Source organism: Gossypium hirsutum, chromosome D08 (genome assembly GCF_007990345.1).
Source record: "Gossypium hirsutum isolate 1008001.06 chromosome D08, Gossypium_hirsutum_v2.1, whole genome shotgun sequence".
In the NCBI taxonomy this organism is placed as follows: domain Eukaryota; kingdom Viridiplantae; phylum Streptophyta; class Magnoliopsida; order Malvales; family Malvaceae; genus Gossypium; species Gossypium hirsutum.
In genome coordinates, this window is record NC_053444.1 from 59,572,061 (window position 1) to 59,633,039 (window position 60,979).

The 60,979-nt window shown below is 31.6% G+C and overlaps 3 protein-coding genes and 2 long non-coding RNA genes across 6 annotated transcripts; 2 read left to right on the top strand and 3 right to left on the bottom strand.

Moving 5' to 3' along the window:
* The first annotated feature begins 23,285 nt into the window (after positions 1-23,285).
* LOC107931265 (LRR receptor-like serine/threonine-protein kinase RGI5) lies at positions 23,286-26,080 on the top strand. Its single transcript, XM_016863110.2, has 3 exons — positions 23,286-24,108; positions 24,188-24,448; positions 24,541-26,080. The coding sequence occupies exons 1-3, from the start codon at positions 23,679-23,681 to the stop codon at positions 25,890-25,892; spliced, it is 2,043 nt and encodes a 680-aa protein (XP_016718599.1). The 5' UTR covers positions 23,286-23,678; the 3' UTR covers positions 25,893-26,080.
* Positions 26,081-28,646: 2,566 nt separating this feature from the next.
* LOC107931284 (uncharacterized) lies at positions 28,647-29,452 on the bottom strand. Its single transcript, XR_001693193.2, has 2 exons — positions 29,163-29,452; positions 28,647-28,884 (listed from the first exon to the last, which is right to left on the bottom strand). It is a non-coding gene; the product is annotated as an uncharacterized lncRNA (long non-coding RNA).
* A 3,778-nt stretch (positions 29,453-33,230) lies between these two features.
* Positions 33,231-34,220, top strand: LOC107931274 (uncharacterized). The gene is made up of 2 exons (XM_016863120.2): positions 33,231-33,385; positions 33,527-34,220. The coding sequence occupies exons 1-2, from the start codon at positions 33,377-33,379 to the stop codon at positions 34,109-34,111; spliced, it is 594 nt and encodes a 197-aa protein (XP_016718609.1). The 5' UTR covers positions 33,231-33,376; the 3' UTR covers positions 34,112-34,220.
* A 141-nt stretch (positions 34,221-34,361) lies between these two features.
* Positions 34,362-37,943, bottom strand: LOC107931273 (probable protein S-acyltransferase 14). 2 transcript variants are annotated; one of them, XM_016863118.2, is made up of 7 exons: positions 37,592-37,943; positions 36,946-37,192; positions 36,770-36,861; positions 35,486-35,609; positions 35,321-35,385; positions 35,165-35,236; positions 34,362-35,046 (listed from the first exon to the last, which is right to left on the bottom strand). In XM_016863118.2, exons 1-7 carry the CDS (start codon positions 37,778-37,780, stop codon positions 34,924-34,926), a joined length of 912 nt encoding a protein of 303 aa, XP_016718607.1. In that variant the 5' UTR covers positions 37,781-37,943; the 3' UTR covers positions 34,362-34,923. The 2 variants fall into 2 exon arrangements, with proteins under 2 accessions (XP_016718607.1, XP_016718606.1); XM_016863117.2 differs by having other exon boundaries at positions 35,321-35,406; positions 37,592-37,942.
* A 20,771-nt stretch (positions 37,944-58,714) lies between these two features.
* LOC107931268 (uncharacterized) lies at positions 58,715-60,607 on the bottom strand. Its single transcript, XR_005916935.1, has 2 exons — positions 59,300-60,607; positions 58,715-59,217 (listed from the first exon to the last, which is right to left on the bottom strand). It is a non-coding gene; the product is annotated as an uncharacterized lncRNA (long non-coding RNA).
* Between the last annotated feature and the right edge of the window lie 372 nt (positions 60,608-60,979).

The window sequence follows — 60,979 nt, forward strand, 5'->3', positions numbered from 1 at the left end:
GAATAAGTTTTAAATTTGATAATTCTTCTCACATTAAGGTTTAGACTATGCAATTGTTTCCTGCTTCTATTTTTTTTCTAAATTACTCCCTAAATTTGACAATTATTACAACATTAGAGCATGAATTTGGTAATTATTTCTACATTAAGACTTGAACTTTAGAATTTTCAAGGGTCAAATTAGACAAAAAAAAATTTAAGTTTTAATGTGTGAATAATTATCAAATTAAAGGCTCAAGTTGAAAAAATAATTGAGACATAAAAAAATTATCAAATTTAAACCAAAAAAGATTTAACTTTTAATTTAAGATTCTGTTTAACATATTTCTAATCCCAAAAAGGTTCAAGAAATAAAAAGAAGTCTTTTAGCAGTAACTACATAAGGTGAAGGTATCTTTATTTTGAGTGGGAAAATAATGTGTAAGGAAAGGACAGAGATTGTGTGTAGGAATGAAAATGAAGTTTGCAGGGCAAAAGTGTAGATACCATGAGTTTTGATTATTCGCTACTTCAGACATCTTTGTTGTTTTACTCTCTGGCTTTGAGCCTGCTGCGACTTTGGGTACATCTCAATTGGGGTGGGCCTCTGCCATCTTGGTTACACCTTATTTCTATAAATAAATAAAAAAAATAGCAATAGCAAAGGATTAATGTTGAAAAATTCTTAGAATCGATTCTTACGGTTAGAATTTTAGTTTCGTAATTTACACAGTTTTTAGCGATTTTTTTTGTTTTAAATTTATTTAAGTTAATTTAAGTCTCGAAAAGTAAAAATCCTCCCAAAAGTAACTTAAAAGTGAAGAAGTAACAAAAATGCTTGGAAAGCTAAAAGAAAGTAACGTACACCACGTGTTTGAGTAAATATTCTTAAATATATTTTTTAACTCAAGAATAAAATACACTAGATGATCATAAATGAGGGAAGACTTCTATTTATAGTTGGGTTCTCTCAGATCTAATGACACATTGAATTACATAAACGGTTGAGATTAGTGCCTATTTACAATATGAGAGTCCTAAGGTTTTAAACTCTATAAATCTTTATCCCATTGACATTAATTATCCTGTCAAGTTTAGTTTTATTAGAGTGTTTTACTAGGCAACTAAGGTTTCAAGAAGATGCGCTTCTCCATGTGTTTCACGAATCAAGCTAGTTCAAATAGGTCAAATGAGCTCTATATAATCAGTTAACCTCTATAGGACATTCTGTGTGCATCCGTCACATACTTTGATCCACAACTTGTGACACTAGACCCCTCCTAGTCTTACCCCTTTTGACCCTAAAAGAATACAATAGGGTTTTTTATACATTCATCATATTTGTTTTATGGCCCATGTTTAAGGTTCGTTGTTGCACTTTTCAACAACATGTAAACATTAAGAGATAACTGTGTTCAATTTTTTAGAATTAAGACCAAATTAACAAAACGTGTAAGATGTTAAGGGCTAAGTTTATTATTATATTAATTAAAAAAAGACCTAGTTAGAATTTCGGTTGATAATAAATTAACAAAAAGAAAAACATAAAACTTAAATGAATAGTTTACTCAAAATAATTTTACTTAGATGGAAAGTAATATCTAATTAAAATCTAATCGCAATTTCTTGCAACTACCTATTAATATATTTCAAAATTTTAATTGATGAAGAAAAAAGAATAGTTATGGGTCCGTGACTTGGCATGAAGCGCGATAGGTGATGATAATGAAGATTATGGAAGGATGCATTGACAATATATATATATATATATATAGTAGTTATTTTTAAAAAAAAATTTAATTGATAACTAAATTTAAAAATGGTAAAGTTAAATTGATACTTTTTACTAGTACTTAATTAGCACCAATAATAAAAAAAAATTAAGAAAAAAAAGTGTAAGGATTTATGTTGCAATTTTCTTCTCCATTAATACGTTTTCTTCTTTTGCCACAAGTATTTTTTAGTGTGAATACATTAGGAATTTAAAAACCTTGTCTAGTATAATAATTATATGGTAGACACCCAATTTCCCTGACTTAATCCAATTTTAATTCTCAATTGTGAATTTTAAAATTCCATAAAATCACTGGGTTGTGGACGTAACATTTGGAAGAATATATTTGAAAATTTGCCGATGGATAACTCTTTAAATTTGAATTAATTTTGGTTTGATTAGATTTGCTTTATAATATAATTTTGAGTCTATTTGAATCATTTTACAATTTGATTTCAACCTAAACTAAGTTTGGGCCTTTTATAATAATTTTCTTTCTTTGGCCCACTAGTGTTTAATTTTTATAAATTTAAATATATAATTAATATTTTATTAAATTACAAAAAGCCAAAAAAATGTAAAATTAAAAAAAATACAAAATACAACAAAAAAAGGATTATAATACAAAAGGCCTCTTAACTTTTAAAATATTAAATTTGTGCCCCCAACTTTTTCAAACTTTCCAATCTAGTCCTTACAACCTTGCCATTACTGTCACCTACCATCACTGTCAACCATACCCATACATTGCCACAATACCATCCCATCGGCCACGTGTTACCCTATCACCAGCCACCCCACTATGCTCACATCACCCCCACTTTTAACCCCATTTAATTGTCTTCAAAAGGATCTCTCCTTAATCTCTCACACGCTCGAACACCCCCTTCACTGACTCTCTCTTAGCTCCACTCACCCTTACCATTGTCATGTTCATTCTCCATGAAACCTATTAAGAGAAATGGGAGAAAATGATTTGAATCATTCATCTATTGGTTGATATATCTTTTGCTGCTACAATATTCTTATTTTTATACTAGATAGGTAGTAACTAACTAGTATTCTTAATAAAAAGATTAATACTGATTACCAATAACTAATCCTTATGTACTAGGAGTTTTGGTAACAACTTAATTTAACAACTTCTACACTCCTTTTCAAGTTGGAGGGTGATATATATATCTATCACTCATAACTTGGATACTAAGTGTTGATGTTGTTATGCTCCAATTCTTTTGGTGAGGATTTCTGCAAGTTGCTCCTTTTTTGGAATGTGTTTAGTTTGCACTAAACCTTTCTAAATGTTTTCTCACGAAGTGGCAGTCAATTTCAATGTGATTGGTTCTTTCATGGTAAACAGGATTTGCTGTAATTTGGATTGTAGCTTGACTGTCATAGTAAAGCACAACTGGCTTGTCATTTTTAATCTCTGATTCAATAAGCAAGCCTTGTAGCCATTTTAACTCTGCAATAGTAGATGCCATGATTTTATATTCGGTTTCTATCGAAGATCTTGAGATAGTGCTTTGTCTCTTTGATTTCCAAGAAATTAAGAAGCTTCCAAGTTTGATACAAAAGCCTACTACTAATTTTCTAGACATAAGGCAAGATGCTCAATCAGAATCCCAATATGTAACAAAGACTAGAACTCCATTTGAAACAAAAAGAATTCTTTGTCTTGGATTCTTTTTAATGTATTTTACTATCCTCAATGCAACTTCATAATGATACTGCTTAGGCTTATGCATGAATTGACTCAAATGTTGTACACCATAAGCAATGTCTGGCCTAGTATTTGTCAAGTATAATAATCTGCCAATTAATCTTTTGATAGGTTCCTACATCTGTTAGAACTTCATCATCATTTTTTGTCTGCAGTGTTTCATCAAATTCTACAGTTGTAAGTTTTTTATTCTATTCTGATGGAGTGACTACAGGTCTTGTTTTTTCTAAGCCAATATCTTCAATTAATTTAAGGGCATGCTTCCTTTGATTTAACATAATGCCTACATTTGATCTTGACACTTCAATCCTAAGAAAATACTTTAAATTTCCAAGATCCTTCATCTTGAAATTATTATGCAATATGCCTTTTAATTATTAACTAGCTTATTGTCGTTGCTAGTTATCAGTAGATCATCAACATATATTAACATAGAATAGTCATATTTACTTTGTATATAACTATGCAAAACCAGAGTTTCAGTCAACTTTAATTTTATTGTCTTGAAGCTTGTTTCATTCCATATAGAGATTTAAGCAACCTACAAACCCCATGTTCCCCCTAGTTACTAAATCCTTTTAGAAAGATCATGAACACTTTTTCTTTCAAGTCACCTTGTAAAAAGACATTAAAGATATCTTGTTGATAAAGAGGCCAATTGAAAAGAGCAGCAAGAGCAATGGCAGTGCGAACAGTGACCTATTTTGCTACAAGAGAAAATGTGTCCTGAAAGTCAATGCCTTCTTTTTTATTATATCTATTGGTTGTTGGATCTGGTGCCTTAAATGTAGTATTTTCGTCTATGTACACTTGTAATTTTTTTAGTCTTTATATAATAGTCATCATATGGTTTTTGCACACAAAGAAAAATAGAAGCAAATGTTGTTCACTGGTTGTCTAATGTTTAAACTAATACTAAGTGGTATTACGTGGTTAGGTTGTAATACAAAAAGATAACTTATATTAGTAAATGAATCTAAACATGTACTTAGTATAATTGGAATGAGCAAACCGATTGAAAGACTAATATGTCGTCTATCAAGTCCAATTGGGGAGATGCTTTGTCTTGGGCATCAGAGCGGATGACTCCTAGAATATAGAGACATAGATGTGACTAAGTGGACTGACAGTACATCGAATGGGACCCAAGAGGAATAGATCTTGAATCTTTTTATGGATTTATTCAGTTGTGATGTTCATAGTGTGACATACATAAATCTTGAGTGGATGATGGACTATGTATACATGACTTTTATACTTTAATGTAAGTAAAAGCCTAAGTTCAAATAAATAAGAAACCAAAAGCTGGTGCGTTAGGTATACGACTTCTACGGTATGTAGCATCATTCACATTAATGGAATTCATAGCCCAAGACATGGGTAAATGATATCCTCTCATTGGCATTAAATGGTTGATGAAAAGTAAATGTGCCCATGGGTCGTTCGTCTTTGTGATGAATGACACTATTACTATTTAATAGTAATTGACTTTTCATGAAGGAATATGTAATGGTTACCATGAAATCAAATAGGATCATATCAGGAGAACGAATATTACCACAAAGAAATTAAGGATATCCTATGAAGGTAACACACTTATGACAAGGTCATTGGACGAGCACTAATTGAGTTACTTTTGTAATAGTATTCCATTGGGGAGAACTCAATCATGATACTATAGTGGAATGATTTCATAACTAAATGATTTTATAATTAATAGGCGAAAATCTTAAAATTAATTATAAATCATTTAAGCCTCAATTGCATATGTCCAATCGGTCTCTCCGCTAACTCATTGAAACCAGAAATAAATTTCAAATTGAATTAAATGAATAGAAATGGTAAAAATGGAGAAATGAGAAATATTTGGAAATGGTTATGGTTTTCTCCAAAATGAAAATGAAAATAGAGAAATGGAATCATTTGGAAATGAATGTGGTTTTCTCCAAAATGAAAATGAAAATGACCTGAAAATGAATTTATGTTTTTCGAATTAAATGAAGTTCAAAAATAGAAATAAATCATTTGGTCATAGTGAACCGTTGAATGTGAAAATATTAAATATGATTTCTTATGGATTCTTTTACGATAAAGTCGTAATGATACGGAATTAAAATTGGGTTGAGAAGATTATTTAATTAAAAATATATTGATATGTTTATTTTGAGAAATAAAAAAACAAATATTGGGTTGGATCAAATTATAAAGTATTGAGTTAAAAGCCCAAGAATTACTTGTAATTAAACCAAATATGGGAGAGGCCCAAAAGCTTCTCTTGTTAATGAGGTGGACGACAAACCCTAGTATTATTAATTAGGGTTGTTGCCCCTATACTTCTAGATAGACTAGGAGTTCATTTTTCTAGTTGAAATAAACTTTTACAATTTAATAAAGGTTTTATCTCTTTTCCCTATAAATAGATGTTATCGGTAGAGCTATTTACACAACTTTAACATATTGTTATTTTGCTCGAAAATAGATAGAATTTATTCTTAACTATTAAATCTATTTTCCAGAATAACAATTTCTGTCGATTTCTATTTGAAAAGAGATTTTTTGTTTTCATACTTAAACAAAGGTCATATGATTGCCAAAACACAATTTCTATGTCAAGGATTGCCAAAACACAATTTCTGTCGATTTCTATTAAGGTTCATATGATTGCTAAAGGTCCATCAATCATACTTAAACAAAGAGGTTATATGATTGCCAAAACACAATTTCTGTCGATTTTTATTAAGGTTCATAATAGGTATACCAGGTCATATGAGTAAAACCATCCACTATAGTGAGAAAAAAATGATGGCCACTATGATTAGAAATATGATAAGGGCCCTATAAGTCAATATGAACTAAAGAAAAGACACTAAGTTTAAGTGTGACTGTGAGGAAAATGTAACTTAGTTTGTTTAGCCAATGGACAAATAGAACAAAAAGATAAATCATAAAGATCATGTAAACCAAATTTTAATTGAGCTATTTTTTCATTGTGGATATAGAAGTGCGGCCAAGTTTAACATGCCATACATGAGGATCATTATGTAAAGTTAGAAAGGAAGGAACAATAGACAATTGAACAATGACGGATGCGACAGAAAGTGAAATGGTACTTGTAGGTATGTTGGGAGGTTGAAAGAAGTATAGGCCACCATGTTCTTTACCAATTTCCATAATCCTTCCATTGCAAAGGTCTTGCAAAAGGCAAAACAAGGGATAAAAGGAGACAAAATAGTTGAGATCTTTTGTGAGTTAAGAAATGAAAATCAAATTAAAATTAAAATTCGGTATATATAAAACATTAATTAACGTATGATGGGAGGAAAGGATATGAGTGCCAATATGAGTGACAGGAGTTGATTTTCCATTAGGCAACTCAACACAAGAATTGCTAGAAGTAAAAACAACAGAAGAATGCAAGTATTGAAAATCAGAGGTCATATGATTGATGAACCTTTGTGTCAAGGATCCAGCCAAATGAAGTTGATGCAGAGGAGGAGGGCATACCTGTAATGTGGGTAGTAGCAGTAACACAAGAGTCCTTCTGTAAAAGAGTAAGAAGTTGTTGATATTGCTCCAAGGTCAAAGTAGGGGTAAATGAGCCTTGACAGAATAAGCAATGTCAAATTCAAGTGGATCTTCTAAGGAGATAACGTGACTAGCAACAAGTTTCTTCCTAATAAACTTAAAATTAAAGAGAAACTTGCGCCTGGAAGGGCCAGTAGGAGTAGCCAAGGAATAAAGAGTAGTAGGTGCAGAGGCAAAAGGTAGGGTGGAAGAGAGCTTATGTTGAGATTCTTCCTGTACAAGCATGGAGTAAACTTGATTGATCGAAGGTAGAGGTTGCATAAGCGAAAATTGACCACGCACAACATAATAAGAGTTATTGAGACCCATTAAAAATTGAAATAAGTAGGGTTGAGGAAGGTGCCCAGAAGTACGTCAAACATTATCACAGTCACATGGTGTGGAGGGGACTGAAACATCATATTCATCTTAAAGATGTCGGAGCTGTGTGAAATAAGTGAAGATGGAAGAGATACCTCGAGTGTGAGAAGTAATGGTTCGATGTAGATTCAAAAATTCTACAACCATCAATCTTGTTATACCATTCTTGAAAATCTTGCCAAACAAGGGAAGCACTTGAAGCAAAAACAACACTAGTAAAAAGTTCTTTGCAGACAGTGTTTAAGATCCAAGAGAGGACAATCGCATTGCAACGTTCCCATTATGGGTGAGGAGCTGTTGGAAGATCAACTTTCAAGCAAGTTACATCAACAAAGACAAGTTTATTTTTGGCGAGGAGAGCAATGCGCGTAGATCGATTTCAAATATTATAGTTTTCGAAGCCAAAAAGTTGATGAGAGACAATTAAAGCTTTAGGGTATTGGAAATAGTGAGGATGATGAAAATCAATGACAAGGGATGGTTGAGGGATTGCCATTGAAGAAAATCAAAAAGAAGAAATAAGGGGAAACAAAAGATGAAAAGTAGAGGTAAGGCCCCAAATCATGGCAACTGATACCATGTTAAGAAGGCAACTGATACCATGTTAGGAGAAGGGAGGAAAATTCTTTGAATCATACATTTATTGATTGATATATTTTTAGAAACCTAGTCATCTACGTTTTAGATTTCAAAATTTAAGTCCAACTATTAACATTGTTAAATTTGTTAGTGTGACATTTTGAAATAAAAATAAATTCACTTGGGAACCATGTGACTAAAAAATGATGTAATGAACTTGAATTTAATGACACAAATTTAACATTATTAATAGTTGGACCTGAATTTTGAAATGTAAAAAGTAAAAGGAATAAATTTCTAGAAATAAAAGGACATGGACTAAATTTCAAATTTGTGAAGAGTACAAAGACTTATAGCATATATTAACCTTCGTGTAACTTAGCCATTGATACTTGCATTGTTTAATTCAAGTGAAAATATATAGCAAGTACATTTATTATAAGAACCAGATTAAATTAGTCCCTTTATTATTAAACGAATCAATTTAATCTTTGTACTATTAAAAAGAATCAAATAAGGTTAAATGAACAGGGTTAACATTTATTGTTTAAAAAAATTTCATTTATTGTTTAACATAGCTTATATTTAAAATTTTTTATAGTTTTACATGTGAAATCTTTTATTTGAAATTGAACGACAAATAAATAATAATAATATTTTTTCTCATTTTTGAAAACAATAAATGTTAAATTTGTTATAGTTTCATCGTAGTTACGTCTTCTTAATAGTATAGGAATAAAATTGGTATGGATTAATTTGATCTAATCCGTATAATAAAGGGGCTTAACAAATACATTTACCGCTTAATTCATTATGTAGATTGGGTTGATTTTATAAGTTAGCTCAACACTAATTTTATTGTGAAAGTTTAATTTAAAAGGTCATTAATATTGTTATAAGGTATTTTTGTTTTTTAATATTTTTATATATTTCAAATAAAACACAATATTAATAAATTAAAATAGAATTATCTTCCCACTCCATCAATAATAATTATTTTCCTTCAAATAATGTATAATAAGCTTAGCGCATCAAACATTAAAAAAAGAGTAAAGAATCTGGAATGTATTTTAGAAATCTTAATTAATTTAGTAGAGAGAAATATGATTAAAGATAAATTTGAATTTCGCATGAATTCAACTTTAGAGCTTTTCAATCTTTTTCCCCCAAAAGGAAAATCTTGAACTCTTCCAGAAGTATACCCGTAATTGGGGGAGATGTTCATGGAAATTATTATATAGCCTATACTTTTCAAAGATGTACTCACCAACTTAATGGATGATTATTTTTGAAATTGGATTCAATTGTTCCCATGGAATGTGCTCAAGTTTAGAAAAAGTATTAGGACAAAGTTAACCTTATTTTATATTGGTTTAGGCCAGGGTATTATTCTGTTAATAAAGATAAAAAAGAAAGAAAGAAAGAAACTATTGCCTTCTTCGTTTGTCTTACTATTTGATTTTGTCTATTATTTCAACGGATTCTTCACAAATATTATATATACATTTTTTAATTTTTTTTCAAAACAGGTTTTACATATACATAATTTTATATGTGCATTATTATATTTACATAATATAAGTAGGACAAATTTGAGACAATTTTACTTTCAATTAACATTATAAATTAAAAAAATTCTAAAAATATCAATTAAAATTTATTATTAAATATTTAATCCAAATATTTGTTAATAATAAAGTTTATTATAAAAATTAAATATATGAATATTATTTTTTATTTAATAAGGGTAAATTCATAAATTATCATTACATTCCTAGGAAAGTACTTAGTGAACCAAAATGATAATACAATTTTCCTAGGATTTTAATCAATACCTTGTAATGTATACCAAACGTTGTAAAGTAATTTCCTCGATAATCACATTTCAAACAACCACATTTCATTAAAATTATAATATGAAATGCTACCTTATAATTATGGTCTCAAACAATTAAAACTTATAGAAAAAAGAAAGAAATATACACATCTATTTAAAATCAATGTTGGCATATTTCAATAATGTTTTCTATTATGTACGCATTTAAGTACTATCAAACTATATAAGAAAGCTACCATTAAATAAAATTTTATTTATTTATCCTTTTGATTTTCAACTTATTTTCAACAATTTTCTCTAAGAATATTCTTGATTGAGTTGGAAAAAAAATCAATAAAAATTTACGTGGTCTTCGTATGTTAAGTTTAGAAATATTTTAATTATTTTAAAAATAAATAGAATAATTTAATTATTATATTATTTAAAAGTGAATAAATAAACACGATTAATTACAAATTTAAATATTTATATTAATAAATTATAGGATGTGAAGCAATTTAATCACTCTCAAAATAAATGAGATAATTTAATCCTTACTCAACATGTGAATATATAGTAAAAAAAATACAATTAAGGACAACATCAACATGAGCAAATTCACAATTGGTTGAATTTTAAACATTTTAAAAATTAAAATATAGAAAAATAATAATATTAAAAATATAAGACATTAAAAAATAGAAAAAATATAATATTTCTAAAAATAAAAAAAATCACTAAAATAAAAAAAATCATAATATGCAAAGAATATTATAAATGTTAAATGCTAAAAGAATTATAAACTTATTTTTCCAAAATTTTGAAAAAAAAATTACAAAAGATTCTGTAATAATTTATTTTTAAAAATATTTTAAATAAAACCCATATCAAATTTGAATTTTAATAATTCAATTAACAATCAAAAACTGTTATTTTAGAAACAATATTTTAAACCAAGTATCAAATGAAAATTGTCTCAGACTAATTTTAAAAAAAATTAAAATTTTGTTTGAAAAATAATTATTTTTGAAGGATTTAATTTTATATTTATTTAATTATTAAAAATTATTTTAAATTTTAAATATTAATTTTTAAAACTCATTCTTATGATAAGACTTTAAGAATGTGAATAGTTAATATCGTATTCAATTGTCTTTAGTTATTCATTTTTGAATAGTGCAATGATTAAATTGGTGTTAAATATAAAATTGATATTCAAATTTATTCACTTTTTCTAGGTTGGTACTTACTTTTTTTTGTTACAAATTGATACTCAAACTTTTTTCCCGTCCATTATATTAATACCTAACCCTAATGTAGTTACTTTTTTGCTAACGTGGTAACACTGGTCATTCGTGCGCCATCACGTTTCATCCTCTTTGACTGCAAACTGCACCCGCTTTAATTATTTTCCCTTTCATTTTCCTTTAAAATTTATTCCTTTAAACTTTTTTTTTCCTTTCATTTTCTTTTCACCATCGCCTTTTACCTCACTTTTATCTCTTTCATTTTTTCCTTTCACCACCTGTTTCATTTTTTACCTGAGCTCTTCGTTTTCTATCTCTTTCGTTTTATCTATTCATAACACAACTTTTGAAGGAAGAAAACAAGCGAAAATGTCTTCTTCAACAAACATAAAATCAAGTGCTCAAAAAATGTTTTGTACCTAGAATCTTCAAAACAAAGAACCCAACAACTTAAAAAAAACCAAAGAATCCGACACATTCAAAGAACAAATAATAAAGAGCCCAAAACATTCAAAGAGCAAATAACAAACAAAAAACCCAGAATCTTAAAAAACAAACAAAAAAAAAGAACCCAATATATTCTCAAATTCAATCTCAGTAACGAACAAAGAACCTAATATTTTCAACCCAAAATCATTTCAACTAGAACAAAATTAACAATCCAAAATAAGAGCAAGAACCTAAAAAATTACAATAATTTAAAATTAGTTGAAAATAAGAAATTTACAACCCAAAAAGAGAGCAAGAACTCAAAAAAAAAAATACAAGAATTTAGAAAATCTTAAAAATAATATGGATCGAATGAACAATATGGGCAATTCCTCCCTTGAATTTGTTGACCCTTAACTCCATGACTTGAAGAACTTCTACTAGGCTCCAAGAAAATTAATTCTCTATTGTTGCCTTGGCAGCGACGTTGCTATTGCTTCCTTTGGCTCCTCAACTCGCTCTTAGCCTCACCGGAAGCTTTATTAACCTTTCATCAGCAAGCGGAGAGTATAATTTCAAAAGCTCAAGGATCAAGCTTTGATTTTTTTTCAACTTTAAAGAGATTTTCTGGAAATACAAGACAAGATTTGAGAAGACGAGGAAAAGATAAGTGTTTTGATGGTCGGATTAGCCGAAAAAGGCCATGGATGACGGCGACTCATGGCGACAGCGATTAGGGTTATAAGAAGTGGAATAGGGCGCAAAAGAAGAGAAGATAGAAAGGAGAAGAAACAAAATAAAAAAAAATGAAAAGAGGAATGGAATTGTGATAAAGAAAAGAGGAATGAGAGATGAAGAAGACAATATGGCAGCCGTGGTAGGAAAAAGAAAAAGAAAAAGAAGAAAATAAGGGAAGAAAATAAGGGAAAATGAAAAAGAAAATTACGTACAAATAGGACAATACGTGACACCGTTTGAGTGATCAACGCTACCACATCAACAAAAAAAATAACGACGTTAGGCTCAGGTACCAATATAGTTGACAAAAAAAAGTTCGAGTATCAATCTGTGACAAAAAAAACTATAAATACCAATATGGGAGAAGTGGACAAATTCGGGTACTAATTTTATATTTAACCCAATAAATTACTATTATTTATTTTGAAATGAATTAAATTGATCTTTAACTCTATAGTTTATTAACTAAAATAGTTAACATAAATTTCAATTATCTTTATTTGCTTATTTTGAGGATTAAATTGACCACTTATTTTGAGGGACTAAATTGCTTAGTACAAAAACTTCCTAGTTATTTATTCCAAAAATTGAAATATTAAGATCGGGATAGTAAAAAATGTCAAATTAAACCATCCCAAATGGTAGGAGGAAAGAATTATAAAAATAAGTGCAACGCCTCATACCCGACCCAATCGCCGAACTCGAGTATCAAGATGCCACATCAACCACTGCAACTTACACATACACACATAACATTCAAACAAGGTCAACTTTTAATAACTTAATCAGTTATAGAGGTGTTTATGGCCTAACAATCATTAATCGACATTAGAAACAATATAAAAACATGCTTAGGGACCATTTAGCAATTTCTAAAGAAAATAATGTAGGTATCGATACACAACAGAAGGTATTGATATTCAGAAAAATTGGTATCGATACTAATAAGAAAATTGATACTATTCCAACATTATGTTTTTCCAACTCAATTTTGAACCAAAAACGTTTTATCGATACATAAACAAAGGTATCGGTATTTTTACCCTGAGTATCGGTACTCGTGAAAGTGTGTCTATACCAAATTAAGCTACTATTTTCTTGCTCATACATTTTAACATCGAAGTATCGATATTTAAGCTCGAATATCTATACCTCTGTACAAATCAATAAGAACACAACAAAATAGAGGACACACTCATACTCAACAAATATTCCTTTCAACATGCATCATTAGACACATGACCAATCATCAAACATTCCTAAATATAGTTCCAAACAATACCAAAAGTCCAAAGTTCAAAATCCTAAAAAATAAATGATGATAATAATTATCAAACAAATTTCTAAACCCACATTGCCTTTACTCAAAGAGTTCAAAAATAATTTTAAACCACCTACTCAAAAAGTTAGTCTTTTTAGGACCACTTCCTTGGCCACACCGCTCACACCGAAAATACTACTTATCTGCAAAGATTTAGTGAGGAGTGTGTGAGCTTAAACAAGCTCACTGAATGTCAGAATAATCACAAAGCATACACAATATCAAAGGTTAAGCAAGAGCATACTACAACACATTCACAATAATATTTTAATCGAGTTAAAATTACGTGTTCATACTTCATTAATTCATAAAACTAGCATATACTCTCTTATACAATTACACTCAACTCATATATATATATTTCATTTTATGATAATTCCTCAAGACAAAACAACGTATTTATGCTTTAATAGCTTACAAGTCTAGCTTATATATTCACATGCATTTACACACAACACTTTCATATATTAATCACTTTATGATAATTTGGCAACTTGGAAACATGAAACATAAAAGTGGACTCTATCACCACACATTAGATACACGGATCTCCATCACACCAATAACTCAAAGAGTCTAGCATATCCCATAAGTGTAGCATAAAACTAAACACTCTCCAACAAACCAACATATCCCGATGAATGAAGCTTGGCTCGACATTCCCTTATCCCTCCAACTTGTCCCGAGGCCTCAATATGCAAATCACAAAACACAAGGGTGAGAACTCATTATGCCAACTATATCCAACAGTTTCACAAGATTACATGGCCAAAGTATCCCCAAATATGTATATTTAATTAATGTTCTTATGCACTTAATCTCTATCATAAATATCAGTTCACATCACAATTTGTACACAAAGTACACTTATTGAATTCATTTAATTGCACTTTAAATGCCACAACTATGCTCATTGAGCCATCACATATCTGTTCACATACGAATGCATTAAAAATCAGTTTATCACATACCACATACCAATAATCACCTACTTTACGTGTCACATTAGCATCACATTCCACAATTCGACATACATTATGCATATTTCATAACAAGACAAAGTATCAGAAAGACTTACACTCAGAACTTAAGATAGGGGTTTAGATTATTCCTAAGATCTCAATTAACGCTATGAATCATGCCTACAAGCAGCAATTCTAAAACACTCACCATTCATGCTTATGCCTAATTGTCGAAAGCTTAAATTAACTTTTCTTTGCCTTTTGCCTTACTCGAAAAAGGTCCTAACGATTCTAAAGCTTCACCAAAGTAAATCACATAGTAAAAACAATTAATTAGCAGTCATAACACACCTTAAACAAATAAAAATGCGGGTCTAAGGTTAGTTCCTCTTGGAACTGAAATTTTTTACTAGCATAGCCGAAACTCAAATATCTTACTCTCTACTCACTCTCATATCTTAAAATCAATTCCTATCATCTAATTACCCATCTAAGAACAATTCTAAACCTTTAAATCACACAAAACTGCTCAGATTTATGGTTTCAAAAATTCGACATACATGACCCTTTTTAACGAAAACTCATCAAAACCTTCGAATTCTTTAACGAAACTTTAAAGAGAGTTTAAAAACCTTCTAATCACATCAAAATGAGTTGAAAAAGAGTTAAAAAACACTTTGAAACATTAATTTCATTCAAAGTCCCAAATTTTACCATTAACGCCCCAAATTTCATCATTTACACCAAACCTTTGATTCAATTGATTAAAACTTAATTTAGATTACTAGACCACATCAAAAATTGTTAAAAAATACAAAAACTTACCCCGATTGAAGAAAACGACGAGCGGTTGATTGAATTCCAAGAAAACCCACAATATGAATAACAATGGCTTTAATGGTGTTCTTGATGTTCCTCTTGGACTTAAGAAAAGATTTGGTGTTTGGAAGATGGTAAAAATCAAAAGGATTAGATTTTTGAGAACCAAAATCGGTGAATGGGGTTTTGGGGATTCAATTGACTGCAACAAGGGGAAGGGAATGTTTCTACTCTCTCTCTTTTTTCAATCAATATTAGGGTGAAAGGGGGAAAGATGAGCTGATTTTTAACACTTGGTATAATTGCTTTAAAGCTACTCTTAAATTAAACCCTTTTACAAAACAATCCTCTTTTAAAAATTGAAAGTCTTTTTCACACTATTTCATAATTTGGTTTAATTTTCAAAAATCCATAAACAAAGATATTTTCGGGTTACCACATTTTGAATTTCCAAACTCAATTTTAAGCCAAAATTCTAAAACTACCCTAAAAACTTCTAGACCCAGTTTTGGAGTGTGACAATAAGAATAGGCATGCGTTAGAAGAAAAACATTTTTTTTCTCCCTTCAATCCATTATCTTTACAATTTTCATATTTCCAAAATAAACTTAAAAGAGATCAAATTTGAAATAGTTGGATGCATGATGTCCACGAAATCAACTAAAAATTTGTCTAAGGTAAGTGCACCTATGAATTAATAGTATAGCTACGGTGAGCAAAAATATCATTCCCATGAACACTAAAAGTACAAGTAATTATTGTCTTTCTATTATTTAACCGATAAAATTGAGTGATGCATTAAAACTAAAATTAACTAAATTAATTAATTACGAACATGATAAAGAACAATTCAGGAAAATAAACGATTAACAACTAAGAAGCGAAACAATACCCATGAAAGAATTCACCTAGACTTCATCTGTCACTATCAATCTAAGTTACGTAATTTATTCACTTAGTATCTTGATCCGTAAAAATCCCTAAATTATGCTAATATCTTGAATATCTCTTTCAAGAGTAAGAACAACTTATTGTAGGTTGATTAACTGAAATTTCTTTCTAATTAAAACCATCATTATCACATTAACTCAATTTATGGAATCCCCTATTAGGTTTGACTCTAATTCAGTAGATTTATGTCACCCTATTTCTAGGATTGCATGCAACTACACTCAATTACGCAAGATCTACTCTTAAACAGGGTCTATTCCTTCTCTGATTTAAGCACATCAAACATGGATCAATAATATAGAAATATCAAACCAAGTATTAAGCACACATAATTGAGAACAAGATCTAAGTATTTATTGTGTAAAACAAAAATCAAACGACAGAATCCATCACAAGGTTCATCTTCCTAGGTATTTAGAAAATTAGTTCATGCTTGCAAATAAAAACATCCTAAAGACAATATAACCGAAAGAAATAAAGAAACTAATGATAATCTCCAAATAAATCAATTGGGAGTCTTCAATCTTGATGGAAATCTTCTTCAAAATCGGCTTTAATGGTATTTCTTGAGTTATTTTCTTGAATATTCTATGACGACTTTCTCCTATCTTCTTATTTTTGTCATATCTAGGTCTCAAAATACCTGAAAGACCTAAAAATTGCATTTTTCCATAGGTTTAGAGTTCAAATAATGAAATCAACATGGCCTGCCACATGATCGTGTGGCAGCCCGTGTGGCTCACATGGTCATGTGGCTAGGCCATGTGGAAGGGGTCAGCCCGAGTGGATCCTATAACTTGTTCCAATTTTCTTTTTTTTGCTCGTTTTTCACTCCTTTTGCTCATAAATGCCCTCCTAAGTATAAAACATGAATTTAAAGGATTAGGAGCATAAAATTCACCATTAGCATCAAATAATCTCCCAAAAACGCATTAAGAATAAGACTAAAACATGTTACTTTTAGCACTTTTCAATGCATTTGAAAACATACACCCAAATATTTCAACAAAATGACATGATTTTAATTTTTTGTAAAAATATTTTATTTATTTAAGGGCAAATTACCAAAATTGTAATAGCCCATTTTCAATGGTGTCAGAAAAATAGCAGTTTTGGGACCACAATTTCGATAAGTGTGTTATTATTTTAGTGTTTATTTAATGTCACGGGATTATATTAAGGTCATATTAAATTTTTGTTAAGAAAATTTGACGTTTAAATGGTTAATTAGGTAAAAATGACTAAATCATAAAAAAATGTACGAGCTGAGTTCTATTAGTTAAAGGGGTCCAATGGCTATGAAATCTTAAACTAAAGGACTTGAATGGTAAATATACCATTTAAACTGTTAGTGGATGTGCACAGATAAGGTTTTATTGAAATTTTGATAGTTTTTAAAGGTTAAAATAATAATAGAATAAATTAAACCTAAACTAAATAAAACAAATTGGTTTCATCTTCTCTAATCTCCTTCACTATAGAAAATTGAAGAAACAAATAGCCATTTTAGGGTTTGAAGATTGAGCTAGTATAAGTACTTGCATGGTAAGTGATTTTGGTCCCGTTTTTAATTATTTTTATGTTTTTGAGTTTGTTTTAGCTTAATCTAGTTATCTCAGGGGTTAAGTTGCAAAATTGTTAAAGGTTGAGGTAATTTCCATGGATTTTTTGAATGTCTTTTGATGTTAGTTGATGGATTATTTATCTTTGTTGTAAAATAAACATGTTTTGTTAAGTGATTTTTATTGAATTTTAGAAATAGGGATTAAATTGTTAAAAGTATAAATCCATGGATTAAATTGAATTCTAGAATTACTTAATTGAATGAAATTATTTATCTAGATCAAGATAAACCACAATCGGACTTAAATCGAGGAAAAACTAAAGCTTCATATTAGTGTTTGATTCTACCTTCACTCCTAGTTATCGAAGTAAGTTCGTATGAACTATGATCATTTTAATGTTAGCTAAATTGATTATTTGTTATGTTGTTTTAATATAAATGAAACTATATATAAATGTATCCATGCTATGATGAATTGACGGATAACGAGTCCTAGTTGAACCTTAAGAATTATTAGGATAAAAATGACATGTCATTAGGGATTTCATGTTTCGGGTCTGGTCTTGAATGTCTTATCGATGGCTGAGGTCATGCATTTGTTACGGATTTTCCATAGCTTGTGTGAGCATTGATGTAAATGAAATGTTACGGTTATATAGAAAGGAAATGTAAGTATTCCCGAGTATCTAATGTAATTCTAGATGATTCAACGGGTAAGAAAAGGAATGGAATGGTAAGTAAGTTAATGGAAATGTTCATGATTTTATGAAAAGGTTGATGAAAATATAATGTATCTTATGAAATCTACTTATGATATAAATGAACTTATATGTGATGTTGATGAACCTACTAACTTGTGAGCTTGATGGTGCTTGAATAGGCTTATACTAAGCTTATGACATTGGTAATGGTTTATGCTTAATCTATGAATTGTGTTAATGAAATAGTAAGTTATGTTTAAATTTATACGAGCTTAATAAGCCCTCGTTGCTTATGTAGTTATTTTTTTATTTTATAGATTATCGGAAGCTTGATCGATTGGAAGCTCGTCGGAGACCTATCACACCATCCAGCAATCATTTCAGTGGATTTTGTGTATTTTGGCCAAGGTTAATGATGGTATGTATAGGATCTTTGTAATGTATGTTTTGGTATGGTTAAGCTTTTGAGATTATATTAGTTTGGTTCACTTTAATGCCTTACCAAGTTATGTCATTTTGGTCACTTTTAAGTGTTTGTAAATAAGGTCTTTTGGTATGTTTTGGTGGCTTGAAAATGGTCTATTGTGGTAGAATGTAATGGTTAAGTGAATTGGGTTGTGTGTTTGAGATATGGTCAAATTGATTTGGTTTGATTCATAATATTTGATACAATTGTGGTGCCTTTGAATGGCATATTGGTTAGGTGATTTAGGACGTTTGAAATGACATGTTTATGTGTGTTTGAATGATGTTTGAATCCCTTGAATGTGTGCCCAAATGGTTTGAACGGTTAGGTATGAATTGGTTTTGAAATGGCTTAATTTTAGGTAAATTTTGGGTTCACACGACCTGAGACACGAGCTGTCACACGACTATGTGACACACGCGGCTTGGCAACACGACTGTGTGTCATTTGAAACTTCTTAGTGTTTCAAGTCAATGAGTTACATGGCCTAACACATGGCTTGGCACACGGACGTATGTGGTAACTCAGAGAGTTACACGGCCTAGCACACAGCTTAGCACACGGGTGCGTGTGGTAACTCAGTGAGTTACACAGGTGTGTGTGGCAACTCAGTGAGTTACACTTGTGAGGACACAGACTAGGACATGACCATGTGTCCCTTTGTTCGAATGTTATACGGCCTGGGCTATGTCACACGGCCATATGACCCCTGTTTTCTAATTTTTCCAACTTTTTCTTGAAACTTCTGTTTTGTTTCAAATTAGTCCCGAATCACTTCTAAGCTATTTTTAGGGTCTCTAATGCTCAATTTAGGGACAACATGCATATAATTGAATGGTTTATAATATGATTAATTTATTTAAATGTTATGATGTTAAATGTTTTCCAATTGAACAATAATGCTCTGTAACCCTAATCTGGCGACGGAGACAGGTTAAGGGTGTTACAAAAATAGTCACTTTTGTTTGCCTCAAATTATATTTTAGTCACTTATGTTTGAAATGTTACGTTTTAATCACTTACGTAATCGTTTTGTTATGAAATGGCCACTGAGTTGTTAACGGCTGTTACTGGTGTAATGGAAATCTAAGTTGGCCCATTATTTCATCATATCAGACTAAAATTTGAGATCAAATTACACAACTAGTCCCTGTAATTTTATTTTTTTGAACAATTTTATTTATTATTTTTTTCTTTATTTTCCTTCTCTTCTTCTTCCTTTTATTTTTCTCCCTTATCATATTTTTCACTGCAGAAACATAATATTGTGTCTAAAGGTTAAAGGTTAAAATTAAAATTTTAACAATATCATTCTCTCCATCTTTAGATAATTTTTCAATTTTAGGGGTGCTGAGATATATACCCATATTTTTTCTGCAGTTGAATAAATCATGTTAAAATTTAACATCTTTTAAATTCAATTGGCGTATTAGATCCCCATGTTTTGTAGCTAAAGAAAATTTAGAGGGAAATTAATAACAACACACAACAGAAATTCTTAAGCTAAATCAAAACTTAATATTGAATAGTAATAAAAAAAATTGAAAGTTGAAAGAAGAGAAATAAGTAAACAGGTAAGAACATGAACCTAGATTGAATGCTAAGACTACAAAAACCATAAAATCTTCACTGGGAAAGCTAGGCAACAAACTAAAAAGTCACTAACTTTGCTAAGATCAAATTAAGGTATTACATAACAGAATATGAGAAACCCAGATTTTAATTCGATGCATAAAGATGAAATAACACAAGATTCAAAGAGAAAAAAGAATGAAAATTTACAAACAAAAAATAAAATGATATGCTTTGTTAAAGACTTGTAAGTAATATCCTTACATGCCCAACTAAGGCAAGCCCTACAGAAATTTCTAGGAAACTGAAAGGAAAAACGAGGGATTATGAGATGAGACAAAACATTAAAAGAAAAATGACAAAGAAATAAAGAAGGAAGAGGAAGAGGAAGAGGTAGAAAAAAGAAAAAGAAAAAGAAAAAGAAAATCAAAGAGCTTTATCAAATTTTCTTATTTTGAATTGAATAAAAATGATGAATTGACATTTGATTAAAATTTTAATTTTAACCTTTAGTCACAATATTCTGCAGTGAAGGATATGAAAAATGAAAAATAAATGGAAAGTAGAAGATAAGAAAAATAAAGAAATAAAAAAAAATTTAATTGTTCAAAAAAATAAAAGTAAAGGGATTAGTTGTGTGATTTAACTAAAAAATTTAGTTTGATACGATGAAATAACGGGCCACATCAAAATGCCATTACACCATTAAGAGTTGTTAGCAATTCAGTGACCATTTCGTAATAAAACGATAACTTAAATGACTAAAACGTAATATTTTAAATATAAATAACTAAAATATAACACAAAATAAATAAAAGTGACTATTTTAATAATTTATCCTTTATCTAAATTTACGAAGAAAAGGTTAAAACTTTATGAATAACTCAAAATTAAAATTTGAATATTCTAACAACAAACGACAAAAACTATTTACGAGTTATCATCATCAACATGCCATTATTTTTCATCACTACCTAAGTTGTTTCACTTTCTAGTTTAAATTATAGCATGTGAGACAGTATGAGGTCAGATATGATATTAAAGGGTTGATCCAATCTTTTTAGAACATTGAAAAAGATGGCTTCCTTTATTCCTACTGTAAAGTTGGCAGCCTACTACTTTTTCTTCCTTGTGGACCGTTAATCATCTAATCCCAACCATTTCCATTTCTTTAATTGCATTTCAACTTTGTTTTTATTTGAGAGCGCCTTATCACTTTAACTTTAGTCTTTGAAATTGCTAGGAATTTTTGCCTCTTTCGCCTTTATTTCTTTCACTTTTTCCTACCAATTATTTATATTTTCCTACTTACACACTAGATTATCATGGAGACCATTATATTTGAAATCAGATTACATTTTATCTTTCTACTAAAAAAACAAATACATTAATCTTTACATACTACATCTAAGAGTAAATTGATCCTTTTGTTAAATTTTTATTCATTATTGTTGTTAAAAATTGATCCATGTATACGTTAGCATTAGGTATGCATGACACATTGTGTGTCACTACTCGTTATTTCATCAACCATACTGATTTTTAAAAATATAAATTGATGAAATTTTTAAGTGAAAGGACCAATGTATAAGGATTAATTTACTATTTTTTAAGTTTAAGAAGTAAAATACAATTTGATTCTTAATACAAATACTTACATGATACTTTTACCGCCTATACACATATAAATATGATAATTGCAGTAAAATACAAAGGATACCATTAACTTAGAAACAACACGAATCTTGTTTTTAAAAGGATTGTTGGGTTGCATCCTCAATAATGTGCATCTGATGAAGGAAAAACGATTTTTGTTATATTCAATACTCAGTCAATATTATTGAACAACTCAGTGTCGGCATTGCAGCACAAGATAAGAACAAACTTATAATTGAGATAATTCAGAATCCTTGAAATGGACCCCTTTTCCCTTTCCTTCTTCGGAAGCAAACATCAGTAGCAATAAGTGAGGAACATGTCTTAAAACTATTGACATGATGCAAGGTCAAGGAATAGTTGTATATTTTGGTTAAATATAATGCTTTTGTCCCTTGAAGCAAAGCTAAAGGACCATTCGGCTTATTTCAAGATTGGAACTATGACATCAAACATGCAGATATTGTTGGGTCAACCATTGTCTACTCTTTCCTCGGAGAAAGGGAAAAACAAATCCCTCATAAAGGAATAATCCACCACGAAAAACAAATAAGGTAGTAGTGATCTCCAGTTCTCCATCCACTTTCTAGACTGCTGTTTTTATTTTACAAATTACTTGTTAAATGGACTGTCAGTTAATTGTACCGTAAGGCATGAGTATATGGTCCAAACTTCCATGTGGTTAGGTTTCCTTACCCGATTTCCATTGACTTCCATTAACAGTACTTTCTCAATTTAAGGAGAATATCTTATATATACCATGATGGCCAGACCTAGATGGCTAGCAACTGCAAATTACAATAATATAAAGTATGGCACAATTAGAATTTGGTAATCTAAATGAATATTTTGTCCAATAAAGAGATCTCTAACTTTGGAAATTCAGAATTGTTCTCAATTAGATAAGCTTTATATGCATTGGATTCCCCGAAATTTACTAATAATTTCTTCTAAGGTTGAAAGAAAATTTGACCTTTTAATCGTTTTTTGAAGTCAAACAATTTGAAATATAGTTTCATCACTGATTTAGAAATGTTATATGCATGGCATGATAATGTATTTTTTAATATCCTTCCCATGGTTGAAATTTCATTACATCCCATTTCTTGAAAATCAAACCCAATAAAACCGAAACAGATGGCTAGCTGTCTTCATCATAACACCTCCCATATTTCTTTATCAACCCGGGTATTTAAATTTTGAACGGAAACATGTAGAAAAATCACTATTAATGGTGCTTTATCTGTTCCATCTTTGACATACATTGAAGCTCTACACTTCTCTTCCCTTTTGTCTCTTTCTTGCCTCTCTGTTCTCACTGTCTTCTTCTTCTTCTTCTTCACTTCACAGGGACTTGATTTGTAATGGGCTGTTGTCTTTGAGCTTACTTTTGTTATTAATCGAAGAAACACTGTAAGATTTCAGCCTAGGGAAAAGATGGGTATCTTTCAGTTTCTGTTCTTTTTCTTTCTTTTGTTCACACTCTACACTCCAATGTCGGTTCATGCGAACACAGAGCTTAGATCTCTAATGGAACTGAAGGCTTCTTTAGACCCAACAAACAAGGTCCTCGAGTCATGGAAAAGCGATGGTGACCCTTGCAGCGGTTCCTTTGTCGGTGTGGCTTGTAATGAGCACCGTAAGGTGGCTAACATTTCGTTACAGGGAAAGGGTCTTTCTGGTCAAGTCTCGCCTGCTATTGCGGGGCTCAAATGTCTCTCTGGTTTGTACTTGCATTACAATTCTCTGTCTGGGGAGATACCTAAAGAACTCTCCGATCTTCAAGAGTTAACTGATCTTTATCTTAATGATAATAATCTGTCCGGCACCATTCCTCCACATATTGGTAACATGGCTGCTTTACAAGGTTAGTTCATCATTTGGCTTCTGAATTTTCGTTTATTTTTAGTTTTCAAAGTAGTAACAGTAAATCTTTTGCCTTGTAGTTGTGGATTTATGTTGCAATCAGTTGACAGGGAATATACCTACAGAGATAGGGGATTTGAAGGGATTAAGTGTTCTTTCTTTGCAACGAAATAGACTAGATGGTAAAATTCCAGCTAGCTTAGGGAACTTGGTAATGTTAAGAAGACTTGATTTGAGCTACAATCGTCTCTTTGGTGAAATTCCTACAACATTAGCTAATATTCTACAATTGGAAACTCTAGATGTTCGAAACAATACGCTATACGGAAAAGTCCCTTCAGGTAACATTGATTAAATATTGTTCATATATAATGATTCATGTTCTTCATGTCAACTTATACTGATTTGTAATCTGTAATGAATGAAAACCAAGGTCTTAAGAGATTAAATGGAGGGTTCCTTGGTGACAACAATAGAGGTCTATGTGGAACAGGCTTTCCAACATTGAGAGTCTGTTCACGTTTTGACAATATGAACATCAACCAGCTTGAACCTTTCCAATCTGATCTGAATGACACGGTTCCAAGGGTTAACTCGCATATAGTACATAACCAAGGACATTGCAACCACACTCATTGCTCGAATCCGCTGAGATTCCCGAAATTACCTATTATTACAGGGATTATTACAGTCGGTTTCGTTTTTATGTTTTCTGTATTTCTTGCAATTTTCCACTACCGTAGGAAGAAACAAAAGATTGGAAACACATGTGAATCTTCTGATGGGCGCCTTAGCACTGACCACCAAGCAAAGGAACTTCAAAGGAATGGAAGTGTTTCTCCGCTTGTAACACTCGAATATTCATATGGATGGGATCCATTAGGTGATGGATGGGACAACATTGGATTTTCCAAGGAACATTTAGATAAGTTCAGATTCAATCTAGAAGAAGTCGAGTCAGCAACTCGGTGCTTTTCCGAGTTAAACTTACTAGGAAAGACCAATTTCTCATCAGTCTACAAAGGTGTACTAAGAGACGGTTCTGTTGTAGCCATTAGGAGCATAAACGTAACCAGCTGCAAATCAGAAGAAGCAGAGTTTGTTAAAGGCTTGTACTTATTAACCTCCTTGAGACATGAAAACCTCGTTAGGCTTCGAGGGTTTTGTTGTTCAAAGGGCAGAGGCGAATGTTTTCTCATTTATGACTTTGCTTCTAAGGGAAACCTGTCTAAGTATCTCGATGTTGAAGATGGAGGTGAACCGGTTCTTGACTGGCCAACAAGGATTTCCATCATCAATGGTATAGCAACAGGTATCGGATATTTGCATAAAAGTGAAGTAAGCAAGCCACCCATAGTCCACCGCAACATATCTGTAGAGAAAGTACTGATTGGCCACCAATTCAGCCCATTGATCGCAGACTCTGGTCTTCATAAGATTCTTGCTGATGACATTGTGTACTCAGCTCTTAAAGTAAGTGCAGCCATGGGTTACCTAGCACCAGAATATGTTACCACAGGCAGATTTACAGAAAAGACTGACATATTTGCATTTGGAGTGATTATTCTCCAAATCCTGTCTGGTAAACTTCAACTCACAAGCTCAATGCGATTGGGAGCGGAATGTAGCAGGTTTGAAGATTTTGTTGACGCAAATCTAAAAGGAGAATTTTTGGAACCGATGGCTGCTAAGCTGGGGGAAATTGCACTTCGTTGCACCAATCAACACCCTAACGAAAGACCATGCATGGAGACAATAATCAAAGAGCTAAATGACATTTCATGATTTCTTGATGTACATTCTTTTCTTTTTTTTTACCCACAAAGCGATGATATGATAGGATCAAAGAGGTTTATTACTGCTTTTGGTTGGTTGTTTATGGTATCATTTCGACATAAACTAGAACTATCAGTTACCTACGCAAATCGTTAAAATTTTTAACGGTATCATAATATACTATTAATTTGTTACTACTTTTTTTAGCATATTAATATATTACTACTTAAATTATTAAGTAAATAATTTTCTTAAATTAATAAAAAATTTATTATTTAATCAAATAAATTTCCGAAAAAAAAGTTAAATCCCTATGTAAGCGGTAGGGTTGAGCAAAAAAAATAAAAAAAATCAATTCGAACTAATGCATTGAGATAAAATGAGTACCTTATTTGTTTTCAAGTTAATGTTATCATCCAAACCTTACAATTCATTTCAAGTTTGGTTTTTCCACAAGTAGCTCATTTTATCCAAATAAGACTGAATGAAAAAAAAATATGTAAAAGAATAGTCCTAATAGAAAAATGGATGGACCCTTTCGATATCTTTATGTACTAATTTATGTAACCCAAATATTATGTTATGTAAAAATATTAAATATCATCATACTAAAAGTTATTTAATTCACTTTATAAATGTATTATGATCATTATGAAAAAAAAGTTAAAAATTATAACATTAGATTCTTTTTTAAACTTAAAATTTTCAAACACCTTCAAATCAAATCAAACCAAGCCGAACCATAATTATTGATTTCAAATATTTAGACTTTTACCATTCAATTTTAAAAATTAGAAAACAAATAATACAATTCGATTTAAATTTTATCCGAAACCCAAATTAAACCGAACCCAACACACAACAACAACTTAACACTAGTATGGCATTAAAAACTTTATAATATTTCTATTATTTTAAAAGTGATGACATTAGAAATGGACACGTAAGTAGCAGTAAAAATAATAATTTATCCAAAAACAAAATTTGTATTAGACTTTTCTCGGTTAATTTAGCAAAAAAATGTCGGGTTTTTTTTTAAAAAAAAAATACGTCAATTTTTTGGAAAATTAAGGAAATAGACTGATTTTAGAGAGAGTGTGTGAAAATACGTCTAGCTGGACCTGTTTTCTACATAGTTGGCAGGAAAGCACGCCCAGCTGAACGCGTTTTCCTCTTAGTTGCAGGAAAGTATATTGAGTTGGGCACTTTCCTCCAACAGTAAATTCCCAACGGTCAAATTTCAAATCCGACCAACAGTAAAATTATAAATAACCCAATGGTAACTCTTTTTCCTATATAAACCCAGGCCATTTTCCATTCTTTTCATTCAAATCCAATTCTCTCAAGATTAATTCCAAATTTTCCAAAAATTTCTATAAAAATATTCTAGTTTTACTTTATTGTTTTGTAAATTATTCATTTTAATTAATTTTTCACGAATGACAAATTTTCTTATTTGTTTGGACAACAAGCACATTTGCGCCGCACAATTCGCAATGGTAAGGAAAAATTTATATTTTTATTAATTTTAATTAATTTAATTTTAAATTTTATAATTTATTTTGTTGACGAATGATCGGGTTTTGGAGAGGTTCATACACAATTTATCAAAGAGCACACCCAATGCAATTCATCATCATTTGCATGATGCGAGGTTCTTACATGTGTCTCGTATGCTCGACAGCTATAAATTGTATTCCACACTTATCAACGCATTGGTGGAAAGATAGAGACTCGAGACACACGATTCCATCTTCCATGCGGTGAGTGTACGATCACACTGGAGGACATGGCTTTATAATTGGGCTTACCAGTAGATGGAGGAGTTGTTATGAGGCTAGTGATCGTTCTCGGTAGGGAGGACCTTTGCGACGCACTATTAGGGAAGGTGCCAAACAAGTTTCAAGGTGGTTGGATAAAGATGAAATGGTTGGAAGATAATTTCGGTGAACTTGATGAGCACACGACTGCCCTCAAAAAAGAACAATATGCTCAAGCATTCATCTTGAGGTTAATCGGGGACCTTCTAATGCCCGATAAATCTCAAAATTTGGTACACATAAGGTGGCTACTACATCTGGTCGACTTTAAAGAATGTGATCAACTCAGTTGGGGATCAGCCGTGCTAGCCACGTTGTACCGAGAGTTGTGCTGGACAACTAAATCGGATAAGATGTCAATCGATAGTTGGCTGCTCCTATTGCAATCATAGACGTAGTGGCGGCACCATTTTTACGTCCTCGAGTCGATGCCCCTTATACATTCTCACTGGTGACAAGGTAAATTTTATTTGATAATAATATAGTTATCATAGTAAATGTTATTTTTTTATATGTTTGAATTAACATATTGTTTGAGTAGGTGGAACTTTAGGCTGAGTTATGTGGGACTACCGAAGCAGCTTAAAGATATCCAACTACTATTAGATCAACGTCCGAAAGCCAAGGTTAGTTATTAAAATTTTCAAACATATAATAATTACATAATGATTTGGAATTTAATATTTTGTAGATAAAAAAATCTATAATTGTGTATTACAGTTTGAATGGATGTCATATATCGATCCGACAATCGTAAAATGCATCCTGCCTAAAAATTTGGCCAATCAAAGTATGTGGGACACGAGGGTACCATTGGTAGTTTACGCGATAGTGGAGATACGCAAATCAAATTGAGTATGTGACAGTTTGAATGGAGGCAAAATATTTCGCCGCCACTGTAAGATATTGAAGCACTGCACAAGCTTGATTTGCGAGAGAAAACTGACGAAAATTGGCGGGAATTCCATAAGGAATATATCGATGTAATACACAATTTTTGGCCCGGGCCCAAAACCATAAATGAAGCCCATTACAAACCCTAACCCACTAGCCCAAAACACCAAAAAACAAATAGCAGAAACCCTAGGCGGTTGGCAACAAACTAGCGCCGCAGCAGCCCCGCACGTTGCAGCAACATCGCCCACGTTCAGCAGTTTCCTCGCACACCACTCACATTCCACCTGCAACAAAACCACAGACAACGACAAATAATAAGGGAAAGAGGCTAGAATAGCGAGAGGGGGGGGATTTCTGTACTAAAAAAAAGGAAATAAATCTTGTATTGAAAAACATTATTGAAAACAAAAAACAAAAAGAAAAGAATCAAAAAACAAAAAACAATTTTGAAGGTAATTATTTGGTTCTGTTTTTCTTTTCCTTTTACTGTTTTCTTCTTTTTATTTTCTTTCTTGTTTTAAAATGAATAAACGAAGCAAAGAAGAAGGAGAAAGGCTCTTACCGGTGGTAGTGCGCCGTCGAGGTGCCGTCGTCGTTGTGGCCGATTGGAAATGGATTTGGAATGGCAGAGAAAGGGAGGCTGCGGCGCAAACACAAAAATGGCACAGGAGGGGAATGATTTTAGGGTTTTAAAATGGAATTTTATAGGGTTCAAAATGGGTCATTTGCGTGATTGGTCCTCTTCTTTTTTGGGGTGTTTAAATCAATTTTTTATTTTTAAAAATTGGGCCGCATATTTTAATACTGATTTAATTCAATCCATGTTGCTGCGCAATGCTTGGGCGATTTGGATAATTTACTCTTTTGATCCTCCTCTTGTTGGGTGCATTTTTAATTTGGTCTTCTTTTTGTATTTTCTATTTTTGAATTTGGCTTTAAAATTTCATTTGTTTTCAATTTGGTCATTCATCTGTTGTTGTTTTTTTTTATATTATTAATTTTATTATATTAATTATTATTGTTATTATTATTATTTCAATAAATATATATACGCACATATGTATCTTATTATATATATATGTATATATTTTAAATGGTTTTAAATACATATACATATCTTATATATTTTATTATTATTTTATTCTTCTTAGTTTTATATACATATATATACGTACCTATATTTAGATTTTATAATATTTATATAGTTTTTCATATTTTATAATCCAAATACATATATACATTTTTTCTTATATATACATGTATATACATATTTTCATAATTTATTAGTATATTTTACTTATATTTTTATTTATTTATTTATTTTTAGATACCTATACATATTTTATTTTCATAACTTTTATATACATGTTCTAATATATGCATACACATGTTTTTAAAATTTACTTATATATCATATCTTATTTTGTAAATACATATACATATATAATTTAAATTAAAGTAATGGTTTCATGTTATGCCTTAACATTTTTTAAAAAAGAAAACGTCTTGATTTCGACAAAGTACCAAAATCATCATATTTTATAAATTTAAAATATTTGGTATTCATGATTCTCGAGAAGGATCGTGTCCTAACTTACTGGATTGCAATTACTTTTCGATAAATTTAGAAAACCAAGTATTTATTTTGCAATAAATTCACACAAATTTCAAATAAAAGCTTATTCTCGGGAATCCAAAAATGTCGGGTCCTAACTTACTGGTCATGACATTTTATTATCTCGGAATAAGAATTTTTAAAACAAAAGGTCATATTCGGTATTTGGAATTTTGAGAAATTGTGCCCTAACTTACTGGGTTTCGATTTTCTTCATTTGACCTAAATAATCAAATATTCTTAGATTTAACTGTGTGAGTTTTAAAATCAAAATACAAACTTAATTTTGAAGATTTAAAAATATTGTGCCCTAACTCACTGGGTGTGATGTTTTATTTATTTGAAATAGGAATATTTCATTATTTTAATTCATTCACGAGTTAAACATTTTCTTTTAAAATTTTTTCAAATTTTCGACATCAAGACATAAAACAATCAATTCGGTACCGATTTTGGGTGTTACGAGGGTGCTAACCCTTCCTCGTGCGTAACTGACTCCCGAACCTGTTTTCTCAAATTTCGCAGACCAAAATCGTTTTTAAGGTGAGCTGATCACACCTCAATCAAAGATCGGTGGCGACTCCAATTTTTGTTTTTAAAGTCGACAACTAATTTTTGTTTTTCAAAAATGGTTTCGACAATCGACATTTTAGATCATAGGAATGATTTCATACTCATGCGCGAACCTTTTTTCATACCGAAAATGGCAACCTCTGCGAAGTACATGCCATGGTTTAGACACCATGGGAAATCATATCTACTGTCAGTGGAGGCGAGTAGTAGGCAAATTCGTCCAAGAGGCCACGATGACCGCCCTGAAATCCTAGGTCTGGACCACATGGCGCGATAGGTTCGTCATCAACTCCAACCCAACAAGGGGCATCGATCTCTGCACCACATCCTGGTCAGTTTCCTCCATATTTTCCTATTTCTTTCACTAACCTCATGTATTTTACAAAAGCACCACACTATGCACCACCTTAGCACCATTCATCTATACCTTCTCTAGGTGTGTTTTTTGTGGTACCTCTGTTCCTAACATATTACGCCCCGATGATGACATCGATGCTAACACAAATGCCGACATATCCACCAACAACAATGATTCTGGGATATTATTTGCATCAGCTTATGTGACACCATACACTTATCTGTCGGTAGTGTCGCAAACACCCTCGCGTCATTATTTTATCCAACCCGTGATCGTATAACGACCGTCGACTGGGACCTTTACATACACTTCAACCTGTGACCGTATAAAGCACCATCACCCTGGGACCTGACTTCTATAGGATGAGTATCTAAGGTAATGGTCTCATTCCGACATGACATATGAAATGTGTGTGTTTTCGAGTGTTATCACATCCTCGACAACTCAAATCTACCTTTAAGCTTTCACAATGTCTATCTCAAATCCCAAAACAATAAAAAATCCTAACTCGTAAAAATCTTTAAACCCCAAACTTTAAAATTAACCAAATCCTAAAAACCCTAAATTTCAAAAACCTTAAAACCCTAAAAAATGACTAAGGAGAGAGAAAGGAAGCTGGACGTATTTTCCTGCCAACTAAGAGGAAAACAAGTCCAGCTGGGCGCGCTTTCCTACCAATTGTGCAGAAAATGCATTCAGCTGGACACATTTTCACCATCTTTCTCCAAAATCAACTTATTTCCCTAATTTTCCAAAAAAAAAACCAATGTATTTTTAAAAATATTTTTTTTGACATATTTAACTAATTTAATCACCTTTCTCACTCCATATGAGAAGAAGAAATGTGTGCAAATATACATTGAATCGTTAAAAAAGGAAAAAGAAAAGGTTAAACAATAGGGTTGACCGAGAATAAAAGCGAAACCCCTATATTAATCACATGAATAAGGTAGTGGCATTGAAATGGGAGCTCTTTCATCCACTTCATGCCACCCAACCAATTAAAGGTAAAAAGTAAATATAAAAATAGTCTATACATATATAATGGCCCATATTCATCTTCCTTTGATAAAAGAGTCTATGATCATTGAACCATCCAAACTTTTCTACAAGTTTTTATCTTTTTCATTATTATCTCCCAATTAAGATTATATATACTCTTTAAATCAAAATTTACACTTTTACTATTATGATATTATTGGTTTATATGAATAATTGAGGTAAAAAGTTAGTGGATTGAACCATTATAATTCAAGTTCTTTTAATAATTTTATTTCTACCCATCAATCCCACTCCCTTTCAACACTGACTAAACATAGATAAATTGCAGTATTAATTTATCAGCCTCATGTTTCGATAATACACACTTTTTCTATGCCATTTGTATAAATATTAGACATGTTAGAATTTTACACACAAACAATGTGTGCCAAATAGTAAATTTATAATTACAACTTTTGTGTTCGATACATCGCATCTATATTCTGCTTGATATTGCTTCTAAAACAAGCAAGGTATTTTATTTATGGAATTTTAATTTCATTTGGTAATTATCTTAATTCTTAACTATTATCAAGTTACCAAAATGGCAAAAAATCGTCTACTCTGATCCCTCTTATCCATTCTAATTTACGGTGGAGCACCTAGGAATTTGCAAAGAATTTACTATTTAAACTGACATTTTAATGATTCTGAAAAGGTAAAATATGGCTATAGTCCCTGTAATTTTTTAAAATTAGGAATTTTGTCTTCTTACTTGTATTTTTAAGAATTTAGCCTCTCTACTTCTTAGATTTCAAAATTCAAGTCTAACTATTAATTTTGTTAAATTCAGGTTAATTATATGGGTACTAAGTTAGTAGCCTCTTTTTTTAATTTCCAAACATCACAACAACAAATTTCTTTTAAAAAATAGTGTTAACAATTAAACCTAAATTTTAAAATCTGAAAAATAAAAAGATTAAGTTCTAATTTTGAAAAAGTACAAGGACTATAAGCACATTTTAACCTTCTGAAAAAACCCCAACTTGTCCTGGAAATATCAGATTACTAGTTTAATACTAAATTGAAGGTAATCCTAATCCGACACACGTCGGATTCCTGTGGATACATTGTCAACGGTCCAACACAAATCAGTTTCCACTTTCCACCATATCTTTGTCTCGCATATAAATTAAACACAACTGCTCGTTTCGATTTGTCATTTGGCATTGGGTGATTGAAGGAAGAAATGAAGCAGGTTTGGTCTCCGGGGACAGCCTCCAAGGCTTATATTGAGCATAGAGGGGAAACAAACCTTATGAATTATGCTGCATGGTTTATTGTTTTCATTTTGGGTGTTTTTTGATCTGTTTTTTCTCTTGTTTTGTTTGCACTGCAGTGTGAACTTCATAATGAATCTGGTGTAGCAGAGCTTGTTTCAGCTATGGCTGCCGGTTGGAACGCCAGATTCATTGTGGAAACATGGTCAAAAGGCGGAGCTATGGCAACAAGCATCGGGTTGGCAGTTGCTAGCAGTCATACAAATGGAAGACATATATGTATAGTCCCTGATGAAAGATCGAGATTAGAATACGCTGAGGCCCTGGAAGAGGCTGGTATGTCTGCAGAAGCCATTGTTGGAGAACCTGAAGAGGTAATGAAAGGGTTAAATGGCATAGATTTCATGGTGGTGGATAGCCAACGAAATGACTTTTCAAAGATATTAAAGCTGGCAAAACTGAGTGACAGAGGGGCTGTTCTGGCCTGCAAGAATGCTCATCCCAAAACTGCTTCAACTTTCAGATGGAAAAGTGTCGTTGATGAGAGATCGTACAGGGTAGTTCGTTGTGTGTTCCTTCCGGTAGGGAAAGGGTTGGATATTGCGCATGTGGCAAGCAGTGGAGGGAATTCAGGTGAAGCTGAAAGGCGATGGATCAAACATGTTGATCCACAATCTGGGGAAGAACATGTCATACGAAGGTAGAATTAAGATTCTTCTCCACAAACGGAGATTATTTATTTGTATGTTAATCTCCTTTCAACCTTGTACATAAATTTTGAACCTCAATTATTTACAACAACATTTATATTTACCTAATTCAATCAACTACTAAATGTTTCAAGGAGGATAAAAATAACATATGGGGATCTCTGTACAAGAAGTTAAATTGTATTTTGCCTCCTTTACTTAAAAATAGACAAATTAATCTTTATACATTATATTCAAGAGAAAATTGATCATTTCTGTTAAAAATTTTATCCTTCTATGGTTAAAAATTGGCGTAGTTGACGAATTAACTAGACAATTCCACATGACATGATATGTATATCTCAAGTACACACTGATGTACAGATATCGATTTTTTAACCATTGAAATGGACAAAATTTTTAACAAAAAGGGATCAATTTTACTTTTTCATCTAATGTATGAGGACCAATTTGCTCATTTTATGAATAAAGAGAGCAAAATACAATCTAACTCCTTATACAGGCCTATTTTACACCATATAAATCATATAACAAAAGCAGTACAAAGAGTTGTTCGGGATATCTAACGCCTACTAAATAACCAAAATGTTTTTGTATGATTTTTATACATTTACATTTATACAATGAAATGAATTTATACATATGCGATACCTCTTGGTGTTAACTTTACTCATATTACCACCAAAATTCAATAAAAAAATAAATAAATACAAATGAAAACTTAAGGACAAATAATCAATTTTTGGTTCAATGATGAACATAATTTATGGCAGACTTGAAAGCTTGTTTTGTAAAACTCTTATAAGCTAATGCTGAGGATCCCAGTTGGGTCTTGTTGGAAATTCGAAACCCTGTAGGGCTGGCATCCTCCTTATATCGTCCTTTGAATACACTGGGATTAACCACAGCTTCTTCTCTGTACCAAACACCTGAATTTAAAATAGGCATGAGCTGAACATGACACCAAGACATTGATTAAACATGTACACGCTGGAAAAGTATCAAAGCCGTAAGCGAGGAGTTTGGGAACAAAGAAAGAAGAGGTACCTGTTCATAATTTTTCTTCCAACCAAGGTCATAGCGCCATGTAAGACCGGTTTTCTTATCTTTTGCTTGAAACTAAAATTGATCAAAGCAAAAACTGCGACCTTAACTAGTTATGTAGGCAAACAAGAGGAAACATGATTATTCAAAGATGGTTACCTCAATAGTGGTCCGGTTAGCTCCGACCAATGTTATGTGCATAATCAGAAAGCCCAGCACACTTACTGCAAATGCCAAATTTAAGACTGAAAAACTTGGGTGAGAATTATCTAAAATAATGACAAGCGATGAGATGGAAGAAACTTCAAACCCTTGGAAACTTACCAAATGCGATGAAAGTAGCTGCAAGTTTTCCTGGTGTTAAATCTACCTCATCATCATTAAAAATTTCCATAAATACCCGCAATAAGGCTAAACAGACGAGTATTTCCGCAAGAAATGTGTAAAACTGCATCAAGTTTAAGCAAAACAAAATTACAAGTCATGTTTCTTTTTTTCCCCTTTTGGTAGATGCCGGTTAGTCAAATGCCTAACAGCGGTATCTACTTGGCATAAGAATGTACTTAATAGGATAATCACCAACAAAGCCAAAAGAAAATGGGCTGTACCAGGAAAAGTGGTGTCTGAAACTGTAAAATACTAAAAGCTAGAAAGGGACCGTACCAATCACTATGAATCTGTGATGAATGGTCAAGTAAATTCTGTAATACAAGCTCAAGTGCACATATTTTCCCAGAAAAAATATACAAAGCCCTGAATCTTTAGGATTTTACAAAGATTACTAACATATGCCACTCTTTCTCATTAAACTCTCACATTGTACCATGGTACAAGAGAGGGATGACATGATATTCAATGGTCAACCATCATAATGAAACATGTAAATTGATGAACCATGGACATTGCCAGCACACAACAGTGAGAAATGAACATTCATTCTGGTTGAAAATTTCCTACTCTGGCATGGTAAAACTGACAACCTAATATAATACTATTATCTTCTTTTAAAAACAAAAATATTAATTTTTGAGCAACAAAAGAGGGGCTTAAAATGCTTAAAGCTTCAATCGTTGGGACATAACATGAACCTTTAGCGTTTCAAAATCTATATAACATAAATTATTAACGTATCAATATTTATATAACACTTTAAACATAACATGACACTAAAAGAATAAAACAAACATGACATGAACAGATGAATTGCCAAGTCTAGGCAAATTTAGACCTGATCATGAGCTGGGATATTGGCGTGTTGTGCCAAGACTTGGTCAAGAGTTTTAGAGCCTGGCACAGAACATAGTATTAATAAATAAATTTTTTATTTACTTTTAATTATAAAACATATCTTAAAAATTCAGTTTGAAAGCCACTTCATTCATTCTCTTTTCAACCCTTCTATCTTATGTTGTGCCTTGTTCAAAATGCATATTGACTGCCACCATACTTTCCTAGACTACGGTGTATAATACTAACGTAGGAAATTCTAGGCATTAGAAATTAACAATAACCACATAGATTGACTTCCATGACCAGCCTAATTAAGTGCCAAACAAATGGTATCATGAGGCTATAAGACTTGCAGAAGATTCATTGAAGTTAACATACCAAGAAAAGAAGGAAAGACTTGTAGTTCAACGCCCCGACACAGTTAGCGACCCAACCACAGTGATGATCCATTTTCAATATACATCTATTACCTGCAATTAAGTTACAAACGAGGGTCCTTTCATTATTGTTTATCAACAAAGTTACCGGCAAAAGGATATATCTAGGTTACTCACAAATAGAGCAATGATGGGCGCGAGGTGGTTTCAATCGGTTGCACTTCAAGCAGAAACCTATGTCTAGGTTTTTGAAATCACCCGGCACAGCTGACTGATTTGTGCCAATTTTTGCAATTCCATAACCTAAACCTACCAAAGGATCAGCATCACCTTTCTCTTCCTCCCTAAGAGGCCTCCAATTTAGTGGAACACCCCCAGGATCCGTTAGAACAACAGTAGCGTAAGTCCATAGTACCATTACAAGCTGAAAAAACCATGAACACTAAATAAAAATGCAGCAATCGCCAATTAATAAAACCAATTATGGATGCAGTTGATCCTTTTGTTTCCCTCCAAGTTCAGCAGAACCCCACTAAGCTGAAGCTCATAAAATCCCTAAAATTCAATGTGTCATCTTTATTGCAAACAAAAGCGACAAAACAATTAAGTTCTCATACCTTAGTTATCACAAATAACCTGCATTTTGATCACCAATGAAAACTAAAATCTTTTTCCTTCACGTACAACAAAACCAATTAATTGAACCTCCTAAAATCACTCAAATTCACTCTCTTTTATCATAAAATATCCTACATTAAATGACCATTGTTCCCCATAGGGCTAACACTTAAACAAATCATAAAACAGAAAAAAGGGTTCTTACCAGAAGATGAAACAAGAAGAGAAATGCAACAGCAATAAGCGTATCAAAGCCTCCACGAAAGAGATGTGGACCATAATAAGCAACGACCACAGCGTAATAAGTGACCCCAACAAGCCCAAGAAAGAAAACAATCATAATCGAACCAAAGGCACGTAACGCGGTACAGAATTTGAACACGTTCCATGCCATAATGATTTTTACTGTAAAATCAAATAAGAAAATTTGAGGTAAAATTTTAAATAAAAATACGAAGAGGAAATACGGAATTCCGTTGACAAAAGGAACTCCGTTCCCTGAGTTCGGATAAAAAATGAAATACGACGAAGTTGGTATTATTTCTGATCGACTTGTCTTAGAAACTTAGAAATTTACCCTTTAGTTTTACCCGGCAACGAAATCAAAATACGTGTACAACTATATGAATTATCCGGGTGGATAGTCCCTATACTTTTAGATTTCTGCTGATATAGTCCTTCCACTTTTATTTGTTTCAAATTTGGCCCTCCACCTTTTGAATCTCGTGTCTTTGGGTGAGAAATTTCATTTGTATCAAGTTTGTCAATATTCTAAAAATTTTCCATAAATATATTAGAGAATTTCAAAAGAAAATATTGAAAGAAATTTTCAGTAGTTCAATTTTTTTTTCAAATTTCACTTAAAAGAAGTGATTTTTCAAATCTCTCAAATTTTTATTTGATTTAATACACATGTTCTTATTATAAGATAAAAAAACTTAAACTTCAAAAATTATTTTTATTTAATTCTAATATATATTTTTAAACTTTATTTTATTAAAAGTTTTTATAATTTTTTACAATATAATGATATCTATATTCAATATTTTTATATTATTCATTTTTAATATATCTATTCTTCTTTTATAATTATTTTTAATTTGTAAAATTTCAATAACCTAATTTTTTTAAAAATTATTTAACCAAATCAATTAAAATTACTAGGAATTTGAATTGATGAATTCTAAAATGTTGGCATTTATAATTACTTTGTTTGGATAAATAATTGATCTAGGAAAAATTAGGTTATTGAAATTTTACAAATTAAAAATAATATTTATATTAAAAATGAATAATATAAAAATATTGAATATAGATATCATTATATTGTAAATATTTATAAATAGTTTTGATAAAATAAAGTTTAAAAAGATATATTAAAATTAAATAAAAAAGATTTTTGAATTTTAAGTTTTTTTTTATCTTACAGTGGAATCATATGTATTAAATGAAATAAAATTATGAGAAAATTTGAAAAACCGCCACTTTAGGTGGAATTTAAAAAAAAGTTAATCACAAAATTTAAAATTCTCCAATATATTCATCCAAACAAGTAAATTCATTTTCAGAATTTTGGAAACCTTGATACAAATTAAATCTTTTCTAAAAATTCCCTATCGAAATACACCCTACGTTTGATTTGCTAAATCTCAGATTACATTCCTAATAAAATTACGAGAATGTATGATTTCAAGTGGAATGTGAGATTACCTTGGTTCATTTGACTTGAATGTAAGACTCAGGTGTTTGACTGACGGAATGTAAAATTACCTAAAATCAAACTTTACTATAATGTCTCTGTTATAAAATATGGATCTATTAACCAAATAATTAAATCAACTACTAAGAGAATGATAAAGAGCAAGTTAATCCACCAAATTGCCAATCATTCTATAATCCCAATAGCTGGAAAAAAAACCCTAAAATATCATAAAGGAAAAAAAACTTGATTGAAAGTTATGACCTCAGTGAAATTTTCTATCGAAAATCACAAACATGTAACGACTCGAAAGTCAGTGGTGTCAAAAAAAATAATTTTGAAACTCCATTTTCGTAAACCGAGTGTGTAAATATTAATATTTAATTTTTATGAGACCAGTTTAAAAACATATTAAAGTTTCGTCCAATAATTTTGTCGAATTGATAGCTAATTACGGTACAATGATTAAATTGTAAAAGTTTATCACTATAGATTTTCAATTGGTAAAAGGATTAAGGATTGAAATTACTATTAACCCAAGGTCTAAAATGGAAAATAAACATGTATAGTGCACGGTGGTGAAATGTGTAAGTTTTATTATTATTAAATTTTATAACTAAAATTTTATAATGTATAAACTAAACAAATAAAGGCTGAAAGAAAGAGAATTTATCTTCATCTTCTTTTCTAACCACCGAAAACACCATACCCAAAGAAATCAAGAATCGGCCATAAGGGTTTCAAGTTTCAACAATAATTTGGTTAGTGAAATTAAGTCTTTTTTTTTGTAATTTTATGTTTTTGAGGTTATAGGAACTTGATTTAGCAAGCTCATATACCAATTTGTAAAAATATTAAAGTTTTTGAAAGCTTTTGAAAGTTTTCATTGTTGATTTCTTGAAGAAATTTGTGTTAAATTGATAGATTTTAAGCTTAGATGTGAAAAAGAACTAGATCGTACAGTTTAATTATTAGTCTTATTCATAAGAGCCAAATTGAATAAAGTGTAAAATTGATAGTAGAAATAAGAAATAGGAGGTCCCTAATGAGTAATTGTGAAATCAAATTTTAATCCGAGGGTCTAAATAAAAAATTATGTTTGTCCTGAGTTTAAGAATTAAATTGAATAAATTGTAAAATATGTATGACTTTTATAATTGAATGTGATTTTGATGGAATTTGATATAATATTATTTCTAAATTATTATTTGTAGTTAAAAACTAGACAAGATTGTCAAAAAGGAAAGAAAAGACGAGAGTGGACAACGAGTAACACAAGCTTTCGGTTTGTATCTCCATGACCCGAGGCTAATCTAATTATTGCATATTAGTGACATTTTGCATTATATAATATTGAGGTGAGTTATTAATGGTTATTGAGTTGAAATGTTACAGTTGAAATTGAATATCGAGACAATGACTAAATTGAATAGAATACAAAGTTTAATGACTTAACTAATATAGAAAATTGGTATGAAATTGAACTAAATTATGTTATATGATGAATTTATATTGAATTGAGAATGATGAGATGTGAATTAAACTATATTATGAAATTGGATATTGGCTATTCTATTAACTGTACATATCTATACTTCAATTTATCCGATGATGCATTTATGTGCCAGTATAACTACTTTGGTATATCCAATGATACACTTATATGTCAGTATATTTGCTTCGGTATATTCAATGATACACTTACGTGCTAGTATATTTGCTTTAGTATACCCGATTATTGTAACACCCCTAACTCGTATCCATCGCCAGAACAGAGTTACGAAGCGTTACCAAAGTTTACAGATCAAATAATTAGACATTTCATATCATATAGAATTTATGCCAGAAACCAATCAAAATCAAACATATTGCCCTTTATTCGAGCCTTTGAGGCCCAAAATGCATGTTAGAAATAAGTCGCGACTAAAACGGATACGCAATAAATTTTACAAAAACCATTAACATTTTTCAAAGGTACAGGGGACACACGCCCGTGTGGCCAAGCCATGTGCCTCACACGATCAAGAGACATGCCCGTGTCTCAGGCCGTGTGGACATTCGAAAATGGAACACACGATCGTGTCCCAACCCGTGTCCAAACTTGTGAGCTCTCTGACTTGGGTCACACGGCCAAGTCACACGCCCATGTGCTAGGCCGTGTAAGCATTCTATTTTGTGCAAATTAAGGATACAAGGGACACACGACCGTATCATCTGGCCGTGTGTCACACACGACCGTGTCATCTGGCCGTGTGTCACACACGGCTGAGACACAAGCCCGTGTCTTTGCCCGTGTGGACAAAACTAGGTCATTTTCCTAGTCATATTTCTCACCCAATTTGTTATCAATCTAACTCAACATTTTTACACAATAACCAGCCATAACAAGACACTTAAAACAAGCCAAACTCAAGTCTTATACATGAGATATCATCACATAAATCCAAATATCCAAACTTACCTAATTGACCAAATATACATAATATGCATATTTTACCAAATGTATATCAATTTAAACCAACCATCAATATACCTATAATAATTTCATCATTCAACCATTTCAACACACATCAAACATGGTAAGGTCACTTATACATACATCAAAATATATCCATCACAAGTCATTCAAATGACTAGTCTCAACAAAACATCTATTTGCCAACATTGGCCAAACTAACCTATACATGCCATTATAACCAGAATTAATTTACTATTTATACCGAATGAGTCGTTGGATAGTGTGAATCTATTCTAACTAGCTTTCAACCAAAACAAGCTTCTGAATTACAATAAAACATGGAAAATAACATAGAGTAAGCATTTAATACTTAGTAATTTCATATAAAATGGAAATTAACTTACCATTTAATAACATTTAAGGTAAGCATACATGACATGTCAAAATCAATTTGGCCGAAAGCCTAAACACATATCCTCATTATGTTAGCCATGCAACACTTTCCATAACTCATAAACATGGATGTACGTAATCATTAGGTAAGATTCACATACATGTATCATCTATCTCATATTTCAATATATCATGTAATATTATTTCCATGTAATTCAAATATATATATCGTAATTGTTCATTTCGATCTCATATTATTTCATATTAGAACTTTTCCCGTTGAAACATTTAAAATATCATTGGATACACGGGTAGTACACATGACGTGTACAAATCTATAATTCGTCAATTCATGTACACGTATGTTCATACGAGCATGTAAACGGGAAGCTCTTCCGAGCCATATAACGGGAAGCTCTTCCGAGCCATATAACGGGAAGCTCATGAGAGCCGTAAATCGGGTAGCTCAAGAAAGCTATTAATCGGGAAGCTCATATGAGCCAAATATCGGGAAGCTCATGAGAGTTGTGGTGTGTCCGCAACACATGCAGGACCACAACCAAAACGGGAACCTTAATGACATGTCATTTGTATCCTTCAAATTTCTAAGGTTTAAACAGGACTCGATACTTGTCAGATATGTGATCAATAATTATTCATGGCAATTATACAATCATAGCATAATATTCAATTTAAAACATATAAATATACAATTTAGTTACATGAACTTACCTCGATAATTATATGTAGATACGTAGGCTACTAATCCGATAATTTTTCTTTATCTCGATCTAACTCGTATTAGGTTTATCCGGATCTATACGAATGAATTTAACTCAATTTCATATAATTTATATTCAATTTAATCCAACACACATCTTTGAGAAAATTACCATTTTCCCCCATAATTTTAATTAATTACGATTTTGTCTCTAGGCTCGGAAAATGAAATTCATACAATTTAATCTTTATTCAAGCTTAGCCAATTTTCATATATATAAATAGCAGCCCATGTATTTCATGAAATTCATAATTTTTTTTCATAAATTTAATATCTTTTCAATTTAGTCCCTAATTGATAATTTCATCAAAATTCTCTTTACAAAAGTTGTTTATCTAACAACAACCTTTCATTCTCTACCATAAAACTTCATAATTCAACTATACTCATCCATGGAAAAACCCTAATACTTTAACGATTTTGCAAATTAATCCCCGAGATAGCTAGATTAAGCTATTACGATATTGGAAACATAAAAATCATTAAAAATGAGACAAAAATACATACCTAAATGAGTAAAAATAAGCTTGCTAACGTCAAGCTTCCATGGCTAGGGTTTCCTTCTTTTTTTATCTTATTTGGTAAAAGATGATGATATTAGATTATTTTATTTATTTATCATCATTTATCATTTCTTTTTCCAAAATTAACCTTAATAATTTATTAAATTTCCAATGATGAATAATCTTTTTTATCCACTAACTTCTTTAAGTGGTCTATTTACTATATAAAGACCTCCAATTTAAAATTATATAGCTATTTAATACCTTTAGCTACTAGAATTCAACTTTTGCACTTTATGCAATTTAGTCCTTTTTATCAAGTTAGGCATGTAAACGGTAAAATTTCTTAACGAAATTTTCATACGATATTTCTATCATACTGTAGACCATAAAATAATGTTGAAATAAATTTTCTTCCGACTTCGGATTTGTGGTCCCGAAACCACTGTTTCAATTTTAATGAAAACGGGATGTTACAACTTCCCCTTAAGGAATTTTCGTCCTAAAAAATTTACCAACAAAGAGGTTCGGATATTGCTTCCTCATAGTTTCCTCAAGTTTCCATGTAGCTTCTTCTATTCCATGTCGTTGTTAGAGAACTTTTACTAAACCTACCTTTTTATTTCTTAATTCTTTCACCTCCCATGCCAAAATTCTGATTGGTTCCTCACTGTATGTTATGTCAGGCTAGATTTCGATATCCGTCGGGGAGATAACATGTGAAGGATCAGATCAGTACCGTCGTAACATTGACACATGGAAAACACTATGAATCTTTTCTCGTTCTAACGGTAAAGCTAATCAATGTGCAACAGGTCCAATTCTCTCTATAATCTCATACGGCCCGATAAATTGTGGACTGAACTGAAGAACTTTCTTCCAAGGTAAAACTTTCAAAAATGCTTTGTCGCCAACTTGAAACTTTATTTCTTTACTTTTAAGATCCGCATAAGATTTCTGATGATCAGAAGCTGCTTTCAAGCTATCTCAGATCACTTTCACTTTTTCTTCAATTTCGCAGACCAAATCAACCCCATGTATTTTTTTTCTTACTAAGCTCAGTCCAATACAACGGAGTTCGGCATTTGTGACCATACATAGCCTCATACGGTGCCATTTTTATGCTTGACTGAAAACTATTATTATATGTGAATTCGACTAACGACAAATATTTCTCCCAATTGCCTTCGAACTCTAAAACACAACACCGAAGCATATCTTCAAGAATCCAAATTACACGCTCTGGCTGACCATCAGTCTGAGGGTGAAATGCTGTGATAAAATGTAACTGAGTACCCAAAGCTTCCTGTAACTTTTTCCAGAATCGCGATGTGAACTGCGAATTTCTATTTGAAATAATAGAGACTGGCACTCCATGTAGTCTAACAATTTCTGAAACATATAATTTTGCTAATCTGTCTAGAGAAAAATCCATACGTACCGAAATAAAATGTGCAGACTTCGTCAAATGATCGACGATAACCCAAATAGTATCTTTCTTTTTTAGAGATAAGGGTAACCCCGATACAAATCCATAGTAACTCTATCCCATTTCCATTTCGGTGTCATCACTGGCTGTAATAGTCCTAAAGGTATATGATGTTCAGTTTCAACTTGCTGACATATCAAACATTTAGATACAAAATCAGAAATATCATGTTTCATTCCCGGCCACCAATACATCTATTTCAAATCATTGTACATCTTATTACTTCCCAGTGAACAGGCATACTACCACTATGTGCTTCGTGCAAAATTTTCTGTATAAGCTATGAATTCTTCGGTACATAAATTCTACCTCTAAATAAAAAACAATCATCAAGTCCTATCTGAATTTCTGAATCAGAAGTCAACTCACACTGTACCCGTTTAGCTTGTAATTCATTATAACATTTCTAAGCTTCGCAGATTTGTTGTAGAAACATCTGTTTAGCTTTTAACTCAGCTAAAATTGAATCATCATCAGACAATGACAATCGTGTATTCATTGTTCGCAAGGCAAGCAAATACTTTATACTCAGAGCATCTGCAACTACATTTGCTTTTCCCGGATGATAATCAATAACCAACTCATAATCTTTTAACAATTTGAGCCATCCACGTTGTCTCACTACGACATCAAATACTTTAAACTCTTATGATCGGTAAATATATGACATTTTTCACTGAACAAATAGTGTCACCAAATTTTCAGTGCAAATACAATAGCTACCAACTCTAAGTTATGTGTCGGATAGTTCTTTTCATGTGGTTTTAACTGTCTCGAAGCAACAAACAATCATCGATTCCACATCCGAAGTTCTGAATTAGAAATCAATTTATGCTGAACCCCTTTTTGACTTATAATTTGTTAACACATTTCTAAATTCCACAAATTGCCTTAGTAAGCATCAATTTAACTTCTAATCCATCTAACATATATTCATCATCTGATAAGATCAATCACGTATTCATCGCTCGTAAAGTACACAAAATTTTCTTATTCAGATCATCTGAAACTATGATCACTTCCATCAGATAATAATCACTTACAAACTCAAAAGTTTTTGACGATTCAAGCTATCTTTGTTGTGCCATGTTCAGGCCATCCTTACTGTCCCCAAATATCAGATTTTTCACTGACACTAAACATTTTAAACTCTTATAGTCATCAACTATGTCATATAGCTCTTTTCATGCAGCTTTAACTATATGGAATCACAAGATATCTCTATACACTCTTTCATTAGAACACAATTCAAACCGTTCATTAACGTATGGCTAAAAATCATAAACTCTTTATTTAACTCAGGCTGAACCATAACTGATGTTTTGGTTGACAATATCTTCGTGCAAAAGAAAGCTTCAACAATCGAATTCATTTTAATTTACCACAACATTTTTTAATTAGAATCGTTCCAATAGATATAATTATGTATCAAGTTTTCAAGAATACAAATTCTTCTTCCAGACTAAACCTCAATTCATATATGTACACTCAAAGTTTATTTCCAATCCGGTAGGTAGATTCAAACTCATATAACTCAATTAACTTTTCAATCAAATAATTCATATCAGATTAAACCACGAAATCAATCTTTTCGAAGAATTCTTCTCTTCTCGTTAAAAGAATAAACCAGACATATCATTATAAAGAAGCCACAACCATCATATAGAAATCCTAATGTCATAACAAGACCGACGTCTTAACTGTAACAGTGTATAGTATCCCGGCTATTAATAAAGCATTTGAACACAGTGAAAATCAAATATGATTTGAACAGCAACCAATGTAGAAGCACAACTTTTATAACTCTGACAACGGTACTGTTGTACTCCCAAATTTCAAAACAGAAATTATAATTATACTAGATATAGCCATTTCCGTCAAATAGATATCTCTTATAGATAATCACATATAATCATAAGAAAACCAGGATAGCGATATTTCAACATCTAAAGCTACACAAAATATCGAAAAATTACAACCCATATAGAATGATATCAATTCTGATGATAGCCCAGAAAATGTCTAGAGAGATCAATGTCACTCATAAATACTGGAATCCAAAGTAACAGAAGTAATATAATCTTCACATATATTCAACAGAACAATAGCCAGTAGGAACAAAATATTAGTCTCATGCAGACTTTACCGTCGATTTTCATATTCACACAAGGGAATAAATACCAGAAAAAGACATGGCAATGTCGAACATAACCCAAACAGACCAACAATACTTTTATTTATTAATATGTTTAGCTAACGTTCTCGTATGGTAAGAATTCTTTTTGAAACTAAACAGTCACATATACTTTTGAGGATAATTGCACACACAAAATGTTCAGAATGAATCATAGTAACTGTTTGACTATAGCCACTACACTCGGCCATCAATACAATACAAACATTATTCAACTGTCTAATTTTTTCATAAAAAAATTTCACATTATCTCTTCACTAACATAAATCAATTCAGAAAAGCTTCCAGTTAATACTTTCTTTAGAAAACATACCTGAATAGATCATTTAATAGAATTTAACTTCTTCTGTAACAGTAACTTTGCATAATCTGAGTAGTTTTCAGAACTATCCAATATCTCTTTTAATATTGTCTTCATTTGCTGATTCATTCACTTTTCTGACCACATTATTAATCTTCCGTACACAAACTTCTGTAACACTACACTCGTGAACTTATTGAACCCAAATCTTATAGATTTCATTATAACATTTTTTTGATATGGGGGGTGAGGGTAGTAAAGCCTCAAATTTAACTTACAAATAAATGCACTTAACACATACTATCGCAAATAGCCAGTTCATTACTAATTTCACATTCTCAAAGCATTTAATAAACATTCGCTTTTAATCACTTTTGTTCTTAACACATAATTCATATGCCAACTCAAATCACTAACTCACAATCGAAATTTCCATATAGCATCATAATCCAAATATCATAACTCATGTACTCATATAATTATATCATTTATCAATAACAAAATGTCATACTCTTTGATCCATACCTTTATGAGTTTCAACTAATAATCAACACATTTTCACTTAATCATTTGATTATTTACTTCTGTACTATCAGAATTAGCTCGGTTGGAAAACATATCTATCTCATCAAAACAATTGTCGTCAGAGTAGGGAGATATCACACTATCGCAGGTTAAATATGGCATGTATAGCTAGGTTCACATACACTATGGTAGTCCTAGAACTGACTAAACCTGGCTCTCATACCAACCAAATATAACACCCCTAACCCGTGTCTGTCACCGGATTAGGGTTACAAGGCATTGCCGATCAAAATACAACTCAGAACAGACATTCATTTCAATTCAATTACCAAAAAAAATGTAATCAATTCAATACTATTCATCTAGTATAATTTTAAACCAAACTAACATGCTTCGATACTATAATTCATACTCTACCCAATTTAATATTCAAACATTATAACCAATGAATCATAGCAATCGAATACTTAACTTATAACCAAGTATAATTCATTTCATATACCAATCATATATTAAGACATCTATTCATATAAATCTATTTCATTAAATACTTTCCAAAAACATTATTTATGATTATGCAATTCTTCACATTTTACTAAGTCAAGCCAAACCACATGATTTATTAAACATTAATATATATATATATATACGACATTAACAACTTCACATAATAGTCAAGTATAAAATTTGGTTTTACCAAATTATCCACATTTTACCAAAATAATAACTACCAATTTCACAACTCGAACCAAAGTTAATTGTACTATTTATAACCATACCTAAATGACCATCAAATAAATTACAATATATGTTCATATTTTTACTATCACAAACTGTACTTTAACAATCAATATGCAAGCTATCACACATGCATAACTTAACTTATGTGAGCATATGCATTATGTCAAAAACACATCATTTACCACTTTCAAACCTTTACACAAGACAAATTATACATCCAAAATGAGTTACTTTCATGGCTGATTATACATCATCGTTAACATTTCTCATTGCCGAATCATATAACCAACATAAAAAATATATTTAACATGAAACATGCCTCCAAATTAAGCTTATAACATGACCGAATAGGTATACCAACATTAGTATCATGATCAAGCCATTTTCGCATGGCTATATATATATATTCAAATTTCAAAACCAAACATCTCAAAATTAGCCTATTCATGCCACATAACCAAAAACTCAAAGCTTATATTTACCAAAGCGATAACCGGATAGTGTGATGTGGTCTCCTATGACTTCCAACCCGAGCAAGTCTCTGAAACTCTATAAACATAGGAAAAATACACAGAGTAAGCTTTGAAAGCTTAGTAAGCCATACGCAAATAAATCATCTCAATAATATTATAATTCAATTTGACTAGGCTGAATTTAGCAAATCTTAACACATACATACATTCATCATACTCGTAAATTATTATGACCACATCAAGTAACTTCACTTATCTTATTTATCAATGAACATATAAACCATGCTTTCAAATTCAACCATTTCAATCTCACTTATCAATTCAAAATTCAAATTAACTACCATAATCAAAGTCATATTACACATGCTTTATAATTCCATTGTTCAAACCATATATACTCCTCATTCAAATATATATCACATTCGGTCATACAAAACACATAACCAACAAATCAAAACATGCTTATTTAACTTTTTCACATATATATAACATATTTAATAATTTAACCTTATCAATAACATTTATCTAATCATCTTTCAAACCAAACTAACATACCTCAAACCATGATTCATGTTTCATAAATCTCATGTTTGAAACATAGAACCACAATTTATGGTATTCGAACTTTTGAATATAATTAAGCTTATTTCATTACAATTTCATATAACGAGCATATGTATCACCACGTTCATTTATATATATTCATTTCATTCATTGTCATGTATTTCACATATTGTCATTTGAAACATACTCATATTTCATTCTTGAATATCGTATACACTTTGTACGTACCTGAATCGGCTATACTTTCACATAGTCAGTCGTTTCTCAATATTACCCGTTGAACCGTTCGAAATCAATAAGGATACTCGGAAGCTCTTACAACGCCAACGTTCCAGACGTGGTCTTACATGTAATCAAATATCGATACCACTGTCCCAGACAGGGTCTTACACGAAATCGTATATGATGCTGATATTCTAGACATGGTTTTACATGTAAATCTCAAGTCGACGCCAACGTCCCAGACATGGTCTTACACGAAATCACATATCAGAATCCTATGTCATGATATATGTATCCTACCTATTCTTATGGTTTATACGGGACTTTCAGACGTCGTAATTTGATCGATTCAAGCTCGTATTTAATTCTTCCATGCTTATATCAATTCAGCATGAATACATATAAACATAGTAATTTAATTCGAAATATTTAATACATATACACTTAAATTTAACGACATTTATTCACTTATGAACTTACCTCGTACGGACACAAACAAACTGGACGACTATTCGAAAATTTTCAATTTTTCCCCGATCCAAATACGATCTATTCTTTTCTTGATCTAAATCAATTCAAATTTGGCTTGTTTAATAACATATTCATTCAATTTTATCAAAAAATACATAATTTTGGCATTTTTTATTTTAACCCCTAACATTTCACATTTTTACAATTTAGTCCCTATTTCAAAATAACACAAATTACTCAAAATTTCCACAAACCCATGTTAGGCCGAATTTACCTTAGGTCCTTAGCATCCCATTTATTCAATTTATTTCACAATTTGACCCTTCAATTTACAAATTTCACAATTTAATCCTTAATACACATTTTTATCAAAAATCATTTAATTAAACATATTAATCTATCAACAATTATTTATTTTTCATCATCAAACAACAAAAACATCAAGCTATCATCAATGGCAAATCACAAATTCATCATAAATTCTAAAAACTAGGGCATGGACTAGCTAGAATACGAAGCAATGATGTCAAAAACATAAAAATCATCAAAAACTGAGCAAAGAACATACCTAAATCTAGAGTTAAAGGTGCCGAAATATTTAAGCAACCATGGTTTCTTATTCCTTCAACTTTCAGCCAAAAAGGTGAGAATGCATGGCTATTTTTTTGTTTTGGTTATTTAATTAAGCATTATTTTTTAATTACCAAAATGTCTATTAATAAAACATAAATAAATCACTTAATGGTTGTCCATCTTTGTCCACTCAATTATTCAATGGTCCAATCACAACATAAGGACCTCACCTTTAATTAAGTAATGCAAATAAGCACTTTAACTTATAACAAGCTAATTTTCAATTTTATGCGATTAAGTCATTTTATCAAATTGAGCACACAAACGAGAAAATTTTCACACGAAATTTTCACACTTATCAATTCAGATATTGTAAACACCAAAATTAATTTTAAAATATTTTTTGACTCGAATTCTTGGTCCCGAAACAACTGTCCGGATAAGGTCTAAACCGGGCAATTACAGCTCGTGCTTTGGATCTTACAGTGGAGCCTTTCATCACACCACAGCTACCATTCATATTTCCAAGATTACGAGGTGGTCTACCTCTCGTAGCTATGTTCCTCGGACTCAAAGTTTGAATATTATCTTTTTCAGGTTTCTCCGAGCAATCTCTAAGATAGTGGTCAAAGGAACCACATCTAAAACAAGCTCCACTCTTCATTCGACACTAGCCAAAATGTAGTTTGTTACAATGTTTGCACTTGGGTTTAGTGTTTCTAATATTACCCACACTTGCTACAGATGTAGCCTGAGATTTAGGACTAGAGCGTCGAGTACCTCTGTCTCTATCGGAATATCCCACAGAAGTAGTAGAACGGTCATGATATTTCTTTGATTTCTTTGATACTGACTGGTATAACTTTCCCGTCAATCTCTTACTTGGATTTTTGGCCATAATCTCAGCTTTTCTATTCTCTTTGCTCAGCTCTTCAGCTTTATATATCCGATCAACCAGTATAAAAAATTGTTTCAACTCAAGAATTCCGACTAATAATTTTATATCTTCATTTAAGCCATCTTCGAACCGCTTACACATTGCAGTCTTAGTCAGAATACATTCTCTAGCATATATGCTTAATCAAACAAATTCTCGTTCATACTCAAACACTATCATATGACCCTGTTTAAGCTCTGAGAATTCTTTACGTTTCTGGTTAAGAAAACCTCTAACTAATTTATTTATTTTGGAACTCAGTTTGAAAGAATTCCCAAGTAACCTTCTCTTTCAGTACAACAGAAATTAGTGTGTTCCACCACTGATAAGTTGAATCTTTTAATAAAGATACTGCACATTTAAGACATTCAGCCAAGGAACAAGATAATTCATCAAGAACTCTAATAGTATTTTCTAACCAGAACTCAGCTCTTTCAAGATCATTATTAGCTGTAGCTCAAAATTGTTCAGCACTGTACTTACAAATTTTATCAACAAAAGGCTTACCAGCTCTGATAACTTTTGTACTTTGAAGCATATCGGGAACTGATTGAGGAACAGGATGGGGTGGAGGTTGTTACACAGCCGGGTTCGTTTGTACAAATTCAGTAAACCATTCATTCATCATTTGGAAGAAGGCTTCTTTAGCCTCTCCTCCTCGACCCTCAGATATAGGCCCCCTACTACTCGAAGCTTCTCTTTGCACAGAGGCTTGAGCATTACTTTCAGCTTCTTCGGAATCAACTCGGTTGGATGACATTATTATATGAAAATATGTTTTAAAACGACCAGGAGATATCACACTATTACAGGTTATATAATGGCATGTATAGCTAGACTCGTATATACTACGTTAGTTCGAAAATCAACTAAAATGTAGCTCTGATACCAATAAATGTAACACCCCTAACCCGTATTAATCGCCAAAACAGGGTTACAGAGCGTTATCGGAGTTTACAAATCAAATAATCAGACATGTCATATAATATAATATTTATCCTAGAAACCAATCAAAATCAAACATATTATCCTTTATTCGAGCCTTCGATGTCCAAAATAAATGTTAGAAATAAGTCGGGACTAAATCAGGTACTCAATAAATTTTTCAAAAAACATTTACATTTTTCAAAGGTATAGGGAGACACGCCCATGTGGCTAGGTCGTGTCTCACACGGTCAAGAGACACGTTCCTGTCTCATACTATGTGGACATTCGAAAGTGGAACACACGGCCATGTCCCAACCCGTGCCCAAACTTGTGAGCTCCCTGACTTGGGTCACACAGCCAAGCCACATGCCCGTGTCTCTCCCTAAGTGGACAAAAATAGGTCATTTTCCTAGTCATATTTCTCACCCAATTTGTCATCAGTCTAACTCAACATTTTTGCATAATAACCAGCCATAACAAGACACTTAAAACAAGTCAAACTCAAGTCTTATACATGAGATATCATCACGTAAATCCAAATATCCAAACTTACCTAATTGACCAAATATACATATATGCATATTTTACCAAATGTATATCAATTTAAACCAACCATCAATATACCTATAAGAATTTTATCATTCAACCATTTCAACAGACATCAAACATGGTAAGGCCACTTATACACACATCAAAATATATCCATCACAAGTCATTCAAATGGCTAGTCTCAACAAAATATCTACTTACCAACATCGGCCAAACTAACCTATACATGCCATTATAACCAGAATTAGTTTGCTATTTATACCGAATGAGCTGTTGGATAGTGTGAATCTTCTCTAACCAGCTTCCAACCAAAATGAGCTTCCGAATTACAATAAAACATGAAAAATAACACAGAGTAAGAATTTAATGCTTAGTAAGTTTGTATAACATGGAATTTAACCTACTATTTAATAACACTTAAGGTAAGCATACATGACATGTCAAAATCAATTTGGCCGAAAGCCTAAACACATATCCTCATTATGTTAGTCATGTAACACTTTCCATAACTAATAAACATGGATGTACATAATCATTAGGTAAGATTCACATACATGTATCAACCATCTCATATTTCAATATATCATGTAACATCATTTCCATGTAATTCAAATATATATATCGTAATTGTTCATTTCGAACTCATATTATTTCATATCAGAACATTGCCCGTTGAAACATTTAAAATATTATTGGATACACGGGTAGTACACATGAAGTGTACAAATCTGTAATCTGTCAATTCATATACACGTATGCTCATACGAGCATGTAAACGGGAAGCTCATGCGAGCTAAGCATCGGGAAGCTCATGAGAGCCGTAAGTCGAGTAGCTCAAGAGAGCTATTAATCGAGACGCTTATACGAACCAAATATCGAGAAGCTCATGAGAGTTGTGGTGTGTCTGCAACACATGCAGGTCCACAACCAAAACGGGAACCCTAATGACATGTCATTTGTATCCTTCGAATTTCTAAGGTTCAAACGGGACTCAGTGCTTGTCAGATATGTGATCAATAATTATTCATGAAAATTATACAATCATACCATAACATTAAATTTAAAACATATAAATATGCAATTTAGTTACACAACCTTACCTCGATAATTATATGTAGATACGAAGGCTACTAATCTGATACTTTTTCTTTGCCTCGATCTAACTTCGTATTAGGTCTATCTGGATCTATACGAATAAATTTAACTCAATTTAATATAAATCATATTTAATTTAATCCAACACACATCTTTGAAAAAAATACCATTTTTCTCCTATACTTTTAATTAATTACGATTCAGTCCCTAGGTTCAGAAAATGAAATTCATACAATTTAATCCATATTCAAGCCTATAAAATTTTCATATATATCAATAGCAACCCATGTATTTCATGAAATTCATAATTTTTTCATTAATTTAACATCTTTTCAATTTAGTCCCTAATTGATAATTTCATCAAAATTCTTTTTACGATAGTTATTTATCTAACAACAACCTTTCATTCTCTACCATAAAACTTCATAATTCAACTATATTCATCCTTGGAAAAACCCTAATACTTTAACAGTTTTGCAAATTAATCCCCGAGATAGCTAGATTAAGCTATTACGATCTCGGAAACATAAAAATCATTAAAAACGGGACAAAAATACATACCTAAATGAGTAAAAATAAGCTTGCTAACTTCAAGCTTCCATGGTTAGGGTTTCCATTTTTTTTCTCTTATTTGGTAAAAGATGATGATATTAGATTATTTTATTTATTCATCATCATTTATCATTTCTTTTTCCAAAATTAACCTTAATAATTTATTAATTTTTCAATGATGAATAATCATTCTCATCCACTAACTTCTCTAAATGGTCTATTTACTATATGAGAACCTCCAATTTAAAATTGTATAGTTATTTATTACCTTTAGCTACTAGAATTCAACTTTTGCATTTTATGCAATTTAGTCCTTTTTATCAAGCTAGGCATATAAACGGTAAAATTTTTTAACGAAATTTTCATAAGATATTTCTATCATACTATAAACCATAAAATAATGTTGAAATAAATTTTCTTCCAACCTCGGATTTGTGGTCCCGAAACTACTATTTCGATTTCACTGAAAACAGGCTGTTACAATTATGCACTATGTATGCCAATATACATTCTTTGATTTATCTGATGATGCACTATGTGTATCAGTATATTTCCTTCGGTTTACCCCCGATGATACATTGCGGTGCTAGTTTGAGATGTAGATTGATTTATCTAAGTATCCGTCTTGAAAATCCGAGTTAGGTTAATAGGAGTGTATGAATGTGATTTGGTTATAAGGTAGATTGGATATAAAATGTGAATTGATTTGACATAATTGCATACATATAAAATGTGATAAATTATAACATATAAAATATTATGCGAAATGAGTCGAAAACGAGCCTTGAGGGCCGATTAAGTTAAAGAGCTAATAAGCTCAAAAATTGTTGAAATGAGTTGAGATAACAGTAAGTGTTTATACATACGATTAAGTATATGTTTACAAAGGTGGTATATAATTAGGAAGGTGTAAGTATACAAATATGGTGCGAAATGATAATATTGAAATGTTAAGCAAATTGGCTTACCTAATGGAATATAAATACTTACCTTTCTTTATATATATAAACTTGTATAAATTACAAATTGAGTTCATATACTTATTGCCATGCTTTTATATTAAATTATCATCACTTGAATCATAATGTACCACTGAGTTCTATTGCTCAACGTATAATTTTATTTTCTGTGCACAGGTTAGGTGTAAATCGAGATCTTGAGCATCGACTTCAACATCCAATCAAAGTCTCAGACTCAACAATGTATGTATAAATTCCTTTTGTTAGTTACAAACCATGTACCTAGGTTGAGTCAATTTTGATATATAACCATATATATGTATGCATAAGCATTTTTGGGTTCTGAAGGTTTTTGTTTAAATATGGTAAATTGATTATAGATTGTAAATGGTTTTAACTCTAGTAAAATTGGTGTGATATGTCATAGTGCTAATGATCTTGGAATAGTAAGAAATATATATGATTCTGTATAAAATGCAATCGATACTTAGCTTATAGTTGATAAGGTATTAACTTAGTTTTGGTTGAGAAATTGGTGTGTATAAACTGATGATAATTGTTGAATATATTGGCTGAACATAATAAGTATGTGTTTAGAATTGATTTGGAAAATTTCAAGTTGTTGAATATATTAACTCATTGATTGTCTAAGTTTAAACTGATGGTAAGTGATATTGTAAGAACATTTACATTGTGAGAAAGACAACTTACTTCAATAGATAATCTAAACGAGTCCATAATCCCGTAAAATAATTAAACTGAACATTTGATTCAAATACTTAGAAGGATTATCCCGTAAGATAATCTAAATGTTTACATAGACATACTCATTTAAATAATGATACATTAGAATTGGCCCAAGACGAATTAATTCTGAATTCACTTGTGAATTAATTTACTTGTGTTGTTCATGGTGTGATTTACCTAAATCTTGAGTTAATTACTGACCATGCATATGTAACTCATGTGCTTTGATATAAGTGGAAGCTTATGATCTAAAGATGATCGAGCCCACTAATCAGTATGTTAGGTACATAACTTGTGTATGGCATGACTTTACTAGAAACAATGAAATTCATAGCTCGATTAAAGAATTAATGATATCTTCTTATTGGCATTGTGTGATAAATATGAAACGTAACAATGGGTTGCTTATTCTCGAACGAGTAATTTATCACAATCAGTTGTTGACAATGATCATATTAATCATTAGGAAGGCACGATAGTGACAATGAGATAAAACATGATTGCATTGAGTGAACAAATTTAACTTAAAGGAATTAAGGTTATCATATAAAGATAACACACACATGACGAGGTCATTGGAAAAGTAGTTGAATGAATTATTTTCGTAGAATATACAATAAGAAGTTTTCAATTATAGTACTTCTTGTGGACTAACTCTATGATTAAATAAATTGCGAATTGTCGGAACGATACTTTTAAATATAATTACAATTACTTGAGCTTAATTGTATATGTTCGATCGGTCTCTTCGCTAGCTCAATAAAATCTCGATCAAATTGCATTTTAATCAGAAAAAATTATAACTTTAAAAATAATTTAATTGAGTTAATTTATTCAATGAGGAATTAAATTAAGCAGTCGTAAGAATTGTTCTACTAGAAAAATTTTCTTGAAAAATTAATTTTGAAAATTTTAAGTGATTTTTAGGAAAATTAATTTTGATAAAGTAAAATTAAATTAATTAAAATAAATATGATATTTTTGAAAATTAATTTTCAAGTTTGACGATTAGCACAATAGGAAATTGAACCGGAGATGAAAAATTAGACTCGAGAACCCAAAACCGATACCGAGTTCCAAAACTGATCGAATCGAGCTCGGTATGTGAAACCAAGTCAACGATCCAACAAATGGCAAGACAGAACTGGTTGAGCCATCATTAACCCAGATTGAACCGACAATAGCTGACCAGCTCATGGTGACATGAAAGTTCACGCTAGCACCACCGAACACGACAGTGTCGATGACTTTGACAACAACATTCCAATGGCTGGCAGGTGATCCTTCGACGGTTGAGCAATGGAGGAATCACACTCCTACTAGGACTCTACCGAATAATTTGATTTCACATTAACTATTTCAAAAATAATATTATCTTAATAGATTTAATAATATTTTTTTATTTACAACCTAACCCCAAAATTTAAAGAAATTATGAAATTACCTAATTGATAATTTTATGAAAAATTTTATGATTGAAAGTGAGCCCACACTCGATAGATGTGAGTTTGAAGTTAGTGAATAATTCTACTCGATCAAAGCATCTATCCTAGATAAATCGAAAAGATACAATTTTAATTAGAGATACAATTTTAATTAAGTGTTTATTATAATTTTAGAAAAAAAATTAAAACACTGCTTTTTTTTTTCTCAATTCTATTTTTCATTGCGTTTTTCAAAAATTCCTAGATTTCTTTGATAATGAGTTGTGTGAAAACAGTATCGCATTCGGTAAATTTTAATGTAGTTTAGGGGGAGGAATTTCGACCCCATACCTCTTCCTAATTTGTGCGAAAGGCTTCTCTAGCTTACTCAAGATAGCTAAAAGAGATGGGATCATTAGAGGGGCACGTGTAGGAGGGAGTAAATTATCACTAACCCATTTGTTTATTTTGCAAACAATAGTATCGTATTTGGAGAGGCTACCGTAGAGAGCGCTAACAACATAAAAGCTGTTGTGATGGATTATGATGGATGTCGAGCCAATTAGTGAATTTTGACAAATTTATTTATTTCAACAATGTACTCAATGAAGCAAAGGAACAAATTGGAAATGTTTTAGAAATGCAGATTTCAATCAACCCAGAGAATTACCTTGGGCTGCCAAAGATGGTTGGGCGACAAAAACGAAGAGGTTTTTGCAATTTTTAGAGACAGGTTCATTTACAATATTGAGAATTGGAACGCTCGACAATTATCATTGGGAGGAAATGAGGTCTTCATTAAATCAATATTACAAGCTATACCCATTTATGCTATGTAATGCTTCCTTTTACCTATTACATTATGTCGTGATCTTGAAAGTATAATAAGTAGATATTGGTAGCGTAATTATAAATCGAAAAAAGGTATACAATGGTGTCAATGGAGGTTGTTGTGCGAGGCCAAACCGCATGGAGAATTAGGATTCAGGGATTTAGCAAAATTTAATGTAGCCCTTCTAACGAAACAGGGTTGGCGATTGTTATCAAATCCAAATTGCTTATTTGCGCGAGTTATGGAAGCCAAATACCATCCAAATGGCGATTTACGAGCTCAAGATTAAGTTCTTACCCTTCCTATACCTGGCGTAATATATGGAGTGCTGGTGGATTATTGGAACAAGGAATCGGTTGGAGAGTGGGCAGTGGGCAGTGGAACGGCGATTAATATTTGGAACGTTTCTTGGCTTTCGAGACCTGGACGAGGAAGAGTGTCGGTTCAGAATATTGATATAAACTACACAATCGTTGCCGATCTAATAAATCAAGATACTGCTACCTGGAAAACAAAAGACTTAAGAACATTATTTGACTAAGAACAAGCAAGGCGAATCGTGACTATTCCGCTGCCTAGCATTGACCAAACAAATGAAATTGTATGGCGAGAAGATAACACAGGAGTCTATTCGGTTAAAAGTAGTTACAAGAGGCTCCTAACAGGTGAATCAGACATTTTGGGTGAGGAATCAATGAGTTCAGATCAGACATTACATACCTTTTACAAAAGATTATAGGCTCTAAACATTGCAAGTAAAATAAAGATTACAGGCTGGAAAATTGTTTCGGTGAGTAACTGTCCTGTTTGTCGGGCTGCGTGGAGTAGTGGCCCATGTGTTCTATGACTGTCCATTCAGTCGACAAGTCCTGTAGGGGGTGGAAATAGATTTCTCCCCAAATAACGAAGAGCATAGTTGGAAAATACGGTTAGCAATCGAATTTGTTAATAACAATCCAATAAAAAACAGATGGATGGCTATTACTTTTGGGGCCATTTGGTACAACAGAAACAAAAGCTATCAGGACGGAGCAGGTTAAAATATCTATGGACTAATAACGTTGTTCAAGGCATATTAAAAAAGCGAAGCCAACAGTGGAAGACAAATCTTATATATGCGGCTCAATCAAAGAAATAAAGGTGAGAGCCCGACGATTTCAATATAGTAGTTTCGGATTCATGCCTGGAACCGCAAATAGCGCAAACCATGTTCTAGCAGAGGAAGGGAGGCGCTATGTCTCCTTTGAGTACGGGATAGAAGAGGAGCCGGTGAGGGTGGATGAAGAGGCATGCCAAGATTGAAGCGGGTTGCAGAGAAAGGAATAAAGGGTGGATTTTTTAGCCGGAGGATAAGCCATTTAGGGACTCCGGCGACCACAGTATTAAATGGGCAGTCTCGCACCTACACAGACCATATACCTATCACCGGATGATGGAGGAAAGGAACCAGTTTTGCTGCAGTTTTACTTTTCGTTTTGCTTAGAAGGATAAGGCACCGTTTAAGGAGCCAATAGGGGTGCAGCAGCCGAATAGTATTGCACTTATGATTTCCTTTGATTAATTAAGGGTGAGTTTGGATAGGCGGTATATTTACTTACGGTTAGTATAAAAATAGTAATAACGGTGAGATTAAATATTGTAACGATACTATAGCGTGAGACAAAAAATAAGCTAAACTCACTGCCTAATCGTTTATTAAACACATTCTAAATTCAGTATTGTGTATAAATAAATAATATCATTTTTTATTGTGTTTTTTTTTCATTAAATAAGGTCATCAGTATTCTGTTAATAAATAAATAATATCATTTTTATTCATTTTTTTTGTTTTTATTGTGAAATGACAATTGAATTTGTCTAATAAAGCAGGCGCACAAGATTGACTGCCAATTTTATGAACGCAATGCCGTGTGAAAGAATTCCACACACACTAAATACTAAATGTTGTGTGCATCAACATTTTATAATTGTCAAAATTAATGAAAGCCACACCTTAATTTTCAAGGAAAAATCTTACAAATATTACAACCAAATTTAAAAAAAAAAAAAACTTAATTTTCCACCCCCTTCATATCCCGAATGTATGAAAGCTTCAATTCATTTTGTTAGACTCGCTTTGAAACTCACGCGTATATATAATCACATTGAAGTTCAAGCAATTAACATATAAAACTCTGACAAGTT

Coding starts and splice junctions, on each gene's coding strand:
- LOC107931265 (XM_016863110.2), top strand. CDS start 23,679: ATGGGTATCTTTCAGTTTCTGTTCTTTTTCTTTCTTTTGTTCACACTC. Junction 24,109..24,187: donor TAACATGGCTGCTTTACAAG/GTTAGTTCATCA, acceptor TTTGCCTTGTAG/TTGTGGATTTATGTTGCAAT. Junction 24,449..24,540: donor ATACGGAAAAGTCCCTTCAG/GTAACATTGATT, acceptor ATGAAAACCAAG/GTCTTAAGAGATTAAATGGA.
- LOC107931273 (XM_016863117.2), bottom strand. CDS start 37,780: ATGGCATGGAACGTGTTCAAATTCTGTACCGCGTTACGTGCCTTTGGT. Junction 35,237..35,320: donor CTAACCGGACCACTATTGAG/GTAACCATCTTT, acceptor GATCAATTTTAG/TTTCAAGCAAAAGATAAGAA. Junction 35,047..35,164: donor GGAAGAAAAATTATGAACAG/GTACCTCTTCTT, acceptor TTTTAAATTCAG/GTGTTTGGTACAGAGAAGAA.